General features: G+C 46.9%; 1 protein-coding gene across 4 annotated transcripts; it reads left to right on the top strand.

Annotated features, from left to right (window-relative positions):
• The first annotated feature begins 15,179 nt into the window (after positions 1-15,179).
• On the top strand, positions 15,180-60,190 carry LOC122429550 (translation initiation factor IF-2-like). Of its 4 annotated transcripts, XM_043449972.1 has the most exons (3): positions 30,236-30,563; positions 35,125-35,224; positions 58,938-60,190. In XM_043449972.1, exons 1-3 carry the CDS (start codon positions 30,384-30,386, stop codon positions 59,513-59,515), a joined length of 858 nt encoding a protein of 285 aa, XP_043305907.1. In that variant the 5' UTR covers positions 30,236-30,383; the 3' UTR covers positions 59,516-60,190. The 4 variants fall into 4 exon arrangements, with proteins under 4 accessions (XP_043305910.1, XP_043305907.1, XP_043305908.1 ...); XM_043449975.1 differs by lacking the exons at positions 30,236-30,563; positions 35,125-35,224 and adding an exon at positions 15,180-15,213; XM_043449973.1 differs by lacking the exon at positions 35,125-35,224.
• Positions 60,191-71,290: the final 11,100 nt, after the last annotated feature.

Below are 71,290 nucleotides of genomic sequence, written 5' to 3' on the forward strand. Positions count from 1 at the left end.
CTCCCCTGTTAGGGACACCCAGAGAGGTTCACAGAGTTACATGAACAGGAGAAAAGGGAGGAGGGAGATAGAGATGAGCAGGAGGAGAAAAAGGGGGACTCAAGAGGAGAGAGACAGATCTACGCAGCTGTCTGTTCCCAGAGTGTTCTCCGTATCTCAGACACCTACAAGGATTCACAGAATTGGATTGGGAAGAGAAAGGGAAAGGAGGAAATAGAGGTGTTCTGAGGTAGAAAACAGAGAGTCAAGATTGGGAGAGAATAATCTTCGTTTTAAAAATAGGGCTTCTCTTCTTTTTTTTCTTTTTTTTTGTAAGGTTATAGTGTATTGAAAATGAAAATTAAGGAGTAGTAGAGGAGTACTAGAGGACTTTAAAAGAAATAAGAGAAAAAGAAAAATAGAAAATAAAAGAGAAAACGGAAAGGAAAAAAAAGAAGAAAAAAGAAAAAAAAAGAAAAAGAAAAAAAAACAAAAAAGAAAAAAAGAAAGAAAGAAAAAAAAAATTTTTTTTTCCCCTAATTAAAAAAATCGTAAAAATCTATGAAAATGAAAGTTAAGGAGTAATGGGGGAGTAATAGGGAATTTTAAAGAAAAATAAAAGAGAAAAAATAAAAAAGAAAAAATATAAAAAGAAAAAAAAATTTTTTTTTTTCCTTACTTAGAAAAAAAAAATTAAAAATATATCTAGGAGTTTCTCTGGAGCTGTTGTGGTCAGTGTGGGTTCGGCTCAGTTTCAGATAGCTCCTCGTTCCAGCTTACACTTCTCGATATCTACAGGGCCCTTCCGGTGAAGTCGGTGTTTTCTACAGGGATTTTAATCTGTTGCACCAGTCCCTTCTGAAGCGGTTCCCTTTGTTTATTTGGCTTCTGTTTGCCGGTCTCTTCAGAGCCTCATTTCCGCCCTGACACAGGCGGGCGGAGGTGGACTCTTATTCAGTTAGCTAGTTCCGTTGCGCTGCTGGGAGGGGCTGACGCTGGGGGATGGGCTGGCGCTGCGGGGCGGGGCTGACGCTGCGGGGAGGGGCTGGCCCTGCGGGGGCGGGCTGGCGCTGCCGGGAGGGGCTGACGCTGCTTTCTCCGTCTGCGCTGCTCAGGCTCCCGGCTGTTCTATATGGAGCGCGCCCCGCGCTGCGCTAGGTTCCAGCCCTCGGGTGTTACACAAAAGCGCGGAAGGAAAAGCTGCGCCTGCTCTCTGTGCCTTCCCCGTCAGAGCGGTCCAGGCAGCGAGGGGCTTGATGGGCGCACTATCCCCAGGTGTGGCGCACTCACTCCCTTCCGCGGACCCAGTCTCAGTTTCTGCTGGCGCCAGTCGGGTGCGTGCGCCTTCCGCCCTCCGCGTCCCCAGCCCCAGTCCCCGCCCGCGCCGGTCGGGTGCCTGCGTCCTGTGTCTCGCCGCGACCTTCCCCTCCCCCCTGCCTCCTGCCTCCGGCGGGGCTGGGCCGGTCCGCAGCCTGCGAGCTCTTCTCGGGACTTTCTCCGTCCCTTTGTTCTGCGAACCGCCGGCAGTGTGTTCCGGCCGGTTAATTTTCTCTCTCTCTTTTGGTCTCCCACAGTTCAAGTTGGCACCTCACAGAAGCTCCCTCCGATTGTCCTCAGGGCACTCAGGCCCGGACCCTAGCCCAAGCAAGGCCGCCTAAGACTCCCTTCCCGGGACGGGTCTCCGTCCTTAGCTCTTTTGTCTCACTTTTTATCTTTTATATTTTGTCCTACCTCCTTTCGAAGACAATGGTCTGCTTTTCTGGGCGCCTCATGACCTCAGCTAGCGATCAGAAGTTGTTTTGTGAAGTTTGCTCTGCATTCAGTTATTCTTTTGATGAATTTGTAGGAGAGAAAGTGGTCTCCCCGTCCTACTCCTCCGCCATCTTGGCTCCCGACATGCTCTTAAATATAGAAAGTTCTAAGGAATCCACAGAAAATCTTTTAGAGCTAATAAACTAGTCTAACATGGTTGCAGGAAAAATATCAATATAGAAGAATTAATTATATTTCTAAAACACTACCCATGAATAATCCAAGAAGATATTTCCATTTACAATAGAATCAAAAAGAAGAAAGTACTTAAGAATAAATTTAAACACGGAAATGTAAGACTTATCTACTGAAAACTATAAAACAGCATTGAAGGAAATTAAAGAAGACTCAAATAAATGGAAAGATATTCTGTGTTTGTGGATTGGAAAACTCAATATTGTTAAGTCTATAATATTTCCTAAATTGATCTGCAGATTCAATGCAGTCTCTTTTAAAATTCCAACTGCCTTTCTTGCAGAAATGGAAAAGTTGATTTTAAAAGTCATAATGTTCCTTGGATTGTTATAAATTATGAAAAAAAATGATTTTAACATTTTTGACAGTGTTCTTGTTGCTTTAATGGAGGAGTTGACTTTCAGAAGTTCTTACTCCATTATTCCATAACTGTTTCTACAGGGAAAATATAAATGGATAATTTCCTAGTAAAATAAATTACCAAAATTGACTCCAAATAAATAAAAAATTAATAGATCTAACCATTTAAGAAATTTAAAAAAAAATAAAAAGCTAGTGGTTTGACCTGGCTTATTCTAAGGGGATGTCTTTCAGCCCAAGTGGCCTGTGAGACTCTCCTTCTCTCTGTCTCTCTCTTTGCATGAGTTTTTGAACATGCAGAATCAATGCTAGAATTCTTTCCACTTGGGTGACAACTCCTGGGTGGGTGAATTCTAAGATATGTGTCCAGTGGGAGGCTGGTGGTCTAATGCCCTCTAAAGGGTAGGCATGGGGAGAGGCTTCATTTCTATTTTAAAATTGGTGCTCTAGGAGGGTGTGATTATAGAAGTCATGGCCACACTTGGGTTTGCACTTGAGGGGCTGGACTCCAGTTAGTTCCTAACTCCTAAATGCGGTGGAGAGAGGAGTAGTGGAAGGGGCCGTGAGGACCAGGTTCTAAGTATGTCTCTCCAAGGGGAGCACCTAGAAGCCTCCTGGGTGCTACGAGGACTCCAAGAGGGTAGAGACCGTCTGAAACCTCCCAACCTCTATTCCAGGGCTGCAGGCTCAGCAAGGATGAATACATTCTGTGCCTTGCCTTAGGCAGTGTGGCCTGCTGACTCTTCTTAAGTCCTTCTGTCGAAGAGCATCCTTGGGGAGCTTCGTGCTGGGTTAAGATGCTGCAGTGGGGCCAAGTGGCCATTGTGTATGTCTAGTCCTCTCCAGACTTTCTGTTCTGTGCAGGCTGGAAAGGGGTGGTGGGAGGTATCTCTCTCCATGATGAACTACAGGCTCTTCCTTGAGGAGCTGGAGAGGACAGTGTACACATCCCCTTCACCTCCCCTCACCCTGGTTCCAAGAGCTTGTTGCTATTGTTGCTCAGTTGCTAAGTCATGTCTGACTCTCTGCAATTGCATGGACTGCAGCATGCCAGTCTCCTCTGTCTTCCACCATTTCCCGGAGTTTGCTCAAATTCATCTCCACTGAGTCGATGATACCATCTAACCATCTCATCCTCTGCTGGCCCTTCTCCTTTTGCCTTCAATCTTTTCCAGCATCAGGGTCCTTTCCAAGGAGTCAGCTGTTCACATCAGGTGGCCACAGTTTTGGAGCTTCAGATGCCCAAAAGCCTGAAATGAACATTACTGAAGTTTTACTCCCAATGAAAAAAAGAGAGCTATTTTTTTAGAACATATTTTATAGGAAAGAACAAAGTTTAGTTAATCAGATGTTGGGCTCCTTAAGCAAGGATGGGACCAATCTGGGAAGGATAGTCACGGAAGGGAACCTGGGTACAGGTGGCAGGTTCTTCATTTGATGGTGGTTGGAGGGTAGCTGGCTTGAAAAAGTGTTCTGCTAGCTGAAATGTTCCCAGATAGGAGACTCACTAAAAATGGATCATAGACAGTGTTCTAATCCAACTGCCGTTTTTCAGGTTGGGCGAGATAGATTTCATTTGGTTGCTTATGCATTTTCTTTTTATCTTAGATAAAGGGTGTGCCTGGTTTCTCTGCACTGAACAATGACCCGATTGTTAGAAACCTTGCTTACATGTATATATGTGTGTGTGTTTTGCCATGACTCCTGTGTTTTGGAAGTCTTTGGGGACAGATGATATTTATGAATGATGTCCCAAGGGTATAATCAGGATGACTCATTCTTGGAACCAGTTTTATCCGTTAAGAGATGCCAGCTGCACCCAGTTCACAACAGAACATACTTCAGATAGCTTCTCGCTCTAACCTGCTCCTTCTTTGGGGTCAGGAGGGCATATTTTCGAGGCCTTTCTACTCTTCCAGAGATTTAATTTCCCATGATGGAGTCCTGGGGACTTTCTGTTAAGTGTTTTGATAAGGTGAAGACGGTTACATAGTTGAGAAAAAATTGTGTTTCGGGATTTCAGAAAACATATCCCAATAGGCAGTTTTATGAGTTTCAGCATAATAGCAGTAACAAAGTCTTGTATTTATTCTCTGTCATTCTTGAGGTAATACAGAAGAATTTCCTGATGCTATTGTCTCTGTATTTAAAAGACATCAGTTAGACAGGCAGAGTGGGGATTATTAATCATCTCTCTTCTTCTTACCTTTCCAAGAGTCACCACTGAAGGGGAGAAAGGGAGGCGATCATTTGTTATATGATGTTCAAAAGCCCCTCCGGTAAGGCAGGATCAGAATGGGAGACCACATTCTTGGGGTCTAAGTTAGTAAGCTTTCATTAGGAAGTTCCACCCGATCCAGGCAAACTGAAGGCTTGCTGAAGGCTTCTGATTCTAGACACAGAGGTGTGTCTCAGACCCCAAACAAACCCACAATGACCTCTGCAGAGGGCTGGCGTCTGAATCTGACTGGGGTCACCTCATCTCCAAGGCATTTTCACTCATTGCCACCTGTGCTTTCCTGAATTTTCCCATGGACGATCATCCTGGAGCACTTGGATCCGTCCCATCGAGGTTTCTCTGTCTCCCCTACCCAGTTTTCTGGGGTTCTTCATGACCACGGATTCATTTATCCTGGGGGATTTCCCTGTGTTTACTTTTTCCACCCACTTTGCCAAGTCGGACATGCTACCAGCACAAGGATTAGGGAGGCACTCCCTCCTTTTTCTCTGGACTCATCCTCGAAATAGCTGTCTGATCCCATCTCTTGGAGCGAAGGCAGCCGGAGCGTTGAAACACACTTCAACCTGCACATCTGGCCGGCGGACGGGCGGGCAGGCGAGACTGGAATTCCTGGACCGGTTCCTTGGTCTGTGGTCTCTAGGGATTGCTTGTTGAATAGCTCCGCATCACATCACTTCACAGATAAGGAAGATGTCATCCCCACGGCATCTCTGATTTCGGCACAAGCTTCAGAAAACCCCAAGCAGCTAATCTAGAACATGATGTTTTAAGCCGCTATAATCACCAGCCAACTTTGAACATGTGCCACGCACATGCCTGCCTGCGCATCTAACTGCAACTCTCAGCCGTGGGAGTACCTAGGTGCACTTTCTCCCGGTGCCTGTGGGAGGCGCTAGAGCTGTACACGGGGAGGCAGAGGGTGTCACTATGCCCGCCGGTTGGAGTCTTCAGCAGGCACCCGGCTGCGACCCTCCTGGAGAGGCCACTGATTGGAGGTCAAGGCCCTTGATTCATTCATCCCCACCGGCACGAATCACTTTGGCGCTCTTTGGCAGGTCTCCTCGCTGGGTGTCAATATCCTTATCTACCAAATGGAAATCTCTTGACTGGGAAGGATCTTGACTGTTTTGGGAAACTGAGCCAGGAGTCAACTGAGGCAGGCTGGACCAATGGGTCAAACAGACTAACAAGGGAAAATTTAACGGGAAGAGATTTAACATCCTGGACACAGGATCAAAACTACTATGCCAGGAAGTAAGAGAGGAGAGCTGAACAAGCAGAAGCAGGTGGGAATGGATGTTGGACATCTTAGTTAATAGCAAGGGGAGAGATGAGGATTCCTGAATAGCAAGTGTAAACACTGGTCACCTTAGTAGAAATGTAGTTCTCAGAACAAGAGCTTGAAAGTCATGCTGGCCGGACCAGTGCTGGAGACCTGGGTGCTGTTTGGGGCCTCATTCTTAAGAGGACAGTGACATCCTGGAGTGTATTTGGAGGAAGATGAACCTGCATGGTGAGGGGATATGAAAGCCCGGGGCATTTAGGAAACAGCAGAAAATCAAGAATGTCCTTTTCCGTCCCTGGAAAAGGATCCATTTAGCAGGACCTAGTGACTCAAACGGTAAAGAATCTGCCTGCAATGCAGGAGACCTGGGTTCAATCCGTTCTGGGTCAGGAAGATCCCCTGGAGAAGGGAATGGCAATCCACTCCAGTATTCTTGCTTAGAGAATCCCTGGGGACAGAAGAACCTTGTGGTCTATAGTCCATGGGGTCGCAAAGAGTTGGACTTGACTGAGCAGCCAACACTTTCATTTTCAGCAGGACCTGGTAGCTGCCCAGAGAACCAACCAAGGACAAAAAAAAACTTCAGGATAGTAGTTGTTGTTGTTTTTTTTCTCAGCTTATGGGAGAACTTTTGTTTCATTTTTCTTTTTTGTCCTTTCTTTTCAAACTTTCCCCCACCCACTACTTGTAATATTGCTCCCTCACAGCAACCAGAGAAAATTTTATTTAGCACAATGTAATATATTCATGTGGTTAAAAAAGTAACTAGCCAACTCATTAACCAATCAACCGACCAACCAAGTTAATAAAAAGTCTAAAAACAAACACAAGCACAGGGAAAATCTCCTTGTCACCCTTATACTCCGGAACGGACAGTTTGGCAGGGTCCTTAGAGCAGAGACTCTGAAGCCAGGCTGCCTGGATTTGCATCCCATCCCTGCTGCTGACTAGCTGTGTGGCCTTAGGGAAGTTACTTAACGTCTCTGAGCCTTGGTATCCTCATCTGAAAAACAGGAATAATGATGCAGGATTGTAGTGATGATTAAAGGGGTTCGTACATGTAAAGGACTTAAGAGTAGCTCTTGGCTTTCAGTAAGTAAATTGCACACACGAGTTAGCTTTCATTATCCTTGACTTCATTTTCCCCTGTTCCGCCTTAAGGAACTTAAACATTAAAAAAAAATTTATTTATTTATTTGGCTTTATCAGGTCTTAGTTGTGGCATGTGAGATCTTTTCATTTCGGCATGTGAACGAACTCTCGTTATAGCATGTGGGATCTAGTTCCCTGACCAGGGATTGAACCTGAGCTCCCTGCATTGGGACCATGGAGTCTCAGCCACTGGACCACCAGGGAAGTCCCAAGTCGCCTTTATTTTTTAAGTTTCTTATATATTCTTTCAGAGTTTCTTGATGCACATATAAGCATATATAAATATCATTTTTGTTTATCTCATTAAAAAAATTCCAAAGTTAGTATATGGTACACATTGTTCAACACTAGGTTTTTTTATGTTTTTTTCTTTCCTTTCACTTGATAGTATATCTTGGAGATTTTTCCACATCAGTACAAAGAGAACTTCCTCATTCTTCTTCACAGCTGCACATATAAGGAAGAACTTTCTAACAATTAGGGCTTGTTTTAAAATAGAACTCTGTCACTGGGAGCATTCAGGCGAAGAGCAGACAGGGATGATGGAGCTGAGATTTATGTGTCAGCGAGGTAGTCAGGCTAGAATACGGCTACTGTTCTTCCAGCTGAGATTTCCTCATCCTGTGTGTTAAGTTGTCCACAGAATTAAAGAGCAGTTAAAAAAACTCCAGAAACAACATTGTTGTTCTGTGTCTCTGACGGGGTTCTGACCTGGGGGGTCAGCCGGCCCTGGGGTGGGTCAGACTCCAGAGGGCTGAATGGGCCATCTCAAAACCCAGGGGCTCCCAGTCAAGGTCCCGGCTCATCCTCTAGCCCCATTGGGAGCTAACCTGGTCCATCGTGATTACCTGGAGGGAAGGATTCCATTCCAGAAGAGTCCAAGCCATTCTTTGGTAGACACGGTCTCACCGGGAGGTGTCCTTCATGGTGACCCTGATCAGGGTTCTTGGCCTTCCCCAACCAGTACAAATGGACTAGAGGTCAGACAAGAAATTCAGGTAAGGCTTTACTGGGGCTCCTGCCTCAGCAGGAGGGAGCAAAAACAAGTAACAGGTTTCCTTGCTTGTTCCCCAGGGAGAGGGGAAGAGCTGGTTCCTTCTATGGGGTGAGGGTATCCAAGGGTCGTTGGGCTGAAAGAGTGACTTAGGCAGTTTGCCCACACCTTGGGGGGGTGTTGTGTGCAGGGGGCACTCTGCTTTTGCTCCCAACACCCTACTCCTGGCCCTTCAGAAGTAGCAGTTCTTTTTGTTATTTGATATCTCGTTGTCCAGAATCTGCCCAACTGCGCATGCTCAGTTATTTTTGGTCCCTTAGAATTTCTTTGTTTTGCAGGCACTGCCGCAAAGAGTCCAGGTCCCAGGTCTCAGCCTGTCTTAATAGGATGCTAGTTTTGTGCCCCATTTCTCTGCCTGCAACTCGCCATCTCTGGTAGAACTTTGCTGGGTTCCCAACAGGCATCAAATGCTCCAGGACTTTCCTGCCTCCTGCTCTTTGCTGGGTGTTCGATTTGAAAAGAAATGAGATTAGGTCAGCTTCCTTCTACCAGCAGCTCCCAAAACTGGAGAGTAAAGGTCTCCTGACTTGTGATTGCAGAAGGTAAGAAGGAACTCAGGGTGATTGCCCGGGTGATGGAAAGATCCCTCAGGTCTCAGGAGAGTCTGAAATGTCCCCTCATAGAAATGAAGCCTTTCTGCTCCACTGATCTATAAAAATGCAGGTCCCATTGAGAGAAACAACACAAACATGTTTCTGGCACTAATTCCTTGGTGGGTGGGAATAGCTGAGAACAGAGCTCCCCACAGGGCACTCAGACCAGGTAGCAAGAGGAAATACAGATGAGACTGCTAGGAGAAGATGCTAGAAACAGATGGGAAGGCTTCTGGGAGCTGGCCCTGTGCTGGGAGTCTATGGATACAGATCCTAAAAGGAATCAGTCTGGTCTACTTGTTAGGATTCTTAGCAGAGAATTAACTGCAGCGATGGTTAACCTTGCCTAACTCAAGGTTATAAATATTTTCCCCTATGTTTACTTCAAAAGTTTTATAGCTTTAAGTTTTAGGGCTAGGATCAATTTTGAGTTAATTGTTTTACGGAATGTGAAATATGGATCAAGGTTCTTTAAAAAAAAATACTGTATTTTTTTTTAAAAAAAACATTTATTTATATATTTGGCTGCATCCTGTCTTAATTGCAGCACGAGGCATCTTTGTTGCATCATGCGGGATTTTTCATTGTGGCACAAGAGCTTTTTCTAGTTTTGGCGCACAGGCTTAATTGCCCCCATGGCATGGGGGATCTTAGTTACCTGACCAGGGATGGAACCTGTGTCCCCTGCATTGCAAGGTGATTTTTTAACCAGTGGACCACCAGGGAAGTCCCAAGTTTCATTGTTTTGACATATGAATATCTAGGTATTTCAGCAACATTTATTGAAGATAATTTCCTTTCTCTCCTGAAATGTCTTTGCACCTATGTCAGAAGTCAATTGGCCATATACCTGTGGGTCCACATCTTTTGGGGCTTCCTGGGTGAGTCAGGGGTAAAGAATCAGCCTGCAATGCAGAAGTTGCAGGACATGGATGCAGGTTTGATCCCTGGGTGGGGAATATCCCTTGGAGGATGGCACAGTATTCTTGCCTCCAGCATTCTTGCGTGGAGAATCCCACGGACAGAGGAGCCTGGCAGGCTACAGTCCGTAGGGTCGCAGAGTCGGACATGACTGAAGCGACTGACCACACATGCACACATGCTACGTCTTTTGTATTCCTGAGCCCCACTCTGTTAAAGCCCCTGCTCAGGGCTAGCACGTGATCGGTGATAACTGCTTGGGGATATAACTTGACTGCAGGCATTCAGAGTTTTCTCATTAGATCCAGTTGAATGTGGCTGGGCTTGGAGACAGTAGGGCAGTAAGGAAGTCAGACGGTGTGAAGGTGCCGTTGTTCACACTGCTGGCTCTTGTTCACACTGACTCAAGGTTGGCACTAAATAAGTCCAGGTCAATCTGAGTTCCTGAAAGATGCTTTAGGAATCAGCTTTCTCACCAAGCCAGTAGGTTTCAGAGACCGTGCTTCCAGTTTGTGAAACTTAGGGCTAAAAAACTCAAAATAACTGTCAACAGAGGTTATCTTTGATTCCCAGTAACTCCCTGTAGCAGTGATGTCCAATAGAAAGATAACACAAGTTGTAGATATCACTTGACATTTTCTAGTAGATGTCTTTTAAAAAGTGAAAAGAAACAGGCAAATCAATTTTTTTTAACATAATTTAACTTGACAGATACAAAACATGAAAACATACAAAATATGAAATCATCAACGGGATATTTTATATTTTTTTGAACTAAATCTTCCAAATCTGGTGTGTATTTTATAACTATAGAGCCTCTCAATTCCAACTATGCAGCACATTTCAAATCTCAGTGGCCACATATGGCCAGTGGCTACAGTGTTAGACAGCAAGGCTTCTGAACTTGCCTTCACTCCCTTTCTTCAAATCTTTATTCCATAGAAAAGCTCTTCTCTCTAGAATCCAGCTTCCATTGCTTATCCTGTTGCCGGAAGGCAAAAATCAAAGGAGGATTAGAATATCCTGAGGTTGGAAAATAGAAAAAGAAAACCTAAATCCGTATCAAACAAAAGTTCATGGATCACATTTTACTTACAGTGTAAGTAAAGCGGGGAAGAGTTGGTGCGGAAGGCTTTGTGGTGTGTGGGCTCACGAGAACCAGGCTATTGCTTTTCAGGGATTTTGCAAGCCAGCTTGCAAAACACAGCCATTAATGAAAATTAAGATATATAAACTTTCCATTGACTAGAGTATATTAAAAACATAAGTAATAAATATACGATACACACTACTCACCACTTCCTAATTACATGACTCTACTTTGCCATCACCTCTTATGACTCTGACATCTCAGTAGCAGAACCACTTCATGATGCTGTGCTTCTCTTTCCAACTCTGAGTCATAACTTGAAATTGATAGGAGTATTTACACCACAGAAAATGGCAACTCTACAAGTCAGGGCTCTACCCCAAGATTTGCTGGTTTTTAAAACTTTACCATCATGTCCCTGGGAAGGCTCTAGAACATGTCCGTTCAATGAGATGAAGGGTACTGGGCACATTTTACATGTTCAGTAAGTGAGGTTGCTCTGTTGATAATGAATGGAAATCTGAATGATTTCCAAGAGGGAGAGGATGTTTGGTTTGAAACAGCCTGTATCATTTCTGTAACTTTTTTTTCCACATACTCCTAATGTTGGCTTTTCCAAGTGTCCAAGAATGAGGTTGACCTAGAAGTTTCAGTTTATGCTCAGTGGAGCCTTGATAATAAAGTTATTCTCTAAGTACTAGCCTCATTCCCAGTGCTCCAGAGCAGTGGTCCCCAACCTCGAGGGTCTAATGCTTGATGACCTGAGGTAGAGCTGATGTACTAATAATAGTACATAATGCTCTTGAATCATCCTGAGACCATCCCCAACTTGGTCCATGGAAACAATGTCTTCCATGGGACCATTCCTGGTATCAAAAAGGTAGGGGACTGCTGCTTTAAAGGATGGAGACAGAGAAAGAAGGCTTGACAGCCTACCTACTAGATAATTCATAGCCATTCTCTCCAAGAGGTTTTCTTTTGTTTACCTACATTTTCTAACTTTTCTACAATGACATTCCAAGTTTTAACTAAGTTAATTTTAAAAACAACACTTAAGAATGTTTCAGAGTCTTCAAAGACCTATTTCGGCCTAAGAGTGCTATGAGTGGGGAGAAGCATATTAAATATGAAAGGGTTTCAGCTGGACTAGATGAATCAAATCCCTGGATTCCCAGCGTTTGAGATGAATCAATTAAAAGGAGGCGAAACAGGAAGACTGCAGACAGGTCTCTGTGAGTCCCAGAGTGTTTGCGTTGAAGTATCCTTCCTCCCACACGAAAGCCCCCATTCATCCTCACAGATGACATATGGGATGTCGATTAATGAATATGGATTTGATGTGACTTCATCTTTCTGCCAAACCAACTCACAGAACTAATTCCACTTTTGACTATGTTAAATGAGGTTTTAAAAAGTGTATTAGAGGATCACTTTTGAAGTCTTTTACCTAGATCAAGGGGTGCATTTGGGGGAAAACTTTGGGGACAACCCTTTCCCCATACACCCACGGCTGGAGCCATATTTTGATGTCTTTGATTTATAAAGGGAGAGGCTAGGGGGATCTGTCTTGAGAGGGCTTTGACTTTTAAGGGATTCAACTAGTTGAAACCTTATGTGCATTTGGAAATAAACTTCTTTTATATCATAAAAGCTTGAAGGTGGGATGGGACCCCAGAGGTCAATACTGTCAACCTAAATTGGGTGCCTGAGTCCCCTTGTTAAGGCTCTACCTGGTTTCGATCTTTGCCTGACACACCTCCCATGACAGCCCAGTCCATTTAAAGTATTGTCTATAGAAAGTTTGGCTCACGTTGATCCTGTGATGTACACCCATTTTTCCTAGGTCTAGAAGATGGGGGTAGGGACACACTTGGATGCAAGATATTGAGATCGATATAAGAAAGAAAGACCATTTCTTAGTAACTTAATGTAACATGACCAGCACTCACTAAGCTATCCTTTCTGAGCAAGGCTCTGATTTAGGCACTGTGGGTGATATAAAAATAAATAAAATAGAGGCTCCATCCACATAAAGTTCACAAGCCACCATCTAGCATGTGTGTTTATATGTGTGTGCACACGTGCACATGTTCAGCCATGCCTGACTCTTCCTAGCCCCATGGACTGTAGCGTGCCAGGCTCCTTTGTCCATGGAATTTCCCAGGCAAGAATACTGGAGTGGGTTGCTGTCCCCTACTCCAGGGGATCTTCCTGACCCAGAGATTGAACCAGTGTCTCTTGCATCTTCTTCATTGGCAGGAGGATTCTTTATCTACTAGCGCCACCTGTGAAGCTTCCTAATGCATGCTGCTAAGTCACTACAGTCGTGTCCGACTCTGTGCGACCCCATAGATGGCAGCCCACCAGGCTCCCCCGTCCCTGGGATTCTCTAGGCAAGAACACTGGAGTGGGTTGCCATTTCCTTCTCCAATGCATGAAAGTGGAAAGTGAAAGTGAAGTCGATCAGTCGTGTCCGACTCCTAGTGACCCCATGGACTGCTGTCCACCAGGCTCCTCCGTCCATGGGATTCTCCAGGCAAGAGTACTGGAGTGGGGTGGCATTACAACAGCTCAAATACAAGGTACAAGATGAGCTGATGAAGGCAATGGGACCAACATTTGTTGAGTACCTCTGAAGGGCTGTCCTCATCATGGATCTCATGTAATCCTCATGGCTTGTGCATTAAACTCCCTGAACCGCATCTTCCTTATTTGTGAAATCAGATGTTGGACTCGATGTCCTCTGAAGTTGCTTCCAGCCATCACATCCCATGATTCATCCCGCCTTTCCCGGAGGCCCTAGTCTTCCTCTCCTGGGTTGGGCTGGCTGGGGGAACGGAGAGGCAGCAGACATGTTGTTCTTTTCCCCGCTCCCTGTGGGATGCACTGTTGACTTCAAACCAGTTTGAACAAAGTACTCAGGAATAAACCACAGAGAACCATCTAGAATTGGCAGAGGATAACCCTATGACCCCAGAGGCCTTTTCCAGCTCTAATTTTTATGATTCACTAATTTGCTGCACCACACTCTGTCCGGGAATTCAGAGTTCAAAAAAGATGCAATGTAAATTGCTGGAGGTAATGAGAAGGTTGCTGGCACCGTGGGGCCAAAAGCGTGGTTTTCAGTGAAATTAAATACAGGGAGATATTTAAAGAAGCCAGAGACTTTTTTTTTTTTCCCCTGAGAGACTCCCATTTTAAGGTTGGTAGGGTAAATTTTGGGTTTTCGTTTGCAGTGGTGTGACTAGGTTTTTGCTCTGTTATGACTCCAATAGAGCTGCTTATCTGTTTTATAACCTCCCTGAAGGTCTCGGATGCAGACATGGTTGTTTAGCAATGAGTTCTGCTGTAATTAAAAGACAATCACTTTTGAAGTGGGAGCTGCTCTAGGAAGACAAGTGTGCTATAAATATGTATGACTTCTTTGAGGAAATTGCTTATGGCCAGGAGCAGTAACTTGGTATTCGAATAGTCTCATGACTTTCGGCGCTTGCTACATTTCCCCAACTCTGGGGACTCTTTATGCCTCTTTGCAGCTTTGCATTGAAATGATGTCATGGAGATAAGAGACAAGCAGGATATTTGTTCCAGAACTACGATATGGCCAGGAGACCAGTAAGCCAGTAGCCTTTGGTGCCTCTGGGAGTTCAGTGAGGCTTGGTTTCGTGGGAGGATGGAAGGAGCGGACTGGCCAGCCAAGTGCATACCTGTGTAGGAGGATAATGAGTAGTCAGTACAATGGAAGCATTTCTTTCCTGGGTGCACATTCTGATGTAGCTATAAAGCATACACCGTGCATGCTTAATAATAATGTCTTAAATCCCATAGAAAAAAAAAATTCCCATAGAAAGGCACCACTTTGGAGAGTGGCTGGCATCCCGGTGATTTTCCCTCTTGGTTGGATCATGTTGCTGTTTTGGGGTTAGGCATCAGATGAAGACGTACACCTGTGTTTAGGGACCATGTTCTCTAACAAAATGTATCTTTAAATGTTGGGTTTGTGGGATTTCCCTGGTGGTCTAGTGACTAAGACTCCTCGCTCCTAATGTAGGGGGCCCGGGCTGGATCCCTGGTCAGGGAACTAGATGGTCAGGTCCTGCATGCCACAGTGAATACCCAGCACAGCCAAATAAACAAACAAATAATTTTAAAAAGTTGGGTTTGTACTCAGAACCTGCACTCAACAGAAGCACCTGAGGCTGGATGCCATAGAAGGAAGAGTAGATTCATATCCTTCATCTCATATGCTCTTTGCAACAAATGACTATGAAGAAAAACACCAGGCTTAATGACTATGATTTAAATAGTTATTTTCTGCTGTTACTATCTATCTTTCTCTCATTTTCTTTTCCCCTCAAATGTGGACATTTGAAAGTGCAAGATAAATGGGTACATGATGCAAACAAACTGTGTAAAGATGAATATGTATTATTGCCTTTGTTTTTCACAAGAATCCTACATACTAAGTGGTGTTATCCCCATTTTGCAGATGTGAAAACTGAGGAAGGTTCATGACTAGCAAAAGTTCAGGTAATGAATAGTGGTGGAATTTGAGCTACATTTCCAAAGCCTGTGCTCCTTTTTCTATGTCTGACAGACTGGATATATGATTTATTTATTTATTTTTAAAGCATTTGTTTGGCTGTGTTGGGTCTTAGTTGCGGCACGCAAGACCTTTGATCTTTGTTGCATCATTCAGGATCTTAGTTACGCTGTGCGAACTCTTAGTTGCAGCACATAGGATCTAGTTCCCTGACCAGGGATCACACCCGGGCCCCCTGCATTGGGAGCATGGAATATTAGCCATGGGACCACCATGGAAGTCCCTGGATATATATTTTTGAAAGGAGGATAAGAACATAGGAAGCACAGGAAGGAAGGAAGGATGGAGGAAGACTTGCAAATAAGAAACAGACATTTATGGAGTGTCTGTTACATGCCACTTCCTGCATTTTGCGTATCTCGTGTTCCAGGCTGTGTTAGTTTCCTCTGGCTACTGTAAGGAATTATCACAGACTTAGTGGCTTAAACAACAGAAGGGCATTCTGTCACAGCTCTGGAGGCCAGGAGTATGTGATCAATATTGCTGGACTAGGGGCTTCCCTGCTGTTCTAGTGGTTAAGACCCCATGCTAACAGTGCTGGGGGCACTGGTTCAAACCCTGGTCGGGGAACTAAGATCCCACATGCCATGCAGCATGGCCAAAAAGGGGGAAAATATTGCTGTGTTGAAATTAAGGTGTGATCAGGGCAATACTCTCCCTGGAGGCTTGAGGGGAGAACCTGCTTCTTGCCTCTTCAGCTGCTGGTGACTGCCAACATTCCTTGGCTTTAACCACATCCCTCCAACCTGCTCTGTGGTCACACTGCCTTCTCTTCTCTGTGTGGTAAATCTCTCTCAGCTTCTCTCTTTATAAGGACACTTGTGATTATGTTTGAAACCCACTTGAATAACTCAAGATAATCTCCTCATCTCAAGAATCTTTAACATCTGTGAAGTCATTTTTGCCATATAAGGTAACATTCCCAGGTCCTGGGAACTGCAATGTGGATTTCTCTAGGAGGACCGTTGTTCAACTGATCAGACATCCTAATCATGTATGTTCAGGATTGCCCTAAGCGAACAGCTTAGCCATTTGTATATTTTGCTGTTGTTGTTGTTGTTTATTTTTCTGACTAGAGATCATTAATTCTGTGCCTCACCTTTGAGGTCCACCTGGACTGAGGAAAGAGAAGAGTCATTTACCACCTGAGTTTGCCTCACATCTATATTTGTGAAAAATTTTTTTTAATGTGTTATATGTGGTCGATCCCCATTCGATATAAGAGGCTTAATTTTTGCTTTGGGTAAAAAGCAAAAACATTACATGAGGGTAATGTTCAGTTTAGATACTGAATGTATGGTTGCCCTGGGTCATGGTTTTTTCCAGAAGGCTACAACCTGTCTGGTGCCCACATCTTCTGAAAGCAACAGGCTCACATTGCCGCGAGAGAGACAGGGCGAGCTCTGCAGAAGGGCTGACCGCAGAGGCACGGGAGAGGTTTGATGAATGCTTCGTAGTCTGTTGGGGGCATGGAGTTAGAGGAGCTTTGAGAGGCCCTCAGAGACTGAAGCTGCAGAACAGGATGTGACTTGAGCGTGTTCTATGACCTCTGAGTGGAGGCCTACGATTTGGAGGGGGTGAGGAGGTGTGCACACAGTGAAGGGCTGATGGTTCCTCAGAATCTGAAGATGCCAATAGGATCCTGGCACCATGATGAGGCCATGAGGAAAATTCACAAGGGCCAGACAGCTCTTCTAGGGTATAGGAGGTGCTCCCTTGCATGGAGGGGACAGGTGCTGGCTCTGACTGGAAGATGAGTAAACCCAAATCCCAGTGATCTTTACCAAAGGCTTGAAGTTCTCTTTTGACTTGGAAATGAAGCACTCGGATGTCCCTCCATCCAAGGCACATTAAATTCAGGTCATTTCCACCCTCCTCCCAAACCAGTCCTCTCTGCTGATGTATCCATTCTGGACAGTTGTACAAGGATTCTCTCAGCCACTTGGGACTCAGTAATGATGCTGCATTCCCTTAGCTTTCTCCCTCAGACCCCTTCTTGAAGAGGCAGGTAGCCTAATCATAGGACTGTAGGATCTGCAGTAGACAGAGAAACCAGGAACATAAACTGTGTTAGAATCAGGCTCTTCCACTTCATTTGCTGTATGACTTAAGATCTACTATTCAAGTCTCTGAAAAATCAGGATAACACAATAAATCCAACCCCACAGGGTTATTGGGAGAGTAAGATAATAGTAATAGTTATTGTTGTTTTGTTATTCTTTCTCTTATAGCTTCTACTTCAATTCAGGCCTCAATCATCCCAAGTCAGGACTATAATAGATTCCTTTAAATCAGTAATTTCCAACTCTTTTAACCATGACCCAGAGTGAAAATTTTATTTTTATCTCATGACAGTACAAACACCATCACAAAATGGAAATACGTGTTTCATGAAATACTCTGGTATTTTCCATTCTTTTCTCACTAATTGCATAAAAATTTTTGTCTCAGTCTATTACATTGATTTCATGACCACTAGCGAGTCAGAAAAGGGGTGGGCCATGTAGAAGCCATTGTGAGGACTTTGGATTTTATTTAGTTACTTATTCAGAAAAGAACTCTATGGCTTATATATGTCTTAACCATGCTGTTAGATACATTTTCTTTTACATTCAATTTTTTTTTGGGGGGGTATTTTTTTGGCCCTACTGAATGGCATGTAGGATCTTAGTTCCCCGAACAGGGATCAAACCTGTGACCCTTGCATTGGAAGCTCAGGGTCTTAGTCACTGTACCACCAGGGAGGGTCTTACACTCAAACCCTGGGAGCTCACTCTGCTGTCCTAACTGTGAATCCACATCATTATCCTCAGTGAAAAAATCCCAAGTCGTACTTTGAGAAGAAGACACCCCCAGGATTCCATCTTCACTTCCTCCAAACAGTGTGGTGCCCCCAGGCCCCAGCCAACCTGATCTCTGGATAACCTTTTAATTTGTGAAGAGCTTTATAGTCTCTCTGTTCATTCTCAGCTAAAAATAACTCAGTGGTCAAGATCTATCACATTTCTGAATGCAGCTGGGGGATCATGTCTCCATGCTGGGGTGTATCTCACACTCTGAGCAGTCTGACCTGACCTTTAACCTGGGATGCACTCAGGGCACCAGGTAATGTGGCACCTGTGGATTACCTGGGCTTTATAAATCGGCCTCATGCATGTCCTTAAAGGAGCTCACCTTGTACAGCTCATTTTCCCATTTCACAGGCTTCAACTCAAGAGGCCTTGCAAATCTTACTGCCTTTATCCACCTATTTAAGAAATACTTCCTCCTCTAGATGCCTGTCTGGAGTGCGGACATCACATTCCTCCCAAATACTAACAGAACCTACAAATAGTGAGTCTTGAGTGAGAAAGGCTAAACATGCATTAACAGGGCAGAGATTAACGGGCATTACTACTCTTAGTCCTCGAAACAGCCCATGGAGGTGGCTACTAATGTTGATCTCCTTTTGTAGAGGAGAAGATGAAGGCATAGAAAGGCTAAATACTCTCTCTCTCTCTTTATCTCTTTCTTTCCTTTTAATATGCTTCAACACAGACAGCAGAGCCTGGCAGGCTATAGTCCATGGGGTCACAAAAGGGTTGGTCATGACTTAGGGACTCAGCACACACACAATATTTTAATAGGGCTTCCCAGGTGGTGCAAGTGGTGAAGAATCTGCCTGCCAATGCAGGAGATGCAGGAGACTCAGGTTTGATCCCTGGGTCGGGAGGATCCCCTGGAGGAGGAAATGGCAAACCACTCCAGTATTCTTGCCTGGAAAATTCCACTGACAGAGGAGCCTGGTGGGCTACAGTCCATGGATTCACAAAGAGTTGGACGTAACTGAGAGCAACAACCAATATTTTAATAGTTAATATTGTCTGTGTCATGTGGAGATAACTTATGGACTTCATATATATACAATTCATTTTTTTTTGTTATATTACATATATACTTCACTCATCATGTCACAGATGGAGGATAGATTTTTTTGTTGACCTTAAAGCAACACCCATTTATTAATTCATGGTTTGTTAACTTACAGAAGTCTGGGGACTCTGTAGGCTCTGGGGGAAGAATGTACTTCCAAGGTCATTTGGGGGTTGGCAGAACCAAGTTCCTTACAGGTATAAGACTGAGTTCCCCATTTCCTTGCTGAATTTCCAACTGCTTTATGTGGTCTCCTCCAACCTCAGCCAGCAGGACAGATTTTTCAGTAACAAAAATAGGCTGCTGGCAAATTTGAGCCTTATGTATATCAGTAGTATATTTTTATTAAGTTTATTAAATTTTATATATTCAGCAATTACTTATTAAGTAAAACCCGTTAATGTCTAAAATTTCCCAGTGTTCACGTTTTATAAAATCTGATTTTTTTAAAAGAGTGCAACATAATATTCCCAGAATCTCTTCCTTGAAAGTAATCAAGGAATACTTGGTCATACCTTTTCTAAAAACGAGACACAGAGTCTCGTTCAGATTCAGAACATTCTCTCAGCTTAACTCCTGGGCTGCATGCCCTGTGGTGCATCTGAACTGGTTACCAGAAAGGGAAGCGGGGTTGAGTGAAGTTGTAAAGGAAGGTCATTTCCTCCTCAGCGTGGCAACCTTTGCTCTCCCTTTCTGCTTTCTTTCTGTCTTCCTGATGGCCTGTTTTATGTTTTGGCTCATTTTCCCCATGTATCTCTTCCTTTTTCTTATTTTCTCCCTCTCCCTCCCTCCACTAAAGAAAACCCAATATTGGGAAAGAATCTCATGAGCATACAAGTATACATAAATGTCTAGTCTGTGGCCCAGCACATTTGTTCATCCAGTATTTAGAGAGCGCCCCCTACAGGCAGTCCTCGGGGCTGCCTGAGTTTATTGAACCACCAAATTGCCATTATTCTCTTAACCTTCCTGGAGTTCTTGTACATAAAGAGAGAAGTGAAGTGAGTGCCTAGGATCTCATAACTCTTTAGTGGCAGAGCCGCAGGATAGACAGAAGTCCCCGATTCTTAGTGGCGTTGTTGGCCCCATATAGCATACGGACTCTCTGATTTGCTTATTCATAACCATCATAGTTGAACATCATGGTGAACCTCTACATGGTCTTGAATCAACTGGAGAGTTCTTGGGATGAAGGAAGCAAACAACTGGTGTTTTTAAATCCCCATCATACAGTAAGTGTCCTGCTTCAGTTATTTTTAAGGGTTACCCTGGAAAATGCATTAACAGAGATGAATGATCACACCCTATAATCAATGTAGGGACCCAGGACAGGTGAGTTTTGATGAGCGGGGAAAATAAGAGGTAAAAGTTTGGAAAGGGAGACATATTTCTCGATTAGCAAAGCCATTGCATTGAGAATTCCTGGGCTTCTCAGAGTGGGCCCAGAGAACCCAGTGGGAGAGGAAGGAAGGTCTTGGAACACGGTAGAATAAGGCCCACTTCACAGTTGCCCATCCCACATCAGTCCTAACTCACCCTATCATTCACTGGGTTGTTCTGATAACCTTCCAGTTGCTAGTTCATCTCTGAGACCGTGGGTCAGAATGCTGCTGGACTGAGCTAACTGACCCCCGAGGTTCACATACTATCATCCCTTCCCGGCCCCGATAACTCGAGTGCTTTTAACTCTCCAGGCAAAATTCACTTTGCTTCTGGGTTGAAGCATACTGAGCACATTCTTGAACAGAGTTCAATCTAACAGATTTCCCTAAAATGAGCAACTCCCTGGATGCCCTGGGAAGCCCTGTGACTACTGGGGGGATTAACATAGCCAAAGCAACGTGGCTCTGATCCAGAAGGAAAATGTATGTGCTTTAAAAAAAAAAAAAGCTGGCTCAGAGTCTTGGGAACCCCATAATCAGAAGCATACTCATTCTGACGGTTTCAAAAGACCCAACACCCACCTCCATGCGACCTGGCGAGGGTTCAGAGAAATCCACCCCCTCTTTTGTCTTTGGGATGGAATGCAAGAGCCATGTAAGACTTCCTGCCTAGAAGGGAGAGAGGGGGCTGGCCTCTGCCACCTTGTCTCAGCCAAGTGGGGAGTGTTTAGAGATGGCTAGTTTGGGGGCTCTGATCTCAACTTATGGCACGAGCCATTCTGTGTTAATTCTGCATGGCATCCAGGTCACGGCAGGTCTGCCATCTAATCTTCATCCAGGGCTTTTATTGATTTATATTTTATTTGGTTTGTCTCCTGAGGCAGTGGTACTAGCAGTTTGGGGTGTGGGTGGCTTCTGTCAGGACTGGACATGCAGAAATGGATCAGGAATCAAGACCAGGGGTCTCGGGAGGACAGGGGCTCAAGAGGAAGGGGATATATAATTATGAGTGACTCATGTTGATGTATGGCAGAGACCACCACAACACTATAAGGCAATTATCCTGCCCCCCACCCCCCAAGAAGACTAGGGATCTGCAGGCCAAAAAGTGTGAACTTGCTGCCCTCCAAGGTCAATCCTGAGGCCCAGCTAGTGGATCTGTCATGGCAGGACAGGACAAACAAGTCTTGGAGGTCAAGGCAAGCAAGATCAGGAACCCAGATGGTTGGGTACCTCAAAACAATAGCAGTGGCTGGTAGAAAAGTCATCTTGAGTCTGAAGTAGGTGCTGAGTCATCTCTGGCTTCCTGAATATTTCTAGTAGGCTGGGCACAAGTCTGGGCCCCTGGGGAGTCTACCTTCTATCTTTAACAATCTAGAGACCAAAGTTCAAAGTCTGGGGAAAGGGAGAGTCTTGCAGCTACTAACAGACACCTCCCTATAGTCTCTAACTCATCCTCTGCAGAGAGGGGGCTTTGTCTGGGGTTGTTGGGTTTGTAGGTCATTTTGGCAAAGGAAAACGAAGGAGCCATCTGCCTGTAGTCTGTTGTGATCCATATTTCCTATCACTGAAAATGCCAGGAGAAGATGTTAAAATATTGGATCCACACTGAGCCAGCTTTGTGGGGGAACTCTGGGAAATGAACGCTTCAAACTTTTCCTTAGAAATCTTGATTTTTTTAGAATTGGCTGAATCTCAGGATTAAACTAGTTTTGCAGTCTGGTCACAGGTTTGCACGTCTGGTCACTTCTGTACACCCTGGTCCTGCTCTATGCCCAGGGATGGGGTTTTAGCATTGCTCCTTGTAAGTCTTATTTCTGGCGTTCAACTCTAATGATGATCAAGGGTGGATATTTAAAGAAGACTTTCTAGACCAGTGTTTTGCAGTCAACTCCTGGGAAATCCATCTGTGATGGCTTCCCACTCCAAACCAATCATCCATGTACCCATTCAGTCATTTGTTCAACAAGCAGAGACTCATGAAAGGACTTCCATGTGTCAGAAACTACCAGACGCTGAAGACACACAGCTGATTAAGAAGGAAGAGGTGGAGCCGTGATCTGAAGGGACTAGAAGAGTGGTAGGGTGAGTGTCTGGCTTGGGGAAGGAGAAAGAGGGAAGATAAGCTCTTTTGAACATGTAAGACAAGGCAAGCCTTGAAGGTTTAGTCAGTAAGACTGATACGTAGTCAGAGCACACAGGACAGTGAAAGGAGAGGCTGGAATGTCCAATCCTGGAAGAGACTGGACTCTGAACTTTGAGAGGAAGCATATTGTTTCCTTACTGAGGCTGCATGTTGGTGCCTTTCCTGTAGGAATGGCTTTACTGATGGGCATTGCCATGAGGTTGAACTTGAACAGCCCAGCCTTATCTTTATGAGCACCTCTACCCAACTGACTTCAAAGGTTTAAGTCTATGATGAATTTATCTGGCTGGTGTGATTAGAACTGGTCATTCTAAGCTAGAACCATAGACTCAGTCCAGTGGGGCCAGTTGAATTCCCTTTGTTTTAATGTTAAGGGCAGTTTTAATGTTAGTGGCTAGAATAAATACGCACATGATCAGATTCAGCTACTAGACTGGAAGTTTCTTGAGGTCAGTAACATTATTGCCCATTATACCTCTCTGGAGCCTAGGCAGGTCATATCATATGCTGGTGATTATATGAAAGCTGTGAATACTTTGGGTAAGACAGTGTGGAAACCCACTGCTATCACTTGAGAAATTCCTCTAGCACAGGTCTCTTGTTGGGTTTCTCAGAAGACTTGAATCAATTCTATACATCTCTACCCACAAAGGCTGGGTGCAGAGTTATCTGTCAATTTTCCTCTTCTACAACACTTGGCATGTCGTTGACTATAAGTAATTTTAAAAACCAATACTAGTTCAGGGCACTTAGAAATCTTGGAAGGCAGTCAGTTTTTGGCAAATTCTGATCCCCAGGTTGAAAGCATCTGTATCAGCCAGGGTCTCTCGAGCAAAAACCAAGTTCATGCAGAGCGTTTCATAGAAGAAATTTAATATGGGAAATTAGTGACAAAGTTTTTAGAAGAATTGCAAGAGCAACCCTGAAAGGCAAGACAACACTAAGATCAGCAATTACAGCTCACTGTTTCTTTCTAGGGCTGGGGGTGTGGAGGTGTTACCTGAGCTCCAGAGCCTGGATTACCTGTTGGAATCTGGTTTCAGGGGAAGTTTAGCTGTTATGCCAAATAGGGAAGACTCAGCCAGAAGTATGGGGTGGAGTGGGAATGTTCACTGTCCACCTGTCCACCCTCCAATCTCTTTCTTGCCTGTGCTTCCCTTCGGCCAAACCAAGAAGGTAGCAAGCAGTGGGCAAGGGAGCTTTGGTAGTTTCCTGGGGTCACCTTCTTTGAATACAGAGAACAGGGAAATGGTAGGGACTGGATTTGAGGATAAATAGACAAATGACAAACATTCATTCATCCATGTGGTTTAGTTGCTAAGTCATGTCCAACTCTTTGCGACCCCATAGTCTGTGGCCAGCCAGGATCCTCTGTCCACGGGAGTTTCCTGGCAAGAATACTGGAATGGGTAGACATTTCCTTCTCCAGGGGATCTTCCCCACCCAGGGATCGAACCTGGGTCTCCTGCATTGCAGGAGGGTTCTTTACCACCTGAGCCACTGAAGAAGCCCTCGTTCATCCATAGATGCCCTCAATGCTCCTTGTTGTGTGGCTTTGAGGGAGCATGGCTGTACTCATCTTAGAGAAATGGTGGCCCCTTGGGAGGGCTGTACTGAACCCTTTCTCTCTTTCTTCCCTATTTGGCCTTTTTTGGAAAATATGTAGACTGTGTAGTGAAGCCACTGCACTCCCAAATTAGCCTCACCCTTTTTGCTGAAATGTGCATGGATGGAGCTCCTTTTAGGCAGCTCCTCATTAAATAAACACTCTCCTTCTAAGAGCACAACTGGGGTCACCACGTTGCCCACACCAGTGGGATGGGAGTGAGTCCTTGGGAGAAGAGGGGAGTGGGGATGTACTTTGGGGCTAGAATTCCTATTCACAGGTCTTCTGAGTCCTCATTCACAGGGACGGAGGCCAAGCGGACCTATGAGAGAGAAATGGGGGAAACTGGAGTTCCATCCTGAAGGTGGACACCATTGTACATACCTTGGAGGCATTCTGTGGGGGCTCACTTGGTTTGGAGGTTCTGTGATTGTATATGTAGTCAAATGCGCTGTGTCAGTTAGGGTTCGATCAAGGAAGTGAAATCACTATGGGTGATATGGTCAATAAGAGATTTTCTATAAAGTTGATCACTTACCTATCTGTAGCTGGTGAAGAAATGGATGGAAGGCTCTTACCTCTGTGTCTGATGGCGGCCTGACATCACTGCTGGTCCATGTCAGCAATTGGAAAGAAAAGCTTGGATGTGAAATGGAGGAGAACCTCCTCGAACCTGAGTGCATCAGTCATCACCCCTTACCTTAACCGTATGGATGCCTTATAGCCAACTGGTATCTGTCTCCATGACATTATATACATGCCCGGCCTGGGACTCACAGCAGCGGAAGGAGGCAATCCTGCAAGCTCTCCTCCAATCAGAAGGGCTAGTGTACCAGCGGCAACAGGTGCGGGCCACAGAAGCGCTTGGCGCTTGACACCGCCCTCCTATTGTGATAGAAGCTGCTTCCCTTGCAGCCCTCCAATCCCACCCTAAGTTCTCTGGTGGCCAACCTTCATATGGAACCATAGTGGGAAAGAGAGTTCTGGGAATCCCAGTTATAGCTTAGCTGAGTTGACAGTGGACCAAGGCAGCATGTGTTGCAAGAAGACTGAAAACTAATGGTTGGAGCTGAGTTCTCTGGATGCAGAAATGAGCTTTCCTCACCCTGAGGGAGAGGAACTATGTCTGTTCTTGGGGACCGGCAGCTGTAAGTCAGTGGCCTCCTCTCTGGGTGGCTCCTACACCAGAGGAAGTCTGGAAAGTCCTTGGAGACCAGGGAGCCCTAGAGGACCAGCGTCTGCCAAGGAACTGGACGTACGGGATGCCTCTCCATCAGGCCCGGGGGAGCCTTCTCCAGGCTACCTTATCCCCTCTCTCCAAGATAGATATAATCACACCTCCCCTCCCAGGGTGTTGGGAGGGTTCCTAAGTTAATGCTGGTGAAAGGGCTTTGAAGGTGAAGGGTGTGTTGTAAATGCTGTTATAATTGCACCCAGATGCCTGAATCCAGATTTGCAGTCGCTCTGCTGACTAACAGTAGAATTTGTTGGAGTCGATGGTGACATTTTCTCTCCCATGACATTTCTAAATATTTTGGTAGCCAGTTGTAAACAAGCCCATTCTGAAACAAACAAACAAAAAATCAGACTTTCTGTTGGTATTTTTTAAATGGTCCTTAATCCATTGAGCACTTTTGGTTCCCCTCTCTCACCCTCATTTCTCTTCTGTTTGGAATGGCCAGACGAGGCTTGCTTTTCTTACACCTGCGCCTGGAGAAGAGCCAGGTGCAGGTGCAAGACTTACAAGACTCGAACATACCCTTTCAAGCAGTCTGCCTTCTCACCAGGTGGCTAGGATGTTAAAGTTTTTAGTCAAGATTGTCAGGATGGCAAACCTATTAGTCAAACACTCAGATTCTTTTTTGTTTTGTTTTGTTTTTAATGATGAGAAATAATTGGTCCTTTCTACTAAACTTTTAACATCATGTAGGCAATGCTACTGCAGCATTTGCATTTCTGTCTTTTTGACTTTCACTGTTTTCTTTCTTATCCCAGTTGCTTCTATGTTATCAGCTTTTTAATTTTTTTTCCTATGTTATCATCTTCAAGTCTGTAACCAGGGCAGCAGGTTGTGATAATCCTCATAGCCTCTCTCCCTCTCTCTGAGAAAAGCTTTTAATTTGCTGGAGTCTCTGATTCTGGATAGGATAAGATGGGCAAAGGCTAAGATGGCCAGGGTGGCCCATCTGATATATGTAATAAAGAGCTGAACCACAGAGGGTAGCAGGAAGAGAGAAACGAAAGCAGGTGTGAAATGGGCATTCGGGGAAGCTTGGGGGCTGTAAGAGAGAGAGGGAGTAAGTGGATTTTTTGTGGAGGGAGCTCTGATGCGAGAGAACAAGTGTGAACGACATCTGAAGAGGCTGATATTTGTTTGCTACGGTTGCCATAACAAAACACCACAGACTGGGAGGCTCGAAAGACCAAAATTTATTTTCTCACAGTTCTGAGGGCTGGACATCCAAGATCAAGGTGTTGGCAGGGCTGGTTCCTCCTGAGGTCTTTCTCCTTGGCTTGCAGATGGCCGTCTCCTTGCAGTGTCCTCACATGGCCTTTTCTCTGTCTGCGCACCCCTGGTTTCTCTTCCTCTTCTTTTAAAGACACCAGTCATGTTGGATTAGGGCCCACCCTCATGATCTCATTTAACCTTAATTACCTCTTTAAAGGCCCCATTCCCCAAATACAGTCACTTTGGGGGTTATGGCTTCAACATAGGATTTTTAGGGGGAACATAATTCAGTCCATACAAGGGTCTTCAAGTTGATTTATTATATTAAACATGTTTCTTCCCCACCCCTAATTTGGTGTTTTCTAAAAAGAACAAAAGGACATTTAAAACTGCTTTCAAGTATATTTGTTTTCTATTGACTTGCTTTTAATATAGCCCTTACCAGGCCTGGGTCACAGGGGCTGTGAGTTTGTAGGGGGTTTTGTTGTTGTTTAGTTGCTCAGTCGTGTCTGACTCTTTTGTGACCCCATGGACTGTAGCCTGCCATGTAGACTGCCTCTGTCTGTGGAATTCTCCAGGCAAGAATACTGTAGTGGGTTGCCATTTCCTTCTCCAGGGGATCTTCCCAACCCAGATATCGAACTCACGTCTCCTGCTTGTCAGGCAAGTTCTTTACTATTGAGTCAACCTGGGTTATGTGTAGTTTTAGGTAACAATATTCTGTTACCCAATTGCGAAGAATTAGAAGGTAATAAAATAAATTTGATAAGAAAATCAGAAGGAACTTAATTGAATCATTTGTAATATGAAAGGCCTCATAGGAGTGAACTCACTCCCAACTATGAAAATTACATCTGTGAAAAATATCTGGATATGGTTATGCTGTTGAAAAAACTAATGCCTCAGAACAGTTTTGGTTTTCATAGGTATAAATAAGTGTGGATAAGCACATGAGGTCTGTAGAATTAGAACACAGGTTTTCTTTTGCTATTAAGAAAACGAATGATGGCCTCAAATTCTGTGAGTTTCATTTTTGATAATCATCTAAATGAAACCTGTCATTTAGTGACTGCCATTTGGAAGTATCAATAACTGTTTGAAAATAAGCAAACCACAATCTGGCTGGAACAAAAAAGCCCATGCTACAGTATAGTATTGGGCTTCTCTGATTACCGCTGGGAGCTGCTGCAGAGGCACAGAAGGGCCCCCTCTCCAGGGCTTGGTGGGATGACTGCGAAATCTGGAGCAAATTTTGCCCAGGCTGCAGAGCCACGTTGCATGTCGGGCGCATGGTGCTTGTCAAGGTGCTGTTCTCAAGGATCGGGGGCCTCCTGTCTTCAGTGAGATGTGTGTCTAGAGTATGGAGAAATGCATTTCCAGGGGGAGTGAGCCTGTCTGCAGCCACCAGCCACACCGGAGTGACTGCATCGCCTTGAGGCAGTTAACTGCAGGGTCTGACCCTAGATCATCTGCTGAGCCGAGGAATGTCTCAGAGCAAATGTTAGTGGTGGGGCTGGGGTAGCGGTGGAGGTCTGAAGGTGTGGTCAGAATAAGAGGAGGAGGAGGGGAGGAGAAAGAGAGAGAAATGAGAGTCCTGTGTAGGGCGTGGATGGGAGAAGATACAGATCTTTTATTTATTCAGGGGCAATTTCTAGGTCAATCAAATCAACACTGTTGTAAGGCTAATCTAGTGCCTATTTATGCCGTCGGGTGCTAGTCAGATGTGGGTCCAATTTTATGAAGATTGTATAAGTGTGTCTAAGTTTCCCTGGTACAGGCCTAGTTTTTTTTTTTTTTTTTGTAAAGTCCTTATTATTTGTAATCCCTTTATATATGGAAGACGATGGTTCTTTATGGTTCAGGTGATTTAAATCTGGGCCTTTAGAGTCATGCATGATTTATTTGCACAAGGAAATCATATTTTCTTTGGAGCGTTTCAATGGAGGCATAATTACAGTGTTGCAAATACAGTGCTCTATTTAAGGGTCTGTCAGCATTTCCATAATAAACCTCTATTTTCAGGAGTCCATAATATTGCCAGAGAGAGGGACACACACACAGAGGGACAGAGAGAGAAAGAAAACCCATCTAAAATATATGTTTGGTGGGGTCCGTCGGGGACTTGATTTTTCATCCAGATCTGTACACGCCTGCAACCACACATTCTTCTGTGTCTGTGTGGTGGTGCCAGTTATGTGCCAGGCGTCTCTGGACCCTGCCCAGTGGGGCTTCGGCTTTAAAGCAGGATGTTCTGTGTTCCCGGGAAGCAAGCGGCAGCGCGCTGGGTGGCTGGCAGGCTCCCTTTCCAGACCCCAGCTGACTGCCAAGTTGCATCTCGGCTTTAAGAAAAGAAAACATTTTTTGCCCTTACTTCTGGTTTGTTTGTGTGTGTGTTTGTTTGTTTTGGTTAACTTAGACATGTTGAACCTCAAATAATAATACTAAGGTCATGCATAATAATAATAGCATTGGACATATTACTGAATATTATTTACCATCATTGAATATTGATATTATTATGAATAATATCAATATTATTATTGAATGATATTACTGAATTATTAGCTTGAATAATAATAATGATGATGATGATATTATTTATTATGAATACTAGCAATAAATTATGAGCACTAGCAATAAAAAGCCCTAATATTGCTAGTATTTGTAGTAAATAACATCACCATTGTTATTATTCAAAGCTAATAATTCATGTTAGCGTTAGTGTTAATTGGTCAGTCATGCCCAACTCTCTGTGATCCCATGGACTACAGCCCACCAGGCTCCTCTGTCCATGGGATTTTCCAGGCAAGGATACTGGAGTGGTTTGCCATTTCCTTCTCCAGTAATTCAGTGATATTATTCAATAATGATATTGATATTATTCACAATATCACTATTCAATAATAGTAAATAATATTCAGTAATATTATACATTCAATACTATTATTATGCATATCATTAATATTTATTATTTGAGATTCAACCTAGCATGTGCTTGAGTTAACCAAAACAAACTTAAGTGCCCAATACATGCCTGGCACTTAACAAATATTATTTAATTTTCCTACCTTATAACAGTCCTGCAAAGGAGCAGTTATTTTCCCTGAAGTTCAGAGGATGCAAACAAGCTGAGGGAAGATGACTTGCCTGGCAGAGTCACTTCAGGGTGACTAAGGCAGTCACCGAGTCAGGTCCCGGGCTCCACAAAAGTTGTAGGAGGCATCTTTCAGGCGGGAGGAGCCCCTTTAGAGAGTGAGACTAGGAGACGGATGGACTCAGAGACAACACAGGCAGGACCAGAGAGGGCTGGGGGAACTGGCCAATCAGGAAGAAAGGTCTCGAAGGCCATTTAACAACTCTTGATGCATAAGCTGAGTTGGTAATAGTGTCTCTGGTTGAGCCTGGATAAAAATATCTGAAGTCTTTTCGAGGCTTAACTTTGTGACAAGCTTGCGCTTTCACATGGGTTGTCTCGTTTACTTCCCAGTTTGAGCAAGGCAGAGAGTGAGTTTTATGGAGATTTGGATAAGATGCCAGGATTATATAACCAGGAAGTGGCAGAGTTCCCGGGTCTGGAATCCTGGTTCTTGATGTGATGCTTTATGGCCCCGCGGGAACCAGTCTCGCGCGCTCTCTCTCTCTCTCCATTTGGAAGGTACATTGTGAATCGAGACAGGAAGCTGAAACTCAGGATCCTCTTGCTTTATGTGGGAGATCCTGTCTTGGAACTGCTGATGGACCCTTTCCAGGAGTTTGTGTGTTGGCATTTAACAGAGAGAAAGGTAATATACACCCCTGGCGCATGGGGAGGACGCGGGGACCAGCAATGGAGGCAGAGACCACCCTCCACACTGTGTTCGCAGCCAACCACTGGGAAACTATTTTGTAAACTCCCGATCCCTGGTGGGTGGTGTGATTTAATTCTTTTTCCTTCTTCTTTTCTGGGGCAGCTTTGGGGTTGCTAGTTCCAGCTGAGGCTAGAAGTGATAACACAGCCCAGGGAGCAGCAAGAATGGGAAGATTTCTCACTAAGAAAAATGTTCTTCCTTCTTCTTGAAGCAAAATCAGGAAAGTGTATGGGTGGGTATTAGTTACTGAGGTGTTTTCCTGCTCTCAAAGCTAAGGGTGAATCTCAGACTTCTGAAGAAAGGATTCAAACAGCCTTTGGAATGCAGAATGCATTTATCTTATTGAAAACAACTCTGGGAGGCTGCAAATTCTGTTCAACAAGTCTTTATTGAGGGTCCTCTAAGGGGTCAGTGTTGTGTGTTATCTCCACAAGGGACGTGGTTCAACTGGCATAAAAATCTGACTCTAGTGAGTGTTGGAATAAAATGGTGGAGAGGCCCCTTCATGTTGCCAGAACCTAAACACTAATTAGAGCAAACGCCACATTAGTGCTACTGGGATTAAGAAGTGAAGTGACCAGTGTCCATTCAGAACCAGAGCTATTTACTTAACCAACCAATATTTACTGAGCAACTTCTATATGCTGGACCCTGAACCAGGAGCTGAGGATTTGGCAATGAACAGGCAAAGGTAGTTCCTGCTTTCACAGGACTTAAGTCTAGGTGGGAACTGAGACACTGGACAGACAATTATGTGCTCAGTCGAAGCCGACTCTGCGACCACATGGACTGTAGCCCACCAGTGTCTTCTGTCCATGGGTATTCTCCAGGCAAGAATATTGGAGTGGGTTGCCATTTCCTCCTCCAAGGGATCTTCCCAACCCAGGGATTGAACCCACGTCTCCTGTGGCTCCTGCATGGGTGGGCGGATTCTTTACCACTGAGCCACCTGGGAAGTCCCCATAGATGATTATAAAAAAAATATATATGTAGATAATTATACTAAGAATTAAATAATTGATTTCAGTAATTTAACTAGATATATCGAAGTATTAGAAATAAATTCAGTTCAAGTTATGAATGTAACTAAACTTCTAAACTTAAGAAATACTTTATTAAGTGATTATAACTGTGATAAGCTCTTCAGAGGAAAATATGAGGTCCTATGAAAACGGCTAACAGAGGGACTAGATCTGTTAGAAGGCATTCAGCTGCAAGGAACAGAAACCCAACAGTGACTTGTATAAGTAGGGCTTATTCTTGTTATTCACATAACAAGAAGTCCCAAAGAGGGATTTGTTGGTGTTGGTTCTGTGATGTCATTAAGGATGCAGGTCCTTTTCACGCCTTCTCCCATCTTCAGCATGATGGAGTTTTGATTCTTGGGCTTATGGTCCCATGATGACAGGATGGCTGCTGCAGCTCTGCGTTCAAAGTCAGGAAGCACAGGGAAGGGAGTATACCAGAGAGCTCTTTTGTTTAACATCAGTGTATTTCATCAGCAGCAAAATTTCTTTCCCAGAAATCTTTCAGCAGACTTTCTGTTAATTCATTAGCCAGAACTGGGTTTTTTTTTAGGGAAGACTATAGAAAAGACAACGAGGTCAGCAATTGCGTAGGTATAACTGGAAGTAACACTGGTGGAATGTCTTACAGACCACATTCGTGTGTCTTAAGTTGTGTGAGTCTGCCATCAAGTCTGTGAGGAACAGAGCAATTTGTCTGATGAAGATATTGAGGCTTAACCGGGGCACTTGCCCAAGTACACACAGTTAGCCCTCCTATGGCCAGGGGTCCTCAGCTCATTCCTGGGTGCTTGCACTGCCCTGTGTCCAGGTTTTAGGACAATCCTGAGCCCTAGATATATTCTGAAGAGAGATGCAAGAGTGTGAGGGTTTGCAGAACAGCAAGAGTGTGTTTTCTGAGATGTTTGCTTGGGAACTCACAGTTTAGATGTCCCTAGGGTGGACAGTCACATGGTGGGAACACAGTCCAGCAGGGATGCAAGAAGCCGTCTTCTGATAGCAAAGTCAGAGTCTCATGGTGGAGCCTTTGGGGTTCATTCTTGCCAGGATATAAAAACAGGTATAACAAATAGCATCTGCTGATGGGGCTGTGACCTCATTTCCAGACAACTTTGGAAATATTGATTTTCAATGTTTTTGAGTAACCCTCAACCCCTGGCATCCAACTCAGGCCAAAGGTGGGCTGTTTAACAACTGGGATAAATGACTAAATGTTAAAGACACAGATTCTCATGGTGTTTGAAAGGCACCCAGGGCAGTCATCGTGCCCGTCACTTGCAGCATCCTGATCTGTGTCCCCTCCCCGATCTCCCAGCATGCCACGTGTGCCTGTCACGGCAGGGATGATGTCCTTGGCGGCTTCCACTCTCCCCGCCATCTCTCTCGCCTCTTGGGTCTGGGTTGTTCTGAGGTTTTCTGTTGTCTGTTGCTGGCCTGGTGGAAGGAGAGACAGATTTGCTGGCTTGGGAATCATCCCATGAAAATCAGGATGGGCAGGATGCCCGGAGACGCACCACCGTCCTTGAGTTACGCCAGTGGAAACAGGAGTCATGTACCCTGTGTTGGAGGACGTGTAAAACTGACACTGTTTACCAGATGTTCCAGGGTTTTACGAGCTCTACAAGACCTTCTGTTAAGTAACACTTATTTGAAAAAAAGCAAAGCTTGCCTGCTCTGAGTGGAAAGTTTTTGTTTTGGAGTCTTTTTTTTTTTTTTTTTTTTTTAATCTTTTGGATGAAGTCAGCTGCACCTGTTTTCACAGCAGAGTTCCAGCCTGCAAGGGGCCACTTCTGGTGAGTGACAGGCAGAAGAGAAGTATGTGGCAGGCAACCTGGTCCTGATTTAAAAGGCCAGAGACCAGAGGTCCAGGCTTATGGATGCAGACACACACACTTACAGACAGGCACGCAGAAGTGCACCCTCCTTTAAGGCAACAAACATGCTCCTGAAATGTTGGATGTGAATCACACATTTTTGTAGCCTCACTTAGGATATCCCTTCCTTGTGCAATATGTTGCTTCTTCAACAAATAACTACCATTAAGTTCACCCTTAGTGTTTACTTGGATTTTCAAAAAGTAGAGTAAAATGACATCTGTCTTTATCACGTGCCGTGGAAAGCAGTGCATTAGGAAGCAGCCATTGATCATAGCTGGTGTCTTGAGAATGTTATACCAGACGGTGAATGATCTTAGATAATTAGAAGTGACAGAGAGCAAGAAGGTGCTCTGTAGGCGCAGAGGGGAATTCTGTTTGGTAGGGTACCAGCAGGGCCAGAACACTGCTACACACAGAGAACAGACTGGGAGTACCATCTAAAGGGGCCTTGGGGTGTGATGAAATTCACATGGACACTACCCCACCCCTCACGTCCCACCCTATCCAACTTCGTTTTGGGAGGAAGAGGAGGAGGATGTCTGGGTTGTTGTGTTTGTCCTACCAGTCAGTATATTTTGAGCAGAACTCAGTTATAGCCCAGCAACAATCTTTAAAATTATAGATAGCACCACATCCACAAGATAGAAGTCTTCTGACTTTTTATTTTTTAGATAATTTTTTTTACTCAAGGATTTTGTTTAAAGTTTATTCATAGGAACATTTCAATAGCAGCTTTTGTCTTATTTTTATTTTATTTTGTTTTGGCTGTGTGGTATGGCATGCTGGACCCTAGTTCCCAGACCAGTCATTGAACTAGCATCCTCTGCACTGGAAGTGCTGAGTCTTAACTGCTGGACCACAGGAAAGTCCCCGTCTTCTGACTTCTAATCAGAGATTACTTAATTGCATGCATGTATCTGTCTTTGTCTCTTTGTCCAATGTCCATTGTCAAAATCTAGACTTTTATTAGGAGTGAGGGCTTTTATTACCCTTTACTCTTGGGCTTCCCTTGTGGCTCAGCTAGTAAAAAAATCCTCCTGCAAGGCAGGAGACCTGAGTTTGATCCCTGGGTTGGGAAGATCCCCTGGAGAAGGGTACAGCTACCCACTCCAGTATTCTGACCTGGAGAATTCCATGGACTGTATAGTCCATGGGGTCGCAAAGAGTTGGACACGACTTTCTCTTTCACTGCTGTGTGGAGAAAGGTGAGTGGAGATCAGGGTGGGAATATTAGGCTGCACTGGTGCCCTGCAGGGGAAGTGTTGAAGAGGCAGATATTGGAGATAAGAAAAAAGACCATGAAAGAGAAAAAGGTGTGCGTTATAAAAGAACACCAGTATGCATGCTCTTCCAGTTATACAGAAGGCATATGGATGTTCACAGACAGAAATATAAAGAGTTGGGTTACCCAAATCTTAGTGGTGATTAACAGACTAGTGGATTTCAAGTTAGTTTTAGTTTCTTATATTTTTCTAGAGTTTGAGTTTTTTTTAACTGTTTATTCTTTTTGAATCAGAAAAAAATGACAAAATCAACACATACATTTCAGATCTTAAGGTGTCCCTCTGCTCATTTCCCCTCTCGGAATCCTAGATGCAGACTGGAGATGTGGCCTCCAGGAGAGAAGAGAAGAAGAAATGGAGCCCTTTACCCCACAGTTCGGGCCTGTATCCTCTTCTCTCTGGAGAACCAGGTGTTGATAACAAGCAGATATCTCAGCATCAGTATCATCCCTGAGGAAGCTGGGTTTGCAGAGGCTGTGGTTAGACGCAAGGCTTAGCCTCAGCTACTTCCCCCCACATTGCTCTTTTCAACAGATTAAGAACCACCAAGAATGCACGTCACCACATAAAACCAAGTTCACTAACTTGCTGCAGTGAGGGGAACAGGCCCTGAAAAGCCATGGGCATCTCAGGAGGAAGGGCTGGGGAGAGGCTTATTATAAGATCTGGGCTCAGACTGAATGATGGGCAGGGAGGAACCAGGGAAAAAGAGGGCTATTCTGGATTGCAGGTGAACACGAAGTGGGGCCTGTTTAGTAAGTTATATCTCAACCATCTCCCAGGCAGGAGGAAAGAAGCAGGGTTGAGGATGTCATCTACAAGACAATCACTAAAAGGCAGTCACTTTGTTTATGGCATGGCCTGGGGAGAAACACTGCGTTCTGTGTTGCCATGGGGCAACACCCCCCTTGCCATGGGGCTTGCCTGAGACTTTTGGGGAGGTCTCCATGTGATGAGGGGCAAGGCAGACTTTCATGTTTCCACTCTCGGGGATCCAGGGGGTCCAGCTGTCTTTCCTGGAGAGGGGCAGTTGGAGTCTGGGGTCTGATGGAGCCTACTCTGTCCACAGGCCTGGCTCTGGGAGGGGGCTAAGGATGGAATGAATCTTTTGGACACAGGTGTTTAGCAAGCAAGTACAGATTCCTCCAAACCTCCTGAAAGATCTTCAGGATCCTTCCTTATAAGCCTGAGGAATCCTGCCTGGATTTCTCCTGATCCTGTACCTCTCTGTACCTCTGTCTTCTCACCTGTGAAGAGGGAAAATTATACCACTTTCTCTAACTAAGGGAGAAGGAAATGGCAACCCGCTCCAGTATTCTTGCCTGGAGAATCCCAGGGACAGAGGAGCCTGGTGGGCTGTCATCTATGGGGTTGCACAGAATCGGACACGACTGAAGTGACTTAGCAGCAGCAGCAGCTCTAATTAAGACCAAAATGGCATTGAGTGAAACCCACATTGTAAGCTCTAAGAACTTCTAACTTCAAAGAGAAAGATGTCCATATGTCAATGTCTTTTATTTTTGTAAAGGTTTTTTTTTTGATGTGGACCATTTTTAAAGTCTTTATTGAGTTTGTTATAATATTACTTCCATTGTACCTTTTGGTTTTTTGGCCTCCAGTCATGTTGGAGCCCAGCTCCCTGACCAATCTTCATTGGAAGGTGAAGTCTTTAACCACTGGACTGCCAGAGAAGTCCCATGTCAACGTCTTAACATGGGGTGAAATCTTACTCTGTGGGCAGAAGCAAACAGCGGCCTCATGGCTGATGGCATCTACCTGCCTGGCATCCCTGGGCTCCTGGAGGCATCGCCAAGGCAGCTGCTTCCTGTTTCTCTTCCCTTCTCTGCTCACCCTACCTTGTCCCCTTCCAGTGGACCTCTCTGACCCTTGACTCCCCTGTGACTGCTCTCCCCTATGGCTTCTCAACCTGGACTTGGCCTTGGCCTTCTTCTTCAGGCAGGAGGGTGGAGGGCCTGCGGCCAAAGGGCTGGAAGGGAAGGTCTGAGTCTCAGTCTTCTGACTCAGGCCACCAGGCTGCCGTGTGAATGGAAAACAAGAAAGGCCAAGTCAACAGCAAAAGCAACAGCCACGCACACCAAGTTGAGACGTTCCCTTCACTTAGAGGGTGGTGGGCAGGCATGGGAAGGAGGATGCATTTTCCTACCATATTAGGATCAGATGAGTGGTGGTTGTTTGGGGCTGGGCTCTAACAAACTCTTGGAGAGCACCTCAGAACTGCAGATGAAGCCCCAGGTTGATCTCATTGGGGCACTCAAGAAGCACTGCCAAGTATTTGTAGTGTCAAGAAATTATAAAGCGTGCCGGTGGTCTGGGAGCTGGATGGGGTGCATGTGTTTGCGACGGCTTTGTGACTTGGTGACAGGCCTTTTTGATTCCCTTCACCTAGAAATCCGTTAGGATCTGCCAGAGAAAGAAATGAAATGTAGACGGCCCTGAATCCATTTCCTCCATTTCTTCTGCTGCTCCCTTTCCCCCTTATCTGGAGAAGGCAAGGATTTTTTTTTATGGCCCCTGGCGTGATTTGTATTTAATTATCACAGTTCAGATTTTCCTCTACCGCACTGGAAGCCTGAATCAGCTTCCACTTCATCCCTGGACTCTGGAATAGCATAGCTCCCTGTTAGCGATTATTGCTGCCATTTGGGAAGTCTGCAGCCAGCCCAGTGTAAGGCCTGATCATTTTGCTTTAATTAAGCTTCAAAGGAGAACCGGAGTCTCCATCTTATCTGCAGTTTGCTCCTTTAATTCCTTCTCCACGGTGCCTGCTGTTGGTGGGAAGTGCCGCCCCGCCTCTGAATGGTGGGGGTGGCATGGGGGGGACCCTCCTCGTCTGGCCCAGCCTTGCCTGGCGAATGAATTTCTCTGAACCTCTTCCAAGGGCCTCCTTTCGATTTTCCCCGATTTCTACAGGGAACTAATTGCTAATGATCTTGAAAAAAAAAAAAATCCCCTTGAGCGTTTCTGACTACTACCAGCTCAGAAGGAAGAAGTGTGTGTGTGTGTGGGGGGGGGGGGGTGGCTAGCAGGAAGAAAGGGGGCGCAAGGGCTGCTGCTGAGCCCACCACCAGAGAGCTTCCAGCAGGACGCCTGTTTCCAGCTCTAGGGAAAGCATTTCACCCTCAGCAAGATACTCTCTCGCTGCCTCCCCATCCTTTTCCTTTTGTAGAATTTTCCTTGTGAAACTAACCACGGTGTGTGTGTGCGTGCGCATGTGTGTGCGTGTGTGTGTGTGTGGTGTGCACACCCACAGCGGCAGCTTTTTGTCCACCGGATGGAATTTTCAGTTTTTTACCTCCAGCCACCAGCTACTGCGCTCCTGAGAAGGAACATTTGTAACCCAGCATTCTTGATGTGGTCCTCGATTAATAAACAGGAACCCACCTTTCGAGGCCGACGGGGGGGAAACAATTTTTTTCCTGTTCGCCGCCCCTGCGCGTCGGGTCCATGAATGGGGGCTTTGAGAACTCGCCCTTCGGCGCGGCCACATGGCAAAGTGCGGCTCACACCTCCGCCCGACCCTCCCGAGGTGCGGCCGAGCCTCCGCCCGGGGCCGCCCTGGTCCTGCGGTTCCGCGCTGGCCGCCCCGTCGGGCCGCCGCGCCAGGGCTGAGAGCGCCCAGGCTCCTCCCTGGGACGAGCGCCCGACCCACCAGGAAGAAGCCGGGGAGACCACCGGCATCCATCCTCCCCTCCCCCAGCCCGAAAATAACCGTATTTATATTTACTCGTTTGCGTGCCCTTTTGCGGCCTTCCTCCCTAGTCACGTCGCTCCGTTGGGAAAGCGTTTGTGGTGAAATGTTCCTCCCTTCTTTTTCCTTTCCTCTGCCTCCCCTCCTCTCTCATCTTGGTTTAGTGGGTCCTCACCCTCCCACATTACAGGTTGGGGTTCCTCTGGCCTCTTCCCTGTCCTGCCCCTGAGCTCTGAGCTCTGCTGGTTTTGCTGGGACTTCAGGCAAACCTGAAGTGAGAACAATGACCTCCATCAGGCCCCTGCAGACAGAGAGGGTGTGTTAAGGGCTGGGACTCCCATCTACAGATCCCGCAGTCTGAGACAGAAATGATGGAGGCTTTGTTAGTTACAATCAGGAGGATAAAGGAGCCGCAGCACTGAAACTGGAAAGGGCTTATCCTGAGCGCTTCGCGGCTGCCCAGGAGGGCTCTTCTGTCTGGGCCAAGGCACCTTCTCATCATCCTGGGCGTCTTCCAGTTGACTTCTGCTGGGAACCGGTTTTAGAGCGTCCCTAACTGGAAGCACTGACCTGGCGCCTGGCTGGGGGAAGTAGGGAGGGGGCAGAAGTGAACCCATTTTGCTCTCTCCTCCTGCCTGTGATCCTACCCTCTTGCCCCAAATAGACCAGCTGGGAAGATGGAGGTAGGGTCACTTGCATTCATTCTTGTCAGGATTAAAGTCATACTTGCTCTGCCACAGTCTCTGAGTTCTTCCCAGGAAAGGGCTTTGCAGAGGAGAAGGGACTGTCAGGTCTAGTTAGAGCAGATGAGTGGTAAGGGGGTGGGGGCTGTCTTTTCTGGGATACAATTTGCAGACCAGGTAAGGCTAGCTCAGGGGCTCTCACCCTGTAATTCTGTGATTGGAATTGAATGAGGTGGGACCTTTGGTCTCCTGTGGCCTCATGTGTTGGCAGAGAGGGAGTCTGGATTTGATCTTCATGGGGGAGAGAGGCTGAAGAACAGGAATGGAAAGCTTTGGGGAAATGGAAGGGAGACTCGTTTTTAGTTCTCTCTCTGCTGTGAATCTGAGAGCACCACCCCCCCGCCCCCATGAGACAAGCCAGGAAGGAACCACTGTGCTCATATCCCAGATGGACACATGGAGATTCCAAGCTTCACAGCGAACACACCAAAGCACAGAGCGTGGGTGTCCCCTGAATGGTGCTTCTTCACCGCCCCAGCAGGTACTCAGGCCAGGGAGAGGAAGAAGAAGAAACAGGAGCTGGCTGGCAGATGCTTGGTGTGGTTCTTAGAAACCCTGTTCGTTGCCCAGGGCATATCATCTGCCTGATTCCCACCCGATTCCCACCCTTCTTTATAGGGACAGCATGGGGGAAAATGAGGAGGAAGTGATGTGCAGAAGCACTGTCAGCAGTGATACTGCCCCGGATGGCAGTGGCCACACAGATCCTTTGCAAGTGAGCTCTGTTTGTAAAGCTTCCATGTCGGTGACCTGTGGGAACTGGCCTGGCTTCTCCAAATGCCCTGGCCCCGTCTGTTGGCTTGGCCCTGACAGCCCTCCAACCCCCACCCACTCCAACATCACCAGCATTCCCAGGAAGCTAGCAGAGCACCCCTCTCTTCCCCCTGACTTGAAGAAAGCAACACTGGCTTATGGATGTATGTCCAGGTCATAGAGTGGTTGGCAGACATCCAAGACAAGGGCACAGGTCCCAGAGCCTGTCACACCGACACTACAGTGACCTCCGACCCCCATGGCACCAGGAGGTGAGAGCTGATTCATGAGGGGCTCTAAAGAAGTTAGACTTGGTCCAAGAAGGCAGTCAGCGGGAGGGTGAGAGTTGTAATTAAAAGAGTCGTCCCAGCCCCAGTGCTGGGTCTCAACTTTTCTGGGCTTTGGAGTGCTTTTCTTGCCCTGATGCTGGTACTGCTGGGGATAGGCAGCTGAGGGGTCTGGCTTTTCACAAGGGCCCCTGGTGGAAAGAATAGCTTTCGGTATCCCCTCACTATCCCAGGGCGAAACACACCCTGACAAAGACCAGAGGGAATCCCTCCTTGGCCAAAGGGCTTCTTCCTCCTGAGACAGTTAAGAGTTCTGGAAGATGAGGCATTTCTAGTCTTCTGGCCTGAGGAAGGCAGAGGTGTTGGTCTTTAATGAGTGTTGGCCTAGGCACCATCCTTGCTGGGTGCTGTACATCATTCATGAGAAGAGCTGACGTCTACTGAAGCATTGACTGAAGAGATGTCAGTTCCTTGAAATAGCCTTCCAAAGAGGGGGTTTCAAGGTTAAGCAAATTTGGAAGACCGCAAATTCTGCATCCCTCTCATGGTGATTACGAAGGTGCCAAGAAGTCTTGTTGTACTTTGTTCAGGTGCCGAGAAGTCTTGTTGTACTTTGTTCAGCTCTGAATGTTTTAGTATTTCTCCACTGAAGTTTCATGGTACTTCATTTAACAGCCTCTGGGAAATGCGAAGTAAAACACAATGAAAGAGAGTAAAATATAGATAAGGAAGACACAAGTAAATAAGTTTCTTCCCAAAGCATATGGGATTGGAAGAGGAGATTTCACATATGACGTTTTTCTGATTTGGTTTTTATTTCTTCAGGGATGAATGAAACACTGTTGACAGGGGGTGAGGGGTGGGGGTGCTCTATGACCGTAGACAACATGGCCCCTACTCTTGTCCTTTTTTTGTCCTTAAGTGTTTTGTCTTGTTTTTTTTTGATGTGGACCATTTTTAAAGTCTTTATTGAATTTGTTACAATATTGCTTCTGTTGTCTATGTTCTGGTTTTTTGGCCATGAGGCATGTGGGATCTTAGCTTCCCGACCAGGGATTGAACCCACACCCCTCCTGCGTTGGAAAGTGAAGTCTTGACCATCAGACCACCAGGGAAGTCCCAACCTACTCTTCTCTTGTTGAGGAGGCAACACACACACACACACACACAGACACACACGTACACACCCACACATGCATACACATATGCACACACACACACACACATACACACACACACATACACATACACACACACACATACACACACCCTAGGGTAACTCACTCTCCGGGAGAGGAGTATGGACTCTGGGACGGGAGAATTTGAGGCAGGTGTGGGAGAGAAAGGCAGGAGGGGATGCCAGAGGGGGCCCAGGGGCAGGAGGACAGTGCCTTGAGGTGTCCTGTCCCCAAGCTCAGGCAGTGTGGGGAGGCAGCCCGTCTGGGGTCCTGAGGGCCCACGGAGGGTCAGCCGTGCCATCTCTGGAGACGCCCCCTCCCCTGGCATGAGGCTGTGAGCTGCCATCATTTGTCCAGTGAGCCTCACGCTGAAGGCAGAGTTCAGAGGAAACGTGACTCTGGCTGCTTTCTGTCACTTTGGGACTGTCTTGTGCCCACAACCTCCGAGGCCTCAGGACGGACAGAGGGTGTGGACAGAAGTCATGTCGGTGGCCCCGAGCGGGGACATTTGTGTGTGTCCAGAGGAGGAGGTGACACATGTGGGCGTGCCCAGAGGCCAGGCCAGGGCCGGGGGCGTTCTTGGCCGCTGTCTCACGGCTGCCCCAGCAGCTGCCTGGGTGTTTTCCCACATTCCACATGGGACACTGATGTCAGAAAGCCCCGAGCGGGGAAGCGCCTCCTTGGGGACAGCAGGGCCCTGCTCTGCCCCTGCCCAGTGGCCCAGAGCCCGGAGGAGGCTCCAGGCTCACATCAGAGAGTGCCTGTCCTGGAGGCAGAAGCAAATTTACCAACCTGGGTTCAAAGTCAAGTTTGATTTAAGTTATCAAAACGTATGACATGTTCAAAACAAGGGGTGCGGTGGGGAGCACAGGCTGAGGAGAGGCAGGGATCAGAGATGAAGAGGAAATAGCCAGTTGAGAGGGGACCTGGGTCCAACCAGCTGGCTCCTCATCTGATAATCCACATGAGGAGGGAGAAGGTTTTGGCTGTTTGAAGAAGAAAAAAAAAGCAGGAGTAGAATTATGAATAGAATTTATTAAAAGATAAAGAAGAGCGGGCCAAGAAATGACTTAGAGGATTTCTGAAGCCCTCTTAGCTCACAGCCCTTGTTCTAAGTCATGTAAGACACAGGGATGGAGGGGGTGGGGAAGAGGAAAGAGAAAGTGTTAGTTGCTCAGTCATGTCCGACTCTTTGAGACCCCATGACTATAGTCCACTGGGCTCCACTGTCCATGGAGTTTTCCAGGCAAGAATACTGGAGTGGGTTGCCATTTCCTTCTCCAAGGGATCTGCCCGACCCAGGGATTGAACCCCGGTCTCCTGCATTGCAGGCAGACTCTTTACCTGCAAGGGGAAGAGGAGACCAGGACAGAACTCATGACCAGGAGCAGGATCCCACTCTGGAACTGTGTTTTCTTCTCTCCTGTAAATTCTTTAATCCCAGGACCTTAAAACACTGGACATATTTGCAACAATTCAGCCTCATTGCCTGCCCTTGGGAGGTGCTCATTTTGTATATGGGGGAACCACAGTGTGGCCCAGGATGCCGGGGGATGAGTTTGAAAGAAAATGTTTCCAGGGCCTGCCAGTAAGAGAGACCAGCTCAGGCTCAGAGAAATCCTGACTCCCGCCAGTGCCCACCCCAGGGTTGCATCTCAGCAAGAAAACTGCAAAACAGATGGTAGATGGCCAAGAAAAGGAAAGCTTCTATTAGTTTAAAATATATGTGTGTGTGTGTGTGTATATATATATATAGTTATAATAAAAATAATTTAAAATAAATCTACATATTACGTTTTAGAATGGATAAATAACAAGGTCCTACTGTATAGCACAGGGAACTATATTCAATATCCTGTGATAAACCATCATGGAAAAGAATATTAAAAAAAAAGAATATAAAATAAATCTATAAAATAAAATCTACAATCTATAATAACATTTTTTAAAATTTAGAAATCATAGTTCACTAAGATTCAATTCCTTCTTACCCAACAGCCTCATTTAATTCTCTTGTTTTGCCTTCACAAGTCAGTGAAAGGGCAGCAATTCAGAAAAACAGTTTTTTCCCAGAATAAGAAGAAAACTGAAGAGTTGTCTCTGTGGATGGTGGTGAGAAGATGGGAAGAGAAGGGAAAGGATTTAGGGGAAGGAGAAGAAAGGGAGATGGGGTGAGGGGAAGAGGAAAATTACCTTCTTCACCTTGGTTGAAAGAGCCCCAGAAAATATTCATCTTATGTTTGCCTCAGAATGGCAGAAGGTGTAGGAGCTCTGAGAACTTTGCTTCAGACTGGAATTTTCCTTCCCAAGTTCGACGTTTTACAACGGAGAATGCTCTGGTCCTCCCGGCTGGGGGGAGGTCTAAGGTGGGGAAGGGACTACATAGGTGAGGTGGAGGTGACTTCAGGGCACGAGGTGCTTAATTTTCCTCAGTGTCTAGGTGACTCCCTTAGTGTCTGCCCTTCGTTTTCTGCACTTGAAAGGGCAGCATAAAAACATTGGCCTTGCAGCTCACTCAGTTCAGCCACTCAGTCGTGTCTGAGTGTCTGCAATCCCATGGACTACAGCACGCCAGGCTTCCCTGTCCATCGCTAACTCCCAGAGTTTGCTCAAACTCATGTCCATCAAGTCGGTGATGCCATCCAACCATCTCATCCTCTGTCATCCCCTTCTCCTCCTGCCCTCAGTCTTTCCTAGCATCAGGGTCTTTTCCAATGAGTCGGCTCTTCACATCAGGTGGCCAAAGTATTGGAGTTTCAGCTTCAGCATCAGTCCTTCCAATGAATACTCAGGACTGATTTCCTTTAGGATGGACTGGTTCAATCTCCTTGCAGTCCAAGGGACTCTCAACTCACTAGAATGTTTGGAAATTCTCTGCTCTATTTATAAAGGCTCCATCTTCTGTGGCTCCATGGCAGGGTGTTAACACACTATAACGACGCCGATTCCTTGTTGTTTGCATAATGTATGACAGTTTGCAAAATGCTTCTACACCCCTTCCCAGGAACCCCGAGTGAGGCCAGGCTCCACATACAGTTTAGCAGTCACGTTTAAACATTCCGTGTGTATTGATTATTTAAAGCATAGTTGATTTACATTATTACATGAGTTTCAAGTGTACAGCATAGTCATTCAATGTCTATTTAGAACTTCACTTATTTATTATTTATGTATCTTTGACTGCGATTCATCTTCGTTGCTGTGCATGGACTTTCTCTAGTCCCTGCTGTTGAGCTACTCCCTAGCTGTGGTGCGCAGGACTCTCATTGAGGCAGCTTCTCTTGCTGAAGAACACAGGGCTTTGGAGGGCAGGCTCAGTGGTCGTGGTGCATGGGCTTCGTTGCCCAGGGGCATGTGGAATCTTCTGGACAAGGGATTGAACCTATGTCCCCGGCATTGGCAGGCAGATTCTTTACCGCTGGGTCACCAGGGAAGTCCTAGTCACTCACTATTTTTATAGATTACACTCCATTAAAACTTGTTATAAGATAATAGCTGCAATTCCTTGTGACAGACAATATATGCTTACTGTTTATTTTTTTCGTACATATTAGTTTGCATCTCTTGATCCCACACCCCTGTTTTGTCCCTTTCCCTTCTCTCTCCCTTTGGATAAGCACTAATTTGTTCTTTGTATCTGTGAGTCTGTTTTGCATATATACTCATCTGTATGACAGCTTAGATCCCACATATAAGTGCTATCACAGGGCATTTGTCTTTCTCTGGCTGATTCATTTCATTCAGCTGATCCTCTCCAACTCCCTCCATGTGGCTGCAGATGGCAAAATTTCATTCTTTTTAATGGCTGAGCAGTATTCCCTTCATTTTAATTTCCAGGATCTTGTGAAAGATGTCATCGATCCAAGAGTTCCCCCCTCCCCACCCCCAGACTCTGGAGGGAATTATAAACCATCACTAGCAGAGACTGGTTGTGGCTGATCTTCACTGGCAAGCGATCTCTAGTCCTGGCAGTCATAAGTCACACACGAAATGGTAATTAATCTGCTCTGTTTGGCTATCTCAGATTGCTTGTTAACATCAGTAAAATTGAACCCATAAATCTACCTGCCTACCTAGTCTGGCTCACCTGGACCTTGCAGGGGCTGTTCTAGGATCTTGTCAGGAACATTGTAAATCTAAGAAATCTCTCTCCTCCACGCCTCTTCTCATCCCCACCCCTCCTCCCGCCATTCCCCCCGCCAAACCCTCAAACATCAAGACCAACAGACATCATACAAGAGAGCTTAATTCTGCAAAGGAAGGCAACCGCATCAACACTGATCTTTCTGTCCATCTCGAGAATATGATATCCTGATGAAACTGAGTTTCTTATCTCCTCTAATTTGGCGACAATGGGGAAGGAAAGTGGGGGGCGGGCCAGGGGAGGCTTACGGGCTGTCGTCCTCAGTTACTCAGCCAAGAGGTGCTTTTCAGGGTGCTCCAGAAGGGAAGGGGGCCCCTGCAAGTCACACCATGTGTCACAGTGCTTCACATTGACTCACGGCCAGATCTTGAAAAAAATTCACAGAAGTCAGGAAATTCCCAGCGAATGGTCTCATCTCACCCTCTGCTGACCCTGCAGTGAGCGTAGGTAGGGTCAGGCTGGAGGGCGTTTTTTTTAAAAAGGGGAAAAAAATCAAAGCACTCCTGTTGATTCTGCATGCCCAGGGACAGGGCAGGGTCCTAACTGGCCTGGCTGAAGACAGAGCATCAGCCTCCAGCCCCAGTGCCCTGGGGCAGCCGGCGCTGGTCTGTTTCTTCATTCGCGACCTTTTATTTTTGCAGAAGATTCCCTTCTCTGCTCTCCTCTCCCTCCGCCCATCCTTGGCTTTATTTCCCCTTCGGGAACAGCATCTTTCTTTCTGGGCAGAGCAAGATGCCCAAGATCCACCCTCCCCCCCAACCCCCTCCAATGGACAGGGCCAAGTTTAGAGTTGGGGCTGCTCATTTGAGCTTTGTGTGTAATTGAACCTGGCACAAAGGGTTATCATTAGGAGGGATGGCATGGGATGAAGAAAAGGGAAAACTCAGACCCAAATTAGAAAAGCTTTCCCAAGGAGACACACAGCGGCATGGCTTGGGGGGGGTCCAATCTCTGAGGAGTTCTCCAAGGACTAGGTATTAAACATGCTGCGGGAACTCATATGGCCAGTTTCTTGGCATTATTTGGGTCTGTGTTCAAGGGGTGGGCAACAGACACCAGAGGCATCAGATGTTAAGACTGAGGCTCTGCTCCCAAGGCTGCTTGGAATCCTGAGCAAAACGGGGTAATTTGTGTAATAGATGTTTACCGAGCGTGTCCAGAGCTGGGCACCGCCATTTTGGTCCAGAGGACAATGAAGGTCCCGGAGGGTGCTGAGCCTTTTCTTCTGCTCGGCTACTGACCCAGGGATACCCCTGTCCAGAACCTTGCTGCTTCAGGCCTGGGGAAATGGGACCCTCCCTCCCCCACCCGCCCTGTGGGTGGGATGCTCCACGCTTCCTCACTCCCTGTGGGTCCACAGTTTGCCGAGGGGGCATCGTAACAAGGCAAGGAGGTTTCCTCCCTGAAGTGCTGTCTCTGCTGAGCGGGTGAGTGGACGCGTGTGGCCACCTGCCCGACCTCAGGGGTCCCGGAGCCCAGCCCGTGGCCCAGAGCCCAGCCACGTGAAGGGGTCCCGGAGGCCGGCCATGTGAAGAGGGCCCTTGCTAGGGGCACAGCGCCGCACCCGCCCAGCTGTCCCTCCGCCTGTTGACTCTCATCAAGGAGCTGGCAGCACAGGGCCCCAGTGATCCCCAGCCCCCCCGCCAGACCGTCTCTCCTCCCTGCATTCCTGGTGGCGTCCCAGCTCCGGGTGACCCCGGGTTCTAATATTCTTGGGTTGGTTCAGACTACCCAGCTGGCCGTGCTCCGGGCTGCGGGCCTTGTTAAAGCCAAAATGCCGTCTTTTACAGCCTGGCTCTTTCCATCAAATTCATCAAGCAGCCCGCTTTTTCTTTTCTTTTTTAACAAGCGAGATGGCCCCTTTGGTGAGCTCCCTTGTTGCTGGGGAGAGAAGGGGAGCCGGCAGGGAGCCTGAGCTGCAGCAGGGTCTGGTCTGGGCCCGTGTTATTGTTATTTTTTAAAATGATAGTTTACAGAAAAATAAAGTTCAAAGGTGAGTGCCCTTCCAGGAGGAAGGATTAAGCGGGTGGATTTGGAAATTGTTCAACCCTGGAGGCATTGCTAGGGAACATAATCTATTTTGAATTTTTCTTTGGGAGCCAAAGTTGGTTATGGTGTGGGAATAGCTTTTGCCTTCTGTCTCTCCCTTCCTCTATACTACAAACACGGGCATGCCAAGGAATATACAGGTTGTACAAACAGCTCTTCCCCAAAATCACATAAAGACATTATATATAGTCACATGTCTCCTTCCAAATGGGTGTGCTCGTAAAGACACATAGAGATATCCCTCACACCCTATATGTAAAGAACAGCCAATTTAGAAGTTGGCAGAGGAGTCCTGTCTGAGTGAGTAGAAAAGCCTGGCTCAAGGCTTAACAAACAATCCCATAAAACCCAGGCCTGCTTTTATTGAATGGCGATGCATGAAAGATCCAGGGTGGCCAGCTTGAACCATACAGGAGCCAGCTTTCATAGTATTGTCCATAAAGGGTGGCAGGAAGGTCTCTTTTTGTGGAAATTTAATCCATTCCTAGAAAAAAAAATTTTTTTTTTTTTTTTTTTTGCTTCAAACACTGGTTGGCTGGGCTTCATGCTTGTGTCTCTTTCTTCTCTAATATCATTTTAGCTCCTTGAGTGGCCTAGAGGTTCCTTTTACATTTGATCTTCCTACCTCCCGCCTCACCCCCTCTGTTCAGCCTCCACAAGGCTGGCTGCCAGAGTAATCTTTTAAAAATGCAAATCAAATCAATCACTCTCCTACTTAAAATCCTTCAGTGGCTTCCCTTTGCTCAAATTCAAATTCCTTAGCCCTCAGACAAGCCCCTCCTTCCTTGTTACCTTGTAAAGTCATTTCCTGCAAATCTCCCAACCCTGGGCACCCTATGCTTCTGCTACTTTAAATTGTCTTTCAGGCCACAATCCCCAAGCCTCGTCTTAATTTGACTCCCTCCACGTGGAATGACTCCCCGGCTATGAGTGGGACAGTGAGAGCATCTTGTGGACAGAAGGTGCATGCGTGCATGCTAACTCACTTTAGTTGTGTCCAACTCTTTGCGACCCTACGGACCATAGCCCGCCAGGATCCTCTGTCCACGGGATTCTTTTAATGCTGAATACTGGCAAGAATACTGGAGTGGGTTGTCATGCCCTCCTCCAAGTGTGGGGGGATGGGGATAGTCCTTTCAACTGGGGGGTCCAGAGAAGATCTCTGGAGAAGGTGACTTTAAGTGAAGACTGGAGGTGGTAATGGAATGAGCCATGTGGATGTTTGAAGGGGGAGCGTGCCAGGCAGGACAGCAAGTGCAAAGGCCCTGAGGTTGGAACGTGTCTGAGACCTTCCAGGAATTGTTGCAGCAGAGTGAACAAGGAAGGAGTGGGGTGGCTAGTAGCCTGGCTGAGAACCTTGAGGCTCTTGAACTGAAACAATTCTCACCTTTTTTTGGTGGCCAGTGGTACTACTGAGAAATGGGGGCCCCGAGGAGCCAGCAGCTTGGCTGTGAAGTGCTTGGAGGGGTTGATATAACTTTGTTTATAAAAGCACAATGAGTCTAAAAGTGGATCTAAATGTGCTAGACTCCAGACTTTACTTTCCTAGAACCTATGTCAATGGTCTCAGCAAAGCTGTTTTAGAACTTTTCACCATGGTGATTGAAAATGGAGTGGTCTGTGATGCACCAATGTTTATGTCCAGGTCTGTGGAAAGGGTCTTCATCCTTAGGGGATTTTGGGGGTATTGAACCTACATCTGATCTGTAATGTTCTCAACAATAATTTATCAGTCTTTCTCATTATGCTTTTAAAAACAGTCCCAGAAAGGTCATCCATCCAACAAGCATGTGGATAAAATTGTGAATTAGGGTGTCATCCCCTGCTTTTCTTTTTTTTTATTAGTCGTAAAATATATATAGAGTACATTTACCATGGTACCCATTTTAAAGTGCACAGTTCCATGGCATTAAGTACCTTCCCACTGTTAGATAACCGTCATCATTATGCATCTCTGGAACATTCTCATCCTCCCAAGCTGAAAGTTCGCACCCATTAAATACTAACTGCCCACTCGCCTCTCCTCTCACCCTGGGACAACACCCTCCTCCTCTCTGCCTCTATGAATTTGACTATCCCAGGAACCTCAGCCAACAGAAATCATCTAATATTTTCTGTATCAGCTTTTGTTAATGGCTTATTTCACTCAGCATAATGTCTCAAGGTTTACCCACGAGCGTGTATCAAAATTTCCTTCTTTTTTAAGATTGAGTAAAATGGTCCATTATGCTGCCTAGGTGGCTTATTGGTTAAGAATCTGCCTGCAATGCAGGAGATGTGGGTTTGATCCCTGGGTCAGCCAGATCCCCTGGAGAAGGAAACGGCAACCCACTTCAGTATTCTTGCCTAGGGAATCCCATGGATGGCGGACTACAGTCCATGGGGTTGCAGAGTCAGATACGACTTAGTGACTAAGAGTGAGCATGAGCACTCCATTACGCAGAGATCACGTTTGGCTTACCCATCCATCCATGGACACGCGGGGTGCTTCTGCATTTTGGCCGTTGTGAATAATGCTGTCGTGAACGTGGGCAGACAGACACCTCTGTCGCTTCTTTTCTCCCTCTCTTTAAAGGTAGTCTTTGGCCAGGAGCACCTTTTGGCTGGTCGAATCAGTCTCTGTCTGCCCTTCTGCCTTCCCAACTACTTTTTTACTAAGTCAACTGATGATGAACACCTCTTCTCATTAGCCTAGCCTTCTGCCATTAGGAAATTGGAGGCTGGATGATTCACACGGAAGTAAAGGGTGATGACTTCTCCCGTGTCACCCTTGGGAAGTCACTCGTGTTGCTGGAAACAGAAACCACAGATCTCCCCTGGGCTGGGCCTCCTGATCCTCAGAAGGTGGCCCCTCAGGGGCCCAGCACCCCAGTGGGTAGGCAGTGTTCTCCTGGGAGAGTTTGCGAGTACATCCTGGTCAGGGCTACTGGGCATCTCTTCAAAGGTCCTGGCCCACTGGCAGTAGCAGAGATTGGATGAAGCTATGACATGGCTTCAGAGGCCTCTAGGCCAGCCTGTTCTGCTCAGCAGCTCTAGACTATACTGCTGTGCTCCAAAAGCTGGCCTAAACAGTATTTCCAAATGAACACAAAATATGCAAATTAAAAAAAGAAATCTACATAAAGAAATTTCACATACTTTCAAAGTGGAGAAGGCCCTGATATGAGTGAGAATGGAATCGACACGAATGGTGTGGGAGTCAGACAGATACAGATCAAGTCTTGGCAGCTGTGGGCTTGGTAAAACTACTCAAATTCTGTGAACGTCAGTTTCTCCGTTTGCAAATGGCAAGAGGGTCACTGTCAGGGTTCAATAGGAAATTGTGTAAGAATTGCTTTTGTTGACTAACCCTAGTTGTGTATTAGTGTTATATTATAGAAGGGGTCCTTTTGAGGGGTTCTCTGGTGGTCCAGTGGTTAAGACTTTGCCTTCCAAGGCAGGAGGTGCTGGTTCCATCCCTGGTTGGGGTGCTAAGATCCCAACAGAAGCGAAATTGTAACAAATTGAATAAAGACTATAAAAATGGAGTCAGCAGGCATAGAGAACAGACTTGTGGACACAGTGTGAGGGGGAGAGGGAGGGATGAATGAAACAGGAACGTTGAAACATACATATTACCATATGCAAAACAGATAGCCAGTGGGATTTGCTGTATGGTGCAGGGAGCTCAAACCTGTGTTCTCTGACGACCTAGAGGGGTGGGATAGGGTGGGGGTGGGAGAGAGGGTCAAGAGGAGGGGACACATGTGTACCTATGGCTGATTCATGATGACGTATGGCAGAAATGAGCATGGTATTGTAAAGCAATTACCTTCCAATTAAAAGTAAATAAAAATAAATAATAAATAAAAGTTAATAAGTCTTCCCTGGTGGCTCAGATGGTAAAGAATCTGCCTGCAATGCAGGAGACCTAGGTTTGATCCCTGGGTTGGGAAGATCCCCTGGAGAAGGGAATGGCAAACCTCTCCAGTATTCTGGCCTGGAGAATTCCATGGACAGAGGAGCCTGGCGGCCTAAAGTCAGTGGGATCACAAAGAGTCGGACACAACTCAGTGACTAACACACTTTTAAAATCTAGGATGGCTGAGCACCATCCCCACAGATCAGGACTGAATTGGCTGAGGCATCGATAGTGTTTACGAAGTTCCCCGAGTGATTTTAATAAGCAGTCAAGGTGGCAAATCATCAGCCCAGACGGTGGCCAACCTTGCACAGATGGAGGCTCTCCTCGGCCCTCGTCTCATCCTCGCAAACCCCATAAAGCACGTGGCCTCCTCCACACATGATGACCGTGAGTAGGGTACTGAATGTAGTAGAGCCTCAGTTTCCTCCACAGTAAAATGAGATAAAGAGCAGAATCCAACTCGTAATGTTCCACGGAGACTAGAAGAGAGAACTGAGCACATGGCTTGAAGAGAGCGAGCACTCTGTCAATGCCAGCTCTCACTGGGAGCTCGGTCAGTGTCAAGTCAGCAATCCCACGGTCTTCTCACCCCCTCCAGAAACACCAACCCTGCTCTCCCCTGCCCGGCTGCCCCGCTCCAGCTCTCCTGCTGAGCCACGTTCCTGGGAGATGCCTGGTGAGAACTTGAGATCACACTGAGTCAGAGGTATTTGTAGGCGTGACTCACCAGGTCTTAAAACCAGAAGATTGCCCTGTGGGCCTCATGACGTTTCTGGAAAATAAAAGGAGTGAATATTATTGGGTTGAGTTCATCAGACACTCACCCTCCCTTTTGTGTGCTGGGGTTTCTGAAAGCAGCAGGCGGCGGCCCAGCCAAGTCTGAACCATCAAAGGCCAGGGCCCGGCTGCAGTGCTGAGAGATGTTGCTTCTCCTCCAGACAGGTTTCATCCTCTTCCCACAGACTTCTGCTTCTCTGGTTCCCCGCCCAAGGCTACCCTGTTTCTCCTCCCTCTAGGCTCCTGAGAAAATGTTCCCACGGGCTGCCTCTACTGAGGTGTGTCAGAGCTGAGCTATGCTGCAGGGCTGGGTATGGATTGGGAAGGGGCCACCCAGATAAGAAAGGGAAAGTTGCCTTCAAGAGTCAGAATTCGGGGACCTAGCCCTGAGGCACCAGCCAGGAGGGCACCCATTTCCCTGATGCCCTTTTCACCACCTCCTGCATCCCTGGCGATAGTAAATCCTAAGGTTTCTGGGTCTCAGCTGCCTCTTGAATCTGTCTACTTCTCTGCATATCTAGCAAAAACCACTGTCATTTTCTAATTTCTCACCTGCAACTGCAACCTCCTGACTTGTGTCCCCAACTTCTATTCTGTCTACTTCTTGCCCAACATAGCCGGGTGGACTTTTCAAAATACAAAACTGATCATCTCTCTTTCTTTCTCTCTGTCTCACATACATACACATTTAACACTTTCCCAAGGTTTTCCATTCCTCATAAGATAACGACAAAACCCCTCAACAAGTTCGACAAGGCCATGTTTATCAGGATTTGGTCTGGCTGTCAGTGACAGAAAACCCAATTTAACAGAATTTGAATAGATGAGATTTTATTTTCTCATAAAAAAAAGCTACAGTTGAACTAACCTGGATTTACATAGCAGTTCCTCTAAATTATCTAGGATTCAGTCTTCTGCTCTTTCATCCTTAGCATGTGCTCCCTACCTCATGGTCCAAGGGGCTGCTTGAGCACCAGCCATTGCAACCAAAACCTAGGCACAGGAACAAAGAATTGTACATAGCACTTCTACTGACATTTTTTTCTGCCCAGTGACATGGCTAGAGTTAGTTGGAAGAGAGGCTAGAAAATACAATTTTTATTCTAAATGGCCATGACCAGCTGAAAAGAAGGAAGAAGAGAATGGATATTGAACAACACTGGCAGTGCTTATCATATACTATGTCTCCTGACCCCTACTGTCCTTCTGAGCTTCATCTATCCCACTTCACACTTCCTTCCCCTGGCTCTAAACACTCCCAGCACACTGGCTTTCCCTGGGAGTCCCACGTACACTCCCTTCTGCCTCAGGCCCTTGATCATTCATCAACATTTACCCCTCTTCCTACTTAACTACTCATCCTTCAGAACCCCATTCCAACAGCATTTCCTCAGGGAATCCTCCTCAATTGGGTCAAACTCTGTCTCTTATTTCAGATGCTTATAGCACATAGATTGTATAACAGTTGCAATTATATGTTTGTTTATGCAATTATTCGATTATTTTCTGCCCTCACAATGATGTCAGGGTTTAGATCTGGCTTTGTACACCATGGAGCATTCTGCTCAGAATATTGTAGGTGCTTACTAAATATCTGTTGAATGGCATATTTATTGAATAAATATAGCTATTATCTTACATAAAAAAAAGAGGCTAGGACTCATGCACCAAAAAATTTTCCTGGGAAAATGGTGGAAAATGGCCAGAAGGGCCAGGGATACAGTAGAGCCAGGGGAGAATTCTAAATGATGCATTTGAATCGAGTAAGATTTGGGGTTGGGGCTTCCCTGGTGGCTCAGATGGTAAAGAATCTGCCTGCAATGCAGGAGACTGGGGTTTGATCCCTGGGTTGGGAAGGTCCCCTGGAGAAGGGAATGGCTACCCAGGCCATTCCCAGTATTCCCAGTATTCTTGCCTGGAGAATTCCATGGACAGAGAAGCCTGGCGGGTCCATGGGGTTGCAAAGGGTAGTATGTGACTGAGCGACTTTTACTTTTCCAAGCTTTGGAGTGTGTGGTGGAGGAAACACTGGCCTGGAACTCAGGAGCCCTGGTTTCTGGTCTCAGCTCAGGCACCAATGGCTGGGCCACTGCCTGGGGCCAGTGAGAATTGATCAGATGCTAAATACGGTTTGAAGGCAGAGCCTACAATCACTACCAGCAGATTGGGTGTGGGGAGTCGGGGAAAGAGATGGATGGTCCTGGGTGTTTGGCCAAACTAAGGGAAGGTCACTTACTGAGAAGGGGAAGGCAGCAAGAGAAACGTTCTGTAGGGGACGATCAGAAGGGTTTATCTGCAAATGAATCATGGGTTCCAGTGGCCAGCTGAACAGTTTACCTCATCTGTAGGCTTCCCCCAGGGAAAGCCTATGCCCTAGGCTGGTGGGTCTAAGTGGTTGAGACAGGGGATGCCAAGTGGGTGTAAAAAAGATAGAAAAGGTCCCCTTTCAAGGTACATAGTTACCAGCCAAGAAATGATTCAGTCTGACTCAGCATAAGATTGAACAGAAAGTACTCAGAAGACCTTGACTTACAGGCTTAGGAGGAAGCAGTCCCTTTCTGCTAAAGGGCAGTGACGAGAGAAGGCATGTCCATGCATGGTCATTGCAGAAATCTTTGAAGTTTTAGCTGAAACAATGGTGAGGGGCTTTCTTCCTTAAGCAAACTTCATGGTTCCCTCCCTAAGCCAGTGCTCACTGGTTCAAAGTTTTGCCAGAAAACTATCAAACTAACAGCAGGAGACAGTTGCTCTTCCTTCCTCAGTGATCAATGCAAAGAAACAGAGGAAAACAATAGAATGGGAAAGACTCTCTTTAAGAGATCGTGTCAAGAAAATGAGAGATACCAAAGGAACATTTCATGCAAAGATGGACACAATAAAGGACAGAAATGGTATGGGCCTAACAGAAGCAGAAGATATTAAGAAGAGGTGGCAAGAATACACTGAAGAACTATACAAAAAAGATCTTCATGACCCAGACAACCACGATGGTGTGATCACTCACCTAGAGCCAGACATCCTGGAATGTGAAGTCAAGTGGGCCTTAGGAAGCATCACTATGCACAAAGCTAGTGGAGGTGATGGAATTCCAGTTGACCTATGTCAAATCCTGAAAGATGATGCTGTGAAAGTGCTGCACTCAATATGCCAGCATACTTGGAACACTCAGTAGTGGCCACAGGATTGGAAAAGATCAGTTTTCATTCCAATCCCAAAGAAAGGCAATGCCAAAGAATGCTCAAACTATCACACAGTTGCCCTCATCTCACACACTAGCAAAATAATGCTCAAAATTCTCCAAGCGAGGCTTCAACAGTACTTGAACCATAAACTTCCAGATGTTCAAGCTGGATTTAGAAAAGGCAGAGGAACCAGGTATCAAATTGCCAACATCCACTGGATCATCGAAAAGCAAGAGAGTTCCAGAAAAACATATATTTCTGCTTTGTTGACTACGCCAAAGCCTTTGACTATGTGGATCACAACAAACTATGGAAAATTCTTAAAGAGATGGGAATACCAGACCACCTGACCTGCCTCCTGAGAAATCTGTATGCAGGTCAGGAAGCAACAGTTAGAACTGGACATGGAACAACAGACTGATTCCAAGTCGGGAAAGGAGTATGTCAAAGCTGTATATTGTCACCCTGCTTATTTAACTTATATGCAGAGTACATCATGCGAAATGCTGGGCTAGGTGAAGCACAAGATTCAAGATTGCTGGGAGAAAATCAGTAACCTCAGATACGCAGATGACATCAACCTTATGGCAGAAAGCAAAGAAATAAAGAGCCTCTTGATGAAAGTGAAAGAGGAGAGTGAAAAAATTGGCTTAAAACTCAACATTCAAAAAACAAAGATCATGGCATCTGGTCCCATCACTTCATGGCAAATAGATGGGGAAACAATGGAGACAGTGAGAGACTTTATATTTTTTTGGCACCAAAATCACTGCAGATGGTGATTGCAGCCATGAGATTAAAAGATGCTTGCTCCTTAAAAGAAAAGCTATGACTGACCTAGACAGCATATTAAAAAGCAGAGACATTACTTTGCCAACAAAGGTCCGTCTAGTCAAAGTTATGGTTTTTCCAGTAGTCATGTATGAAATGTGAGAGTTGGACTATAAAGAAAGCCGAGTGCTGAAGAATTGATGCTTTTGAAGACTCTTGAGAGTCTGCAAGGAGATCAAACCAGTCAATCCTGAAGGAAATAAGTCTTGAAAATTCATTGGAAGGACTGATGCTAAAGCTGAAGCTCCGATACTTTGGCCACCTGATGTGAAGGGCTGACTCATTGGAAAAGACCCTGATGCTGGGAAAGATTGAAGGAAGGAGGAGAAGGGGATGGTTGGATGGTATCACTGACTCAACGGACATGAGTTTGAGCAAGCTCCACGAGCTGGCAATGGACAGGAAACCCTGGCGTGCTGCAGTCCATGGGGTTGCAAAGAGTGAGACATGACTGAGCGACTGAACTGAACAACAGGAGGGGCCACCTCTCTTATTCCCCTGATAGCCAGATCAGATATCTGGCTATCAGATAGCCCCTGAATGCCAGGTCATCAGCATTATTACTATCTTCATGATCATATAAGGCTTCTAGGTTTCTCCTGTACCCCTGATGACTCTAATTTCTATGATTGTGAGCCCTAAGCTTTATTGCCAACTTTGTATATTTGGTCTACACCTTTGCTGTGCAAGGTGGGGTCCCCAGACCAGCAGCACCCACGTCTCCTGGGAGCTAGCTAGATATGCAGAGTCTCAGGTCCCACACCTGACCTGCCAAATCACAAACTGCCCTTTAACAATGTCCCGGCAGAGTGGTCTGCACATGAAAATTCAGGAAACACGGTGCTAGAGCATTCAGTGTGCTTGCCTCTATCTCATTTTATATGTGAGACTTCTATTTGATTAAATATAAAGGCCTCCTGCCTGCTATAAGAGTTGGATGTACGAAGCTTATTAACATCTTTTGCAAGTAAATGTAGAGCCAAGAGTTTGTAGGGTTTCGCTTTGATAATTTTCAACTCGCAGGAGGTAACATGTGCAGAAGTGTCTTGATTCTTGGTTTACAAAAGAAGATCATCACAGAAACTGGAGGAAATTAAGTTTCAGAGGACGAGAGGCAGTTCTGTGATGGCCAGGAGCAGAGAGTACCCACGCAGCTTCCAGCAGAGGAATTTGCAGGCACATGGGTGTCTCTCCTCAACTGTGGTCCCCAAGGAGCCATTGCTTCTCTGCTCCCATCTGACCAGATTCCCAACCACACAGACTGGACCTCGGACCATCTGGGGTCTATGAGTCCTGCAAGGACGTGGTTGGGCGCTGATGTCAGAATGAGGGAATAAGCTCTCACCAGATGATTAGCGCTGCTCTGAGTCTCTGCCAGACCCAGATCCCACATGAAGCAACAGCTCACCCATGACGGGCGGCGAGAGCACACATGTTCACAGGCAATGGGGAACGTGTTTACTCACTGGCTCTGTCATCATATCACTCCTCGCCCTCCCCCCAAGATAACAGGCTGAGGTAATCAAAGCGAGGTCTGTCTTGGAAAGCCTTGGAACCCCCTCAAGGGGTTCCCCTCAAGGGCAGGGCAGAAAGGTGGGTACCAGAGCTGCTAAGGAGGAGAGCCAAGAGCAGACACTCCAGTTGGAATTGGGGAGCAAGACCTCAGAGACTTGGCTCCAGTAAAGCTCAGAACTGTTTCCAGGGTGATCACTAGCCATCTACCCAAAGGCAGGAAAGGGGTGGCCGAAACAGCTGAGTTAAGGTTGTTGGCATGGAGGTGGGTCCTTTGATCTGAGGTTGGTAAACCTTGTTACCATACCCAGTCACAAAGAGCTGCCACCCACTTTCTACCTGGGAATTCAGGGGATTAGGGGAGAACTAGCAATAAAAGACTTGTAGAATTTTTGCGTGCAGCCCTCTGAGACCTGTGCTTCGAGCTGAAGACTTTTGAAGGCAAGTTGATCAGTCCTGGTAGGGACCTGGGGGTGGGAGGGAGTCACTGGGCCCACCTTCCCTGTATAAATGAGGAAATAAAACCAAGTTCTCCAGGGCAATGGGCCAGGCCCATGGTTCCAGGGCATTTTCTGGCAGAGCGGGAACCAGCAGTAAGATATAGCTCCTGGCCCCAAACTCTTTCAGTCCCCACTTGAGAGCTTGGCTGTGTTGGGACCCTGGACCAAGCCCTCTGCTTACCACACATCCTCTGAGAAGAGTGAGGAGGAGGGCCCTCCTTTTACAGCCTTGACCTATCATCTTTGGCAAGACTGCTCCCTCCCACCCCTGCCTGGAGCCCCCTCCTGACTTCTCAGCAGTGCAAGGTCTAGACCTGGGATGGGCGGGGAGCCTTACTCACCAAGATGCTTTGCTTGCTGGACTCCATGGTCTCCCCTGCTTCCAGCTTCTGGTGTTCCCGAAACCCACTCTTCCTTACTCCATCCTAGGTCTGGGGGTTAGGAAATACGTTTCTACCTTCTAACTCAGCTCTTTTATCCCTAGCATGGAGTTGGGCATACAGCTGACAGTCAATAAAAGCCCCAGTGACCCTTTCTCGTTTCTTCCTTGCCAGATTCAGAGCCCAGCACCTTGGATTCCCAATCTTCGACCACCCTGTTCCTCTCCTCCGAGGAGCCAGGCCCCTCCACTGCCGCGCTGCCGTCCCCCTCGTCGTCCTGCGAGCCCTCGGCGTTCTCCCCGGGGCCCCCGGCGCTGCCTCACCTGCTGCCTTCGCTGCCCGCTGCGCCCGCACCCCCAGCCTCGGGATCCGGCGCCCCTAGGCGCGCCGGCCTCCACTCGGTGGTTGCCTCGTCCCCGGAGGCAGTCTCGCGCCTCCTGGACTGGCTGCCCAGCGGCCCCTCAGCCACCCCTCCAGGCGCCCGCGGGGATGAGCGCGATCGGCCGGGGCCCCGCGCCCCGCGCCCTGGCGCAGCGGGCAGGGAGGAGGGCTCTGAGGACCTGCGCGCCTCTCCTCAGCCCTGCGCCCGGCCTGCCGCCTCCGCCAGTTTGGAAGCCAATGTTGGGGACATCCTGGTGGAGCTGAGGACAATGAACGGTCACCTGGATGTCATCGCGAGGGCCCTCACCAAACTGGCCTCGTCCCTGGGGCCGCAGCCGCCGACCCCGCCGGATGCCCCAGATGCCAAGTGATGGGGCCGCCCCGCGGCTGTGCATCCGAGCCGCGCGCAGGGGGATCCCGAATGCCCCAGGCATCGCTGTCTGAGTCACCTTTGGGCCCAGCAAACCCAGCGGAGGACAGGATTACTCTGCTCAACCTGCCTACCGGAAGGCATGGACCTCACCTGACATGTCAACCTAAAATGATGGTGCTTCTCACACTCTCCGCCTTGAGAGGCTTTCTCAGCTCTCTCATGCCCACCCGGTTCCTCGGAGCTCTCCTGGCCCTTCAAATGTCCTTCTCTTGGTTTGGTAAAGGCTTTGAGCTCCTGGCAGGACAAGTGCCCTAAGACGGTGGTGGGACCCTGGGAAAGGCTCAGAGAACCATCCCTTCCCACCCCCATTGGTGACTTCTGAGAATTGTGGAAGAAAGGCAAGTGTATAGTACATTACCTAAGCAGTAGTTCAAGGGCAGATCCAATGTTCTTCTCTTGAGTTGCTGATGCTGTATCTGATCTCTGGTGATTTTTTCACATTTAAGAAAAAATTATTTTCGGAAAAATAAGTTTACTTTTTTCTCATAATAACCACATTTTGAGAGGTTTGGAAAACAGAGAAGTGAGAAAAATCTGATGTATTTGGAGAAGGGGGGTATTTAAGTCTTTCTTATGAATAAGAAAGTATTTTGTGTAATAAACAAGATTTTTGTATGTACTTTCTGGGTGTTGGCTTTTCTGCGCCACATTTCTTCCTTTCCCTGCTCTTTCTGTTCTCAGTTACCTGTACCAGTGCTCCTTTACTCCTTGGGGCTTATTTCAACTTTTCTCGCACTTGTGAAGAACAAGCTTTCAAAGGTTCTCATGATTCTTTTCTAAAACTCCCAGACCTCCCTGCATTTGGTGAATCCACCCCTTTGCTTTGTGATTGGAGCAGAAACTGGCTATCAGGGAGGAAGCCAGCATCCTTGGCCTCTCCTTCTAGATGCCCGTAACACCACCTGCCCCAGTTGTGACGAACAAACATCTCTCCGGACTTTGCCAGTGTGCCCTGGTGGAGACCTGGCTGGAATGTCAGCAGTCTGGAGGAACCTGTGCCCTCCAAGATCTGACTTCCCATAAGTAGGAGGGCTCTTCTCGCCTTCCTGCTTGGATTAGAATTTTAATGAAGTGTGCTCATCTGCCAGAAGCAAATTGACTGCTCTTTTCTCAGAAACAAACCAGGCATTGGAAACCACACTGCACAGAGCAAAACTCCGTCCCAAGCATTTGTAGGGCTCACAACTGGTAAGCTGCCTGGTGTCTGCCGTTTCTGGCACCCCCAGAGCCTCTCAGACATGTGTGTGGAGAGCTTACAATGCAGGTTCTGCTTTGGTAGCTCTGAGGTGGGGCCTGAGACTCAGCATTTCTAATCAGCGCCCAGGAATGCTGATGCTACATGCCAGAGGTCACACTTTGAGTAGTTGTGAGTAGGGGGGTGTCTACTCTGGGGATCCTGCTGGTTCCATCACCACTGGTCCCCAGAAACTGCTGTTTGTCTTTGTCCCCGCAGGGACCTGGGTTCCTCTAAACTTTCAAAGCAGCTCTTTGGGGGACTTCTCTATTTGAAAGCAAGCGTGTATTAGGTCTAACCACCCAGTTCTAAAAAAGTTTCAGTGGAGGTTAAATCGATTCAACAAGCATTTATTGGGTGTCTATAATGCTGGTGCCCCGGGGCACCCAAAGATGAATAGAATAAGGGCCCTGCCCTTCAGGGGCTCCCAGTCCACCATCCTGCACAGAGAGGGATTATCAGTTCCGGTGTGGAAACAACTTGCAGGGGCTATAGAATCAGCAGGGAGGGTGAGCATGATGGTCAGAGGAGGCCAGGCTTCTTGAGGTTTGATGTCGGTAGAGTTATTTAATCCTTCCAACTCTCAGTCTCCAGATCTGTGTCAAATGGTGATGATGACATCATTACCAATTAGAATCAGACACAGACGTGATGGCGGCTTTGCAGTCCTCAAAGTGCTGTCCAAATATCTTTTTTTTGGCCAGTGGGCATCGTTACTTCCTCTCTCCTGGATCTTGTGTCAGGAAGGCAGGTAGAGTGAGACTCACACACTGAGGTCTGAGTTACCCTCTGACTCTCAGGGACTGACCCCCTCTCCTTCTTCATTTTTTCAGGAAGAGAATTCCTGACTCAAAGGGACCAGTCTTTGTTCTGCTCTTTAGCTGAAGAAACAGCTCAACTGGAATGCCAGCATCACACCTGGGAACATCACCTTCTGGTCTTTACTCATATGAACAGGCTTTTCATTTTAACTGAATTCTTTTGCATGAGATTAGAAACAGCAACAAAATGAGTCTTTCCAAAATGAAGAGGAGCTGACACATAAATCTTAAATTTAGATAAATTTAGGTATAATGACTGAATCATTTGATCAGAATCCCCACATATATGATTGAGGTGATCAGAGGAAGGAGCTGACTTAAAACTGATTCCATCGGGGCACACTAGAGAAGTCTGAGCTCCCACCCTGGGTGTGTGGGGCCTTAGAAACTGAAAGAGTCCTAAGAACCCTGAGTTCCCCAGAGTAAGAGCTGTAGGGTTTTGGGAAATGGGGCTGAAGAGGGATAGAAGAGCAGGATGGCCTTTATCTTGCATAAGATATAAGCAGGGAAATGCATAAGATATAACCAGGGAAATTTGATAGTTTCTGGGGGCAGAGGCAAGGGGAGGGGAATGGAACTGAGTTCAAACAAAATATCAGTTTGAAGGAGCTGAGCAGAAAAGAGGAAATCTAGTTTGGTAGATTCTAGATCAGAACTTCCCCTCTGGAGAGCACAAACTTGGCCTGATACCTGCTTTTCCCCAGGTGTAGGGTGTTGTTCAGGTGGGGACAGCCTGAGACAAGCATATGATGGTTCAAGGTGGCAAGCTGAAGGCAAGCATAAAACCTATGGCAGAGGATAGCAGGTTTAAGCCGAGGAAGGATCTGCCAGCAGTTACCAGGCTCATCTATGTGAGGTAGTGAGGGACCTGTTCCTGGAGGCATTCAAGCAGAGACCAGATGGGGAACTGGTGATGCATCAGCAGAAGGGATTCTCCATTGGGTGGAGCAGGGGTCTAAGGACTCTTTAACTTTGAAGTAATCCTCGGTTCTTCCCTATCTCTCATGCCTACATCCAATCCAAGACCTCATCACCTTGGTTCTACCTTCTAGAGAGCTCCATTATCCAGCCACTTCTTAGCACCTCTACTGCTACTACCCAGTACAAACCACACTGTCCTTTCTCACCTGAGTTACTGCAATTGCCTCCTAAATAGGTTCCCTTCTCCCTCCCTATTCTTACAGAGCAGCCAGAATGGTCTTTTAAAAATATTTCTGACCAGGTTATTCCTCTGCACAAGACTCTCAGTGGCTTTCATCTCAGAGGAAGAGCCAAAGTTTTACGTAATCTGATCTCCTGTTACCTGCCTGATCTCATCTCTTATGATGCTCCTCCACTGAGGTCACCCAGGCCTCCTTGCTGCTTCTCCCATGCACTGGGCACATCCCTACCTCAGGGCCTTTGCACTGCCTATTTCTTCAGCCTGGACCAGATATATCACGTGGCTTGCTCCGTCACCTCTATCAGGTTTTTGCTCAAACATCATTATCCTTTTAAAAATTGTAATCTCCTCCTAACCCTAAGCCTCCGATCTGCAGATGCATTTCTTTCCCTCCTTTCTCGCTTCACACCAATTTCTACCCCACCCACTCTAGGTCTCCCTTTATTTATTGTCCTTAGAATGTCAGCAGAGAAGAAATTTGTTGTCTGTTTTGTTCACTGCTGTCTTCCCAGAATGCTGGCTTTTAAACAACAAAAAAGGCGTGTTGTAAAAGGGACCCATCAATTGTAATAATTCAGACAACACAGAGGAGAACAAAGAAGAATATAAAACTCACCCCAAATTCCACCCCCAAGAGACAACTGTTGTCAGTCTTCTGGCAACTACCATATGAAACATCTGTGTTTCAATAGAAACACGTCCATGTGTGTCCAATTCTGCAGATCATAGTATGTCTGCTGCTCTATAGTCTGCTGTTTTGTTTGTTAACTTGATAATAGATGGTGAAAATCTCTCTATTTAAAAAAATAGACATTATATATGAAGCAAGATTTACTTAGTCCATCTTCTATTTGAGCTTCGAGATTCTCACGGCCATAAGCAGTCCTATAGTGACCGTGTCTGGGATACACGTGTTGGCTCTTCTGTGACTGTGTTGTTCATGTCAATTCCTAGAGGTGTGATTATGGGGTCAAGGTCTCCTACTTCTTGTTTTAGGTTGTTGCTGCCAATGCAGGAGATGCAGGTTTGATCCCTGGGTCGGGAAGATCCCCTGGAGAAGGAAGTGGCAACTCTCTCCAGTATTCTTGCCTGAACAAATCCTGTGTACAGAGAAGCCTGGTGGTCTACAGTCTGTGGGGTTGAAAGAGTTGAACACAACTTAGCAACTAAACAAGCAGCTTCACCAAGATTCCAAAAGGGGAAGTGAGTGGATGGTGGGTGGAACACAGGGCAATGGGGTGGTTCCATCCAGGATCCTGAAAAAAGGGGGGAACAGAAACAAGTCCGCCTTCTGAAGGTTGAACTTTAAAGTCAGCAGACTGGGGAGCAGACAGAGGTGTGTCACCACCCTGAAGGTGTGAATCTTGAATGGTTACTCAAATGGTGCATGAGTCCGGGTGTGATCAGGAGATGGAAACTGTCTGGGTTCTGCACGCAAAGGGGACTTATTCAGGAACCAGGAGCAAAGGTGTTGGAAGGCTGGAGGAGGGTGGAGGGGAAGGTAGGCCCCCAAAGACCAGTGATTGCAGGCAAGTGATTGGGCAGGAGATGCCAAGGGGACCCAGGATCCTGAACCAGTGTGATGCCATGGATCTGGCTGCAGAGCTGAGCTGCTTCAGCAGGACCCCAGGAGCCACCCTGCCAGGCTGCGGCCCCTGCCATGGTCAGCCTCGGCTGTCACCCTCCTCCCCTCCGAACAAGAACCACAGGGAGGAAGGGAGAGAGTTGCTTCTCCCTGCCTCCCACCTTCCCTGCCAGCGCCTCCTCTTCTGGGAACCTAGAGGGAAGCCCTTTGGAGGAAGTCGGGGAGCTGCAGTTTGTGGGGCCTCAGCCCTTAGGACCCAGGACAGAGCAAAGAAGAGCAGGAACGTGGCTGACAACAAACAAGCAGGTGACAGTCTCAGCAGGGACTCGAGTGCTTATTCGCTCAGTCGTGTCTGACTCTCTGCGACCCCTTGTACTGTAGCCCTTCAGGCTCCTCTGTCCATGGGATTTCCCAGGCAAAAATACTGGAGTGGGTTTCCACGCCCTCCTCCAGGGGATCTTCCCAACCCAGGGACAGAACCTGAGTCTTCTGCTTTGCAGGCAGACTCTTTTCCGCTGAGCCACCGGGGAAGCCCTGGTGGGCTGTTAGGCTCTGGATAATCACAGGTTAGCCAGTGTTCATTGCCATTCTAGAGCAGGAAGTCAGCCCTGGGCCATCTTCCTTTATCTACATGACGTCCACACGATCATCAATTGGCCTCCTAGCAGGTGTCTGGTCCTGCTATGGCAGGACTGCATTTATGTGTCACAGCATTTGTAAGCAAGTTGGGAGCTAGGGTCTATCATGTCCATTTCATTGATGAGGAAATTGAGGCACAAGGAGGTTATGTGACTTGCTCATGGTCTCACAGCTGGTAACAGACAGGGCCTGGATCTGTCTGTCTCCAAGGCCCTGGCCGTGCCCCCACACTGCTGCTTCTTATACTAGACTGCCCCTTTTCAGAAGTAGGCCAAAGATCCAGGACCAATGAATAGCCTTTGGCTGATGATTCTTCCCCAGGATGGCAACAGTATTGCTCTCTGGAAGTAACAGGTCCTTGAAAAATATCACAAAATGCTGGAAAACTGGAATAATAAACCAGAAAAAAAGGGGGACTCCCCACCACTACCACCCCCCCCGCCCAGTTATAGCACCGATGATGTTGTGTGCACGGGCCACGGCGAGGCAGAGGAGAGACTGGAGGATGAGACAAGGTCCAGGAAGGAGCCGAGGAGGTGAGTCCGGGAGGGATGTGCCCCCTCCGTGGTTCTGAAATACTAGTAACCTTCGGGTCCTTTAAGGTCAGTGTCATTAGCCACATCACATGTACAGGGAGACTCAGCCATAATTGTATTCTGTTTTCCTCACACCTTACCCCCTTGGGCTACCTGGCTTCCAACAACCAACTCTGCTTGGAGAACCAGAAAACGGGAGGATTTCTGCAGGTCTCATGGCACCTGCACTAGAATCCCGTGTTCCAGGGGCATTTGCTAAGCCTCCTGCAAGGTAGGGCTTCCCTGGTAGCTCAGTTGGTAAGGAATCCGCCTAAGGACCGCCGCAAATGACAAGCAGACTGACTGTAACCTTAGCTTTCATGAAGCATGAGGCTGGCCAAGTACCTGGCAGCTCAAACCATTTCCATAAAACGAACATGCAAAGCCTCTGATGAGGGGCCACCAGGGCATCACCCAAGGCTCCCAGCTCAGCACCTTCCTCCAAAGTGAACCAAGGGCTATGTCTCTTGCCCACACGCTCTCCGGAGGGCACTGACTCTCCAGCCTGGCCATCTCTTCCTGGTCCCCTCGGTGCCTGGCAGCATTCAGGCAAGGAGTTGATGCTCAGAAATGTTGATGGAGGGAGCAGTTCCCAGGCGTCCAGCTTGGCAGCAGTGGGCACCACCTCCTGCCACCTGAGGGTTGCCCGGGGCCGCCTGGATGGAGATGAAGACCTGTCGGCTGGCCAGTCTGGTGCTGGCCCGGGAGGGAAGGTCATGACGACCTGCCTCCGCTGCAGCTTCCAGGCCTCGCCTTTGCTTGTTTTCTGGGAGCCTCGGTGTCTGCCCACAATGGCATGGCTCCTTCAGCTGCCCGGATTCTTGGCGCGGTGTGCGGGCCGCATGGCTTGTTTCCGTGGTGAGCATGGCAGGGAAGGCTGGCGCTCAGGGCTCAGCATTCCTTCAGGGTCTCCCCGAGCAGGGCTACTGCGGGGGGCTGGGCGGTTCCGCTCCCAAAGTGGGATGTTCTGACTTGGGCGGGGCGGGTGATCACCCCAAGTCACTTCAGACTTTGTTGTGCTTTATGCTGGCGTGAACAGATCCGGCAAAATTTTATCCAGTCCTTTCTCTTGCCTCCCACTTGGTTTCTAAAAATGTTTGAGATGGCCAAATGGAATAGCGCATCCAGGAAGGAGATGGGATGACATCCGACGTGACCCCTGTCGCTTTGCAGATGGTGTAGGAAGGATCGGAAATGTGGAGTGGCTTGCTCGGGGGTGCCAGGCAGACGTCCCCCACGCCCTATGTTCTCCCAGCTGGCACTCTTCCTGGCTCCCCAGAGTGAATCTTTCCATTGCTATATGAGCCGCTGGTCCGCCTCCTCCAGCACAGAGGGGGTACGCTCAGCACACACATGTATACATACAGAAGAGGCATCAAAATCTTAAAGTGAAAAGGATGTTTTTCAGTTTTTTAAACCAGGGATTAGGCTATCCTGGCTTGTAACTTTGTTCTTGTTTAGCTTGCGAACTGAGAGTGATTTTTATATTTTACATTTACATTCAAATCCTGACAAAAGAAGAATAGATGACAGAGACTGCATGTGGCCTGCAAAGCCAAGAATATTTACTCTCTGACTGCAGAAAAATAAAAAAAAGTCTGCTGATTGCTGGTCTGGACAATCCATTTGACTGTTCATCCAGGGATGGTAAACGATCTTCCCAGGATGTTAAAAATTCTCTTTATAGATCGATCTGGTCATCTTTACAGGGCTTGGACTCTGAAATTTAGAATTTGCAGCTTCTCCCTTCACCCCCAGAGGTTTGTGTCTTTGCTGAGTGGTGTCTTGCTGTTGCTAGATTTTCTCTTCTGAGGGTAAACCACGGGGTGACCCCCTTGTCTGGAAGACTTCCCACAGGGAAATAGGGGGTCAAGGCTGGCAAGACATTGACTGTTGGTACCCACCATGGGGCTGCTGCCTGGAGACACGTTGAGAATGACCAGGCTGGGGATGACCCGGAGCTGGGGGCCGGGAACAGAAAACTGCCCAGAGAGTGGCAAGGAAAATTTCTTTCCCATCAAAGGGAAGCAGAGATGCATGCTCTGTGAGTCTATTTCCTCTTCACCACGGCAGGCAGACTACTCCACGAGTTCCTGTCTCTCCAGGTTGCTCATTTCTTTATAGTCACTGAACCAGAATAACCACAAGTCGAACCGGAAGCCCACGATAACCCGATGAACTTTTCGTGGCCTTGGCCGGGCGTCTCTGTGCGCACATTCAAATCCTGCCCTGGCCTCTCTCTGCAGCTGTGAGATCTCCAGCCAGCAACCAGCCGTGTCTGCAGCTCCAGCCTCAGGCTAGTAACTTCCACAGTCAGAGAAAGAAAGAGGGTGGGAGGGGGAAAGTGACAGGCAGTCAGAACCAGGAACGTTCCCAACTGTCGGAGCCGCTCACAGTCGTTAAAGATTTACAGGCAGGCAGTTTGGAGTTTAAATATAAGATGACACCAGAAGCCTTTAATGTACAGGGGAGCTTTAAGCTTGATCTGGGAGCAGAAAATGGTCTGTGAACTCCCCTCTCTGAGATCTTAGAAGTTCTGTTCTATTGACTCCAGGCAGGGCTGCAGCCCCAGCGCAATTCATGGGCTCATAAATATAACATTATTGGACCAAAAAAAACCAATCCTTCTCCAACTGATTAGGCCCAGATTGGTCAACCCATAAATCAAGGCTGAATAAGAACTATAAAGTTGTGAATCAATGTGTCCCAGATCTCCAAACTGGAATGAAAAAGTTGGAATAAAATAGCTGGAGTCCTTCCAAGACCCTTCTTTTCATCCCCTCCTCCCACCAGCTCCGTATCTTAGAACCTTAATTTTAAAAGGTCTCTCTTTTTTTTTTTTTTGGCTTCTTGGGCTGCCTGCGGACAGCATTTCAGAGCAGGAAATTCAGTCTAGAAGGGCGGCTGGGGGAACAGAGGCCGTCCTGTTGTGTTTCCGGTCAAGACTGATCTGCATTTCCGTGGTGTCTCCCCGGCCGGGGTCTCCACCCGTGGCTGAGAGGTGATGGCGTTTGTCACCCATGGCCTGAAGGCAGAAAGGGAGCAAGACGCCCTCCAAGTCACTGGCACACAGTGGGTGATCAGGTCATGTTTGGTTAGTGACTGGGTGTTTAGATCTAATTCGTTCAAGGGCTCCAAGCCCCTACATTGCGTTACTAGATGTAATAATCCATTCTCTTCTTAGAACTGCACGTCAGGTTCAGAAATGCCATCTGACTCTCCCTGTGGGACGTGGTCACCCTTTTGGATCTAGGAGCGAAAGCTGTCTGCTATGAAGGCTGCCCACACACACGCAGAGAGAATCCCATCACAGTTCCTCTGAGTTCTAAAGCAAGGTTTGTTTTCCAAAACTCCCTTCGGCAAAACACGCTCTCATGGTACCTTCCTGCCCCCTAGTTTGATGGCCCCAGTTGGGGGACACACCATGCACATCCTTCTGCCCTCCTAAGGTCTTATTGTTACTGGTCTACTCTCCTGTGCTGAGGTCACCTACTCTGCTCCAGTCCTGCCAATGTCCAACGAGCCTGCCGTCCTCTCCCCGCTGGGGATGACATGTGCATGGGACCATACACATCCCTTGAGTGATGGCCTCCAGGTTCCCCCCAAACACAGACTATAAGGGCTGAAAGGGACTTCCGTCCCACCCTGTTTTCATCTGCTTGTTTGGGGAAACTGAGACCCCGAGAGGAGTACTCACTCATCTCAAGTAGAACTCAGTCCTTCTGCAACCCAGTTCACTTCATCCTAGTGCAAGCCTTATGCGGACTACATTCTCGTCTTTCTCCCTGAGGGGAAAGACAGTCCTTGTCACGTTCTCCACGGTCTGAAAGCAACCTTTCTATACAAGTTGACTGTTTCCTTCAGACAGTTTCATTTCCCCCATGTTTTCCTCTCTCCTTACAAGGCCATGAGCTGACAAGCCCAAGGCCCCAGAAGAGAAATTCTCTCCTCCAGCATGTGCCCCTAGGAGGAAAGGGGCCGAATGACAGCGCTCTTTGACGAATGAGCTCCATGTTGGTGTTTTAGCACCGGTGGCCGCAGAAACCTTGCAGGATGTGTCTAGGGAAATGGATTTTGTAGGGTTAGCTGAGTCTGTACCACCCACTGCACAATAGCAGCTCTGTGCAGAAAGGCGGCTTTGAAACAGGCTTAGTTTTCCACCAGTTCCAAGTTTAGGCAAAGAGTCAAGTTCAGGTGAAGGGATATTTCTGCCGCTAGAGGATTTGTATCCCCCCTCCTCACCCTGATGCCCATGATGCCTGGCTCTTCCACCTTTTGCAAGTTCTGACATTCTCTCTCTGCTTTTGGGAAAGACATTTAACTCCTCAAACAGACTGTAAGGAATAACATGATTGTGCTGCTCGGATGTATTCCTCTATCAGCAGACCTAAGAGTGAGTGTGAATGTGACGGATCCTATTGACTAGAGAACAATTTTTAGCCATTTAGTTCTGCTTTTAGCCCCTAGGTCTGAGGGCCCATGTCCATGGAGGCAGATGGGAAGGACTGTAAAAATGGTCCTAATTCTTCATCCCTCCTGTAACCATGCCTTTGCCACATAACTTTGCCTTGACCTCCAAGGCTGCATCTGGGCTCAGCCAGGAGCCTGTTTTGGCCAATAGGATCAAGTGGAAGTAACGTGCATTGATTCTGAATCTAGATCCCAAGAAGTCATGAGTATGTTTCCTCTTGTTCTCTTGTGCCTCTCATTGCCATGGCAACATATTCAAGCTAGCCTGTTGAAGGAAGAGACATCAGGGAACAGAGCTAGGTCATCCCAGTTGTTCCAGATGAGGCCAGTCTAGATTAGCTGAGGGCCAGTCAGCTGCCAGACACGTTAGCCCAGCCTAGATTAGCAGAGCCTCATAGCTGACCTCTGGCTGACCCTAGATATTGACTCTTCCGTGTCGCTGAGGCTTAGTGATGACAAAGACTGGGTCCTGGGACTCTTTACTGCAGTACTTGAACTTAGATAAACATCTCCTCAAGCAACAGAATACAAATAAAGGACCAAAAATAAATTCATGCATGCACAGTTGAGGCAAATTATGAACAGTAAGATACAAAAAGGCCCAAATGCAGCTGCCACTTCTGAGGTGCTAGAAACAAAAGCAGGGTACTGTGTGTGATCCCTAAACCCAGCACCACCAAGGGGGTGGGCAGACCACCTAAGCCACCTCTCAGGCCCAACCCGCCGATCAAGGGGAATGAGAGATCATCTCCCCTGCCCTCACGGAGCAAGCAAGAGCACTTGCAGCTTGTTTTCCCTTTCATGCTGTAGCACAAACCACAAGCCCCAATAAAGCCATGTGTGAATTTCTCATCTGTCCTCTTATCATTTCTATTGATTAAGGAGTCCAAGGACCCTGGTCAGTAACAGCTGAATTACTGTGGATGTAGATGATTGATGTGGGGAGTTACCTCCTAACACTTTTTATTCCTCCTTTAACCCTTTTGTGAATCAGCTGGTACATATATCATCTGGCCTACACTGCTAGGTGTCCACCCAGTATCCCTTCCTCCCTTCTTCCTTACTGTCAGAACCATGGGCTAAAAACCTACATTTACCAGCTTCCCCTGCAGATAGGAGTTGTCATGTGACACTGCTTTGGCCAATGAGAAGCAAGTGAGTGGTGCTCCTTGAAGGGGGGTGAGGGTGGGGACACCCTTTGGCCTACTCATTCTTCCAGCCTGGAGT

Source organism: Cervus canadensis, chromosome 28, assembly GCF_019320065.1.
Source record: "Cervus canadensis isolate Bull #8, Minnesota chromosome 28, ASM1932006v1, whole genome shotgun sequence".
Taxonomy (NCBI): domain Eukaryota; kingdom Metazoa; phylum Chordata; class Mammalia; order Artiodactyla; family Cervidae; genus Cervus; species Cervus canadensis.

Coding starts and splice junctions, on each gene's coding strand:
- LOC122429550 (XM_043449972.1), top strand. CDS start 30,384: ATGGCCCCGCGGGAACCAGTCTCGCGCGCTCTCTCTCTCTCTCCATTT. Junction 30,564..35,124: donor GGCATTTAACAGAGAGAAAG/GTAATATACACC, acceptor TCGGAATCCTAG/ATGCAGACTGGAGATGTGGC. Junction 35,225..58,937: donor TCTTCTCTCTGGAGAACCAG/GTGTTGATAACA, acceptor CTTCCTTGCCAG/ATTCAGAGCCCAGCACCTTG.